The following is a 66958-nucleotide window of genomic DNA, read 5'->3' as shown; positions in this document are numbered from 1 at the left end:
TCAACTATGCTCACCTTAATCACTTCAAATGTTTGACCTATGTCTCCTTCCTTCACACTAGTCTTGAACTCCCAGTACTGAAGGAGATCTCGCCATAGGAACACATTGTTGTGCATCAAGGTGTCACCGATTCCATTGTTTGGCATCTCAAAGGTGAGATTTTCGTCCTCGAAGGCCAGGTCAATGTCAGTTGACAGTCCAACATGATCATTGGTGATGCCGGTGTCATCTTCACTTTTATCCCCATCACCCTCACTGTCATTTTCGCCTCGCTCACCGCTTCCCCCCACTGATTCAGATGCAACTAGTGGTCCTTCAGGTATTGGGAAATGTGAGTCCAGCTGAGGATCAATGAAGCGAGCAAAGTGGGCCCATGTCAGAGTACACCCACTTCCGGCCACTTCCAGCCTACTTACCATCATGATCTGATTCCATGATCTATGATCACCCAGATTCCATGATCCATGTTCCATGATCCATGATCCAACACAGCCAGACAAACCTGGATCATTGATTGTTGGTATGTACAGTGCCTCGTAGATTAGCTGTGTGTGTGGGCTACAGTATATTACACCCTGAGTAGCGAGCAGGAAGACCAGCTTTCTTCTCTCATTTCCCCTTGCTGCTCAGCTGGAGTGTCACGACCATGCATCCCAGCCCGTTAGCTGCCCGTCCTGATGCTGCCCGAGCCTATTCCTGCTGTGCAAGCGTGAGCGCAAGCCCCGACCTCAGCCCTATCCTCCTTGAGGGCCCCCTGCTCACTCCCCCACTTGCCCCTAGGCTCCCCTACACTTGGCTGACTCCCCCACAGCCACACCGACCTCCCTTCCCCGAGTCCGCCTCTGGCACCAACCTAGTGTGACTCCGTGACATTGCCTACTCCGCTACGATACCATCACCGCTATCGCGGCCCTACACCCCTTCGTTTATTTATCTGTTATTGTTTGTTTTGACCCTCGGTCATTGCCGGCCGCTGTGTGGCCAACCCCGCTCTTTGTTCCTATCTGCTTCCAGACCCTTCGGCCTTCAGCCTGGGTCCGCTTCTATTCATTCTACCTTCATATATATATCCTGTATACTACATTATAGTACCTTAGCTCTAATATTGATGTGACCACGACCCCTAAGTCCTGACCCCAACAAGGCAACCCCAGTAAGTCCGAAATGAGGGCCAAGAGACAACTAGGGGGCACAGCGCTCCTTTAGAGTTGCTGAGGCCAAATGCCCTACCCTCGGGCCTTGTCTAAGGCATCGTGGCCATCGCGGCCTATAGCGGCCTGCATTGGCAACCTTCGGTGCCGACCCTGGACCAGTGTCTAACATGGAGCCTGTTGTCAGAGACCAGATTTAAGACGAAGGAATGTCTCCGTAACGGAGGGCTTTGGCCTCAGCGACTTCTGCCAGGAGCGCTGTGCCTAGTGACACGTCCGTGCCCTAACTTACTGACTGGCACTTAGAACCTAGTGGGGGGTAACTCTAGTTGATTTATCTGCTGGGGCGTAACCTATGTACAAGTAGTGTATATATATGGTTACAGCGGAGACGGTTCCGCAATTGGCGGAGCCGGACGGAGCGGAGCTAACGGGGTTAAGACATTAGCTGACTGAATATTACCGACGAGTCGGTTCGCGGGGTTAGCGGAAAGGCAGGCGTTAACCCAGAAACGGAAAGGAGGGATAAGCCCGAAGGTGGACTCTGCAGGGCAGGCGAGTGTGTTGCCCAGCGGAGGCGGGAGTGCGCTAGCGGACGTCGGAGCTGTCCGGAAGTCTTCGGGGCTCCGTACTTAGGGAGGCGTAGGTAATAAATTGAAATGAGGGGGTGGTGACCATCGAGGGGTACCGGGAGGTTCGCGGAATACGGGGGCTCCGAGGTTGGTGAGGGGAAAGCGGAGTTAGAACGGAAGGGTCGGAGAGCCCGGAAGTCGATGGCCGGGAATGGATATGACACCTGTGTTGCCTAGCACACCTCGTGGTTCTCCTATTGAGACCGACCCAGACCTTCCTAGTCTTACCTCCACTTCCACTGGATCCCTTGACCTTAGCTCTGAGCAGCTCGGTATCCTGACAGCCCAAGCATCGCTCACACTGTGTGACACAGCCATGTAACCGGACCATGTTGAACCAAATGCGTGGTATGTGTTGCGAGCGAGTTGGCAAAGTTCCTCGAAAGTGCATGAATGGAGATAGTATCCCTCCTTTGTACACACTTCCAGCTCTTCCATAAGGTGCATCAGCTTTCCATCTTGCCTCATTGGGAATTTCAATGACTTTTGACAAAGCATATTTCTAAAATCTCATATATGAGTTGTGGAAGTGGAAGTGGAAAGCGGGAATACCTGATGTAATTTAGTGTCATTGCAGTGAGCATGACTTCAACAAGTCTCTCAGCTGGGTAGAAATCGACCTTGTTTGGGTTTAAATTTCGGCGGAGCTTATCAGTGGCAAAGCGAAGGCCGATGTCACCCTTTTCGGTCTGCTCTGGCCAATGCACCTTGATGATACCCTTGAGCATTGCAAACTTCATGTGCCAAAGCTCAATCAGGGGTAGGATATAACGATTGGATAAGAACCAAGTGGACCCTGAAGAAGTGTGATGCTTGAGAGTTCGGATATGTGAGATCGTGGCCTGATCACCAGAAAATGGTATGAGGCGCCCCTCGAGAGCATGTGGAGGGATGCGGAGTTGGTGCTCAACAACATCCCGAATTGTCTGCCGGTTTCCTATAGTGGTTGCCTCATCAAAGCCCGATGTCTCAAGGGGAATGACTTCGGTTTTCTGGAGTGGCGTTGGGTGAATGGCAAAAGTGTGTCTGAGATCATCAAAATCAGTCTTGTGTTGCCTCAGGCCAGGTACATGATCAAGTAAAAGGCGTAGTATGTTGATGACACAGACATTTTCCAGATGTTTTTGGTCAATGTCCTCCCAGATCTTTGCTAACATGATGTCCTCACGTTTGACACGTTGCCAGTGTTCCTCATATTCAAAGCCGTCAAAAGCCTTGGGAGCCACACCCGGCTGCATAATTAGTGTTGCAGCAGTCCCACTTTCTAGAGATGTTTGTGAAGAGAGGGAAGGTCGCCAGTTTTGGTGGTATTGGTTGATGTTATCATAAACAACGTGAAATGACACAAGTTTGTTGACCCAGTTTGCCCCTATAGTGCGAATTCTTTTGGATGCAACTGCACTCATTGAGTACAGGCACTTGAGTGTTGAGCTGTTTGCAACTGTGAGTCCCATTCGGCCAGTGATTGACTGAAGCGACTTGGAAGAATTCTCGGAGAACATGAGTATCCCCATGATACTCTGGAATTTGTTTAGCCCCTTATTGCGAAAGTACAGTAGCATCATCAGTGCAACAGCACATCCCTCAAACACTGTCAGTTGCTTCTCTGGCAGGTACTGATTCCTTTACTCACTAAATAAGGGTCCCGTACGTGATTAGCCCCATGTCCCTTCCCTGAATCCCTGAACTTCATTTCCTTTAGTTGCGCAGCTCTCTCTCCACCGACTGCAATCCATGTAAGCAGCATCCAGGTCACAGGCGCAATGCTAACTGCAATCTTCTGGACTGCATCAACTGAGAAGTCTAGGACCGTGTCCCAGCTGAATTGATTTGTGGATGTATCCCTTGCTCGCAAGTAAGGGGATTTCAGTAGAACTCTGATTTCCGATTCCATTTGGTCAATGACTCATGCAATGAAGTAGTGTTGTAAGTCGCTGTATGTGTTTTTGCTGTCCATCTGGGTGTTTGGCTGAGAAAACATTGTTGGAATGGCAAGAGGGGGAAGAGCCAGAGGCAGGGCCTCAGGAGGATTTTCAGGAAGGCAGCTGGTGAGGGATGCATCCCGGGTGCCTGTAGAAGATAACTCATGTAAATACCGCAGTGTGCATAAGCCAGCAATGCCAAAGCTTCACCGAGTTATCGCAAAAAAGAGGAGAAAAAGTGCATCTCCAGCATGAGAGAGTGAAAGAACCCCAGGGGTAACACCTGAAGTAGCGGTGTCCCCACCCACTATCTACATCCTCTCTAAACAGTCCCCCAGGTTGCTCAGCCTCACCGTGAAGCTGACCGCCCTCACCTCCCTCACCTCTGTATCCATGTCAGCGCTCCTAGACTCAGGAGCCACTGGGAACTTTGTAAGCCCCAAGTTCATCTGGAAGCACAACCTTGAGACCACCCAGCTCCCTCAGCCCATCCCGGTCCGCAACGTTGACGGAACCCCCAACAAGAATGGAGCCATAACTGAGGAACTGGAGGCCCTCCTGACATTTGGACGACACACAGAGTGAGCCCGGTTCGTGGTTGCAAACCTTGGGCAACAGTCCCTCATCATAGGACACTCGTGGCTGTTGCACCACAACCCAGAGGTGGATTGGGCATGACAGAAAGTCACCATGTCCTGCTGCCCATCCTCCTGCAAGCTGCTACAGGCATGAGGCGACCCGGACCTCACCCTGGAACCTGGGGACAGGATCTATGCCATGATCATCCCCCCGGGGTGGGGGCATGACCTGAGAGCGACTATGACACCCTCCCAGCGGATGGCCCAGGAAGCCCATGACTGTCAGGGACTGCGTGTCAGTTCACGACGATAAAGGTGTTCCCAAGAATCCTAGTCGTTGTTAACGCTGAAGCGCCACCTTCAGTGGAGATAGGGCTTATATACATGGATACCGCTATCCACTAGAGCGCGGCTACAAACGAGATAAGGAATAGCCGATAGAATGATGACATGAAAAGATAACTATTCATTCGGATAATCGTAAGCAAGGTGTGGGAAAGGGGTGACATGTGGACGGAAGATAGAAGCGGGATGCTAAGCGAGATTACCTGCGTTCTTCGGATCTCTCCGGATCGTCTGATGGCAACTCCCTTCCGGCATAGGGGGTCAGGGTAGCCGGTTAGGCCGTGCCCTAACAATGACCCGGAAGCAGAACCTGTGCCATTTGAAGCGTTGGTGCCAGAGCATTACCAAGACTTCCAGGATGTGTTCTCAAAAGAAGCCTTTGACCAGCTACCCCCCTGGAAGCCCTGGGACCATGCTATAGACTTAGTCCCGGACGCCAAACTACCCAGGGGGAAGACTTTCCCCCTCTCACAGCCGGAGCAGAAAGAGTTGGACGAGTTCCTGCATGAGAACTTGCAGAATGGGCACATACAACCCTCCAAGTCCCCAATGGGGGCTCCAGTCTTCTTCGTCAAGAAGAAGGATGGGTCGCTACATCTGGTCCAGGACTACCGGAAATTGAACGAGATCACGGTAAAGAACTCATACCTGCTTCCACTCATCTCAGACATTCTCACCCACCTCTGCAATGCCAAGTACTTCTCAGCTCTGGACTTACAATGGGGGTTTAACAACGTCCGGATTAAGGATGGCGACAAGTGGAAAGCAGCATTCGCGACCAATCGAGGGCTGTTCAAGCTCATGGTAATGTTCTTCAGCCTATGTAACTCACCTGTGACCTTCCAGACCATGATGAACGACATCCTTTGGGATTTCATTGATCGGGAGGTCATCATTTGTTACATGGACGACATTCTCATCTTCACGGCCACCCTAGAGGAGCACCGGAGGGTAGTCTGAGAAGTCCTAGAGACGCTACGGAAGAGAAGGCTCTTCCTGAAGCCAGAGAAGTGTAAATTCGAACGGACGCAGATTGACTACCTGGGCCTGGTCATCTCAGAGGGCAGCGTCGCGATGGACCCTGTGAAGATCCGTGGAGTCCTTGACTGGCCGACCCCAACCAAGGTGAAAGAAGTGCAGTCCTTCCTAGGGTTCATGAACTTCTAACGTCGCTTCATCAAAGACTTCTCCGAGAAAGCACGGCCCCTCCACGCACTAACCCGGAAGACCCAAACCTGGAACTGGGGCCCGGACAAGGACTATGCCTTCCACACCCTCAAAGAAGCTGTCACCACCACCCCCATCCTCTCCTTCCCTACAGACACTGGCCGCTTCAGGCTCGAGTGTAATGCCTCTAACTTTGCAACCGGTGCAGTCCTCTCCCAGCTCCAGGCGGATGGGGAGTTCCACCCAGTAGCATTCATGTCCAAGAGTTTCATGGACATGGAGCGTAACTACGAGATATATAACAAGGAGATGCTCGCAATCGTCCAAGCTCTGGAAGAGTGGCAACACTTCTTAGAAGGTGCTGGGGAGAAGGTCGAAATCTACACTGACCACTGTAACCTGAGTTACTTCCGGACGGCCCAGAGGTTAAACTGGTGCCAGGCCTGGTGGACCCTCTTCCTTTCCCACTTCTACTTCACCCTCGTCCACCACCCAGGGAAACTCATGGGGAAGCCAGACGCACTCTCCCATTGAGCTGACCACCCGAAAGGGAAGGACAACAACGAAGGGCTGACCCTCCTCCAACCAGCCTGGTTTGAAGCCCACATGACAGAGGCGGTCTCAGTAGAAGGGGAGGAAGCAGGCATCCTGGAGAGAATACATGGGGCAAAAGACCACGATGAGAGGGTGGTAAAGGCTATACGAGAGCTGAGGGAAGGGATGCTAAGATCAGACGAGTGGGAAGAGCAGGGAGACCTAGTCCTATACCGGGGAAAAGTGTACATTCCAAAAGACCCCCAACTCCGTCACGATCTGGTACAGCTACACCATGACGCACAGGCAACGGGGCATCCAGGGCGATGGAAAACCCTGGAACTCGTCTCCCGTGACTACTGGTGGCCCCGGATGGCAGAGTACGTCGGGCAATATGTACACAGGTGTGATACCTGCAACCATGTTAAGTTGTTCCCCTCACGAAAGGTTGGGAAGCTCACCCCAAACAAAGTCCCCACCCATCGTTGGCAGGTGATCTCAGTGGATATGGTAGGGGAGCTCCCAGAGTCAAAGGGATACAATGCCATCCTTGTAGTGGTGGACCGCCTATCCAAACGCATCCACGTGGTCCCCACTGTGACAACCGTGGACTCGGAGGGTATCGCACAGCTCTTCCTAGAGCACGTCTGGAGGCACCACGGGCTCCCCAAGGAGATCCTCAGCAATAGAGGGAGTGCCTTCATCTCCTGCTTCTCGAAGGAGCTTGCGGACCTCCTAGGTGTCAAGCTCACCCCCTCAGCGCCCTACCACCCCCAGACGGATGGACAGATGGAGTGGGTCAATCAAGAGATTGAGGCCTACCTCCGGGTGTTTGTCAACCATCGTCAGGATGACTGGGCAGATTGGCTCCCCTTAGTGGAATTCTCTTATAATAACCGCATCCACTTCTCCACCCACCGAACCCCTTTCGAACTCGACACCGGCCAACACCCCAGGATGGGGACAGAACCCACACGCACATCCGAGGTGGAAGCTGCTGATGCGTTCTCGTCAAGGATGATGAAAATGCAGGAGGAGGTGAAAGCAGCACTGGAACACGCAGCAGACAAAATGGCCCGCTACTACGACTGAGATCGCGAGATGGCCCCAAAGTATCAAGAAGGTGACCAAGTCTGGCTCAACACGCAAAACTACACGACTGACCGCCTGACCAAAAGGTTGGACCACAAGTGGCTTGGCCCCTTCAAGATCATCAAAGTTGTCTCCCCAGCTGCCATCAAACTTCAACTTACTGTCAGGGCACACCCGCCTGACCCGGCTCCACCCGGCCCAACCTGACCCGGTACCCCACCGGTCCACCCTTCCTTACCTCCTCCCCCTTTCCCTTCTTCCCCCCTCATCCTCCCCTCCTCAGTTTCTCCTTATCCTACTTCTCCTTTATTCTCCCTTTATTCTACATGGACGACTTTCTCTGTATCAATGTACAACTGACCCATCTGCAGCGCGCCCACCATGTACCCGGCCCGGGCACCTCGGGCGACTCCCCGCTGTGCCCAGCATGCGTGCCTGCACCAGATACCCTTGGGATCTCCCACAGAGACACCCGGGTGGTTACGGCTGTGTGCGAGGGTGACGTGGCACTCGTCATGTGATCCAAGCCGCATGTATATAAACGAACCTGAAGTGGGAACCGAAGAAGTAGCCTTCTTCTCAACTTTCCACTTCAGTCTAAGTGGCCAGGGACCACTGTCCCACATCGGGCCTGTCAGTACGCACGCCCGATCCGCCCCCCGCCAGGCTCCCGGTCCCGGACACTATATCCGGACCCCCTCGACCCCGGACGAGTCCCTGACACTTACCGCATGACAGAAAGGAGTCCACCCAGTTGTATCCGTGACAAACGTCAGACCATACCACCTGGACAACATCACAGAACGACCCACTGACCCATGCCCAGGCCCAGAGCTTGTAGATGGAGATGAAGAATATGAAGTCAAGAAAGTACTAGACTCTAAGTGGCTATGCCGGAAACTCTGGTATCTGGTGAAGTTTGCTGGCTGGCCAAACTCAGAGAACCAATGGCTCCAGCAGGACCACTTAGTCCACGCCCCCGACCGGATCGAAGAATTCCACAGGATGCACCCCCAGTGTCAGGGCAATAGCCCTGAACCCCAAGCCAAATGTAATTAGATACATATAGTCACGTGGGTAAGTGGGAACCTCCAGGTAACTGCTTACACACCACCATAAAATACACATACTTGTATCACTTATGGCCTTGTGTGCTGAGCTACCCAAAGACCTCACACCCAGGCCCTGGGAAGAGAGAGGGAGAACCACCTGGCCGCTTCGAGGCGAAGTGGCTTAAGGAGGGGGTGATGTCAGGGCACACCCACCTGACCCAGCCCCACCCGGCCCCACTTCACCTGGTACCCCACCACCCAGTCTTCTCTTACCTCCTCCCCCCTTCCTCTTTCTTTCTTTCTCCATTTCACTTCCTCTTCATTTATTTCACTTTCTCTTTATTTTCTCTTTATTCTACATGGACGACCTTTCCTTGTATCAATGTACCATTGACCCACCTGCAGTGCGCTCACGACATGCCCAGCCCAGGCACCTCAGGCGACCCCCGCTATGTCCAGCTCACACGTTCACAGCGGATGCCCTCAGGATCCCCCATGGGGACACCCGGGTGACTACGGCTGTATGCGAGGATGACGTGGCATCTGTCATGTGACCCAAGCCGCATGTATATAAACATACCTGAAGTGGGAACCAAAGAAGTAGCCTTCTTCTCACCCTTTTCCACTTCAGTCTGAGTGGCCAGGGACTGTCTCCTGAGCCAGGCCCGCCAGTATGCACGCCCGCTCCACACCCCACAAGACTTCTAGTGTCGGGCGTCTCACCCAGGCCTCCACCCCGGACGCATCCCTGACAATGGGCAACACAGGAACATGGTAGTTAATATCTGTGTGCATAAGCATCAGAGTATTGGGAATGAAGCTAGCAATAGTATAATATTGGCTCCTGACCCACAGCCCTAGGCATAAAAACAGGTGGAGTCTGCATTACTAAGGCTATGCCAAAAACACACAATGGTGGGTGAGTAACACACTGCAAACAACAACTAGCAATAGAATCTTCAATGATTACAAAAGTTGGGGCCTTGGCATTTATGGTGGCTTTTGCATGAGCCGGTGAGGCTGCAGAATGATCATGTCAAACCCGGAGTGGATGATATCAGATAAATGACAACTACTGGTGTAGGAGTCTGAGCCTTTCTTCATTGACAAGGAGTGCCTCAGAATGATGTCCAAGGTTGTCAAGAGATATTACAAGATTCTTGAGCGCTTCAGCTAAATCTGGGGTGTACAATGCTGGATGGGTGGCAACTAGCTTGCGCCAGAGCTTCACGCTTTCTTCATTCGCAAGGAGTGCCTCAGAATGTTGTCCAAGGTTGGTGAGTGATGCATCTAGATTCCCAAGTGCTCCAGCCAAATCTGGGATGTATGATGTTGGATGGGTGGCAACTAGCTCGCGCCAGAGTTGCACACTTTCTTTGATCACTGCGAGTGCCTCAGAATGGTGTCCAACTTTGTTGAGTGATACTTTAAGATTCCGGAGTGCTCGAGCCAAATCTGGGGTGTATGATGTTGGATGGGTAGCAACTAGCTCGCGCCAAAGTTGCACACTTTCTTCAATCACTGTGAGTGCCTCAGAATGGCATCCAACTTTGTGGAGTGACACAAAAAGATCCCGGAGCGCTCGAGCCAAATCTGGGGTGTATGATGTTGGATGGGTGGCAACTAGCTTGCGCCAGAGTTGCACACTTTCTTCAATCACCATGAGTGCCTTTGAATGGTGTCCAACTTTGTCAAGTGATACAAAAAGATTCCAGAGGGCTCGAGCCAAATCCGGGGTGTATGATGTTGGATGGGTGGCAACTAGCTCACAGCAGAGTTGCACACTTTCTTCAATCACCATGAGTGCCTCAGAATGGTGTCCAACTTTGTTGAGTGATAGTTGAAGATTCCGGAGTGCTCGAGCCAAATCTGGGATGTATGATGTTGGATGGGTGGCAACTAGCTCACGCCAGAGTTGCACACTTTCTTCAATCACTGTGAGTGCCTCAGAATGGCATCCAACTTCATTGAGTGATAGTTGAAGATTCTGGAGTGCTCGAGCCAAATCTGGGGTGTATGATGTTGGATGGGTGGCAACTAGCTCACGCCAGAGTTGCACACTTTCTTTGATCACTGTGAACGCCTCGGAATGGCGTCCAACTTTGTTGAGTGATACAAAAAGATTCTGGAGCGCTCCAGCCAAATCTGGGGTGTATGATGTTGGATGGGTGGCAACTAGCTCACGCCAGAGTTGCACACTTTCTTCGATCACTGTGAGCGCCTCGGAATGGCGTCCAACTTTGTCAATTGATACTTGAAGATTCCGGAGCACTCCAGCCAAATCTGGGGTGTATGATGTTGGATGGGTGGCAACTAGCTCGCGCCAGAGTTGCACACTTTCTTTGATCACTGTGAGCGCCTCGAAATGGCGTCCAACTTTGTTGAGTGATACTTCAAGATTCTGGAGTGCTCGAGCCAAATCTGGGGTGTATGATGTTGGATGGGTGGCAACTAGCTCACGCCAGAGTTGCACACTTTCTTCAATCACCATGAGTGCCTCAGAATGGCGTCCAATGTTGTTGAGTGATACTTTAAGATTCCGGAGTGCTCGAGCCAAATCCGGGGTGTATGATGTTGGATGGGTGGCAACTAGCTTGCGCCAGAGTTGCACACTTTCTTCAATCACTGTGAGCGCCTCGGAATGGCGTCCAACTTTGTTGAGTGATACTTTAAGATTCCAGAGCGCTCGAGCCAAATCCGGGGTGTATGATGTTGGATGGGTGACAACTAGCTCGCGCCAGAGTTGCACACTTTCTTCATTCACAAGGAGTGCCTCAGAATGTCGTCCAAGGTGGGTGAGTGATGCAGCTAGATCCCCGAGTGCTCGAGCCAGATCCGGGGTGTAGGACTCTGAGCCCGTAGACACAAGGCAATGGCACAGTGCAACTGAATCACTTGCCAACTCATATGCCTCCTGCAATCTTAAAAAGAACGCAAGATTTTCCCTTATATTGAGAAATACTTTGACCAACTTGTGAATGACTTCTTTGGAGACCCAATCAACGTTCAACTGAATGGAACATGAGACTGAACAAGAGCCTCAAATGATCGCTACTGATGATTCGTACCTTGGCCCATTCAGGGAATGATGATATACTAATGTACCCTTCCGTCCTCACACAGACCTCCACCCAGCACGATATCTGCTCATTGAGAAATATGTGAATCGGCCCATTGGGTGCCTCCAGTGGCTCCTGAAATTGGCTGAGATGATGCACGAAATGCCGACATGCATAATGGGCATGTTCGGACAGCGCATTTTGAGGAATGGGTGGCAGCTTGGTTTTTTTGGATAAGTCTTTGATTAGCCCTAAACCCTTCATAGTTGAAAGTTCTTTATTCAAGATTTTGATGCAGCGCAGGGCCACTCTATTGTTCTCCCTCCTCGCATCCACTCCAAATCGACCAAGTATGGGTGATTGTGGATCGACTCGGTCCATGAGAAAGTCACGAAAGGATTGGTGCAGAATACGGATTGGCTTGTCAGGATCTCTTACTCCTGAGACGAGAGGTGAAAGTTGAGCTAATGTATATCGGATGTCTGACTCCAGCAGTGGTGACAGAATGGCATCCCAGGCCGCAACGGATAGTAGCTTCTGTGCGATTAGAATTGCTCCCATCACAATCGGATAATCATGCACAAAATCGTCATCCTTCCAGTTGCACTTCTCCAAAATACTCGCATATAGCTTATCCATCATTTCCTCAGCGGATGCCTTTGATCGGTTGAGATCATCACCCAGCAGTTTCTTCAGCATCTTCGCAGCATCACTACCGCTGACCTTGATGTAATCAAAGACAGTGCTGATCCAAATGAACAAGCCGCCTGCCCGCTCTCGTATGCTTTGGACTAATGTATCTTCTTCCCCGATTCCATCTTCCAAACCAGGATGCACATCTTTCAGTTCGTGTAGTTGTGATCGGATGTAGATAGAACAGTCATGCAAGTTAGCATCGTCCGAGAGATCGATGGTGAGGCGATCGATAGGGTAATTAGGTGATAGGAAACGATCAACGAGGTCAAATTGTCTCGAAGTGAGAAAGAATTTGATGTTAGGTGGTAGTTTTGGGACTGCCTTCCGAAGTATATCGGCAAGACGTGGGAATGACTTTGTGTCGCACTCGTCTAACGCATCAATGATAATCACAATGGGACGGTCAGACGAGGGTGTCCTGAGATGGAGAGGTTCAGCCACTAGTTTCTCGAATTGCGTCGCGAATGGGGCAGTCGAGAGGGCTGGGTCTTTCTGAAGAGCAGATATGAGGGAGGCACGGTATGCAGCGTCGTGGGTTGCCAGAGATCGAGCCATGCCGCTGAAGAGATGGTCCGGCCGCAACTGCTCACCTGCTTTGAAAAAGAAGCTTGCTGATGACATCTTTTCTCTTTTACACTCCTCAGCGATCGAGAGCGCAACAGATGTCTTGCCGGCACCGGCCACGGCGGTTAGCAGTAACACACGATTCTTGCTATCCTCCGTGGTACGACACCACGTCATAATATGCTCGATCAGATCAGTCCTAGTGTCTTTCATGCAAGGCTGAGTTGAATCGTGATGGGCGATAATGGGATATTTGAGTTCATTCAGAACTGAGGAATCTTCTACTCCACGATCTTGATTGTTTGCTATTGCACCGACCGTCAAGTTTGTCCGCAGCTACGTTGTTTCGATGATAAGATCAGAACATAAACATAAACGGGGATCAAACGGAATTACTTGGAACATTGCCAAGGCTTCGCTAAAATCTTTCTTAAAATCATCGATCCTACTGGGGTTCTTCATATGAGAGAACAAGTTGCGGATACCGGATTGCCTTTCCGTCTTTCTACGCAATCGACCGATTTCAATTCGAATGCGCTCTAGCGCCCTACAAAGTACCTACGTTATAGAACTGGCCCGCATAGAGCGGATACTACTTACTCGCTCAGCTTCTTGACGCTTTCCACCCACGGCTTAGGCTCTTCGTTAGATCCACCATACGAATCGACGGTTATAATCACATCGACCATGACGTCCCCGATATATTTTCCAAAACGCTCCCATTCCTCCTGATTTCCCCTAAACTTCTACACAATACGGATTGTCAACTTCCTTTTCAGGATCGGCATAAATTGTTACTAACTTTGATTTCAGTGAGGATGAAGAGTGTGGCACCGGTGGCAGCTTTTAGGGGAGGGAACACGCCCGAGGCAGAATCGATGGCAGTGAGAACCGGAATTGCAACATCGCCTCCCACGGCGAGGAGGCGCTTGACCCTCTGCCTCAGCGACATGGTCAATAATGGATGGATGAATGGATGGGGGAAAGGTCGGTCGCGCAGCGGGTGGTGACACTCAAGTAGAGGCTGCGCAGTTCGCAAGCCATTGCCGCAAGGCGCAATTCATCCCATTGCGCGCTTAAGGAAAGCTTGCGGCAGATTCCATCCTCCAATGCAAAACCAACTGAGAAATCGATCCTAGCTGCTTACACCCAGACTTCTCCCCAGTTGCTCTCCGATTTGCCGAGGTTTATCCGAAACTCCGAGGGACCTCTATTGTAGGATTACGACCACTAGTTCGTCCCATGTCCCACGAAGATTTTGGATTGAGTTGAAAATGAAGATATTTGAATTGATTTGGGCCTCCGGCAGGCCGTGGGAATGAACTACTGGTCGTAATCCTAAGTCTGGTCAACAAGTAGTTGCGAAACAATCTCTATCCTCCAACTATCCTCCAATTTCCGGAAAGTCCACTACATGAAATTATACAGCTGTACGGAAGCTGCACTGATATACTACATAACCAATGGAAAAAAAGAGCATTCCCGTCCCGTTTGTAAGCATTTGCGTAAGGGCAAGAAGGACCGAGGGGAGTTGAGTTCGACTTTAGGGATTATAAATTATAAATTAGTGTTCATCCGCTCCTTTCTGACCCCATTTCACACCCCGCGTCACTCCACCATTCCATTCCTCTACACGATGCGTCGACAATAAGCTAAAAGTTGATAGCTCCGTGCCTACAAAGCCGATCGCGAGTGATTGTATCGCGGCGTCCATAATGGTAGATGTCCATCTAACAAAAGGGGTGTGGGTGGGGGGGGTTGTTATATGAAAGGAAGGAAACAGGATATGTAACGTCACTTACGATCCCAAAGTTCGTCTCAAGTCCATTTCGGCGTCGTCATCTTCAAGAGCAAGACGCCGCCAACCAAATGATTCCACTTCTTTCCAATACAGACTCGAATCCTTATCATCACTCGAAAATACAACATGTTCAACGTGAATCCCCTTCTTGGTCAGTAACTCCTCTTGGACTTCCTTGACGCGTACATGGTACGCCGATGGAGGAGCAAGGCAGTCGTCGGCTGCACCATCTCCACACCACGATTCAAAGTCCTGACGGCGAATGTGGACGGCAATGAACTGACGTGGAAAAAAATAAGAAGGTTCCTTGGGAAGGAAACGATAATCCGTATTTCCTCACACACTCACATGTGGTGTCGTACCCTCTTCCGACGTTCCAAATAACCTCCGGATGTACCTCCTCCCAGCTTCGAGTAACGGTTCGTTGAAATGTGCGTGTCGCGCAACGTTTCGCCATCCAGGGCTCCACTCGACACCAAACATGTCCTTTGGAAACGCCAACCCTGCATAGAAAATGTAGTCCATGCAAAAGAGATGCTGTATAGAGAAAAGAAAAAGTAGATGCTCAGAAAACAAAAACAAAAACAAAAACAAAAAAAAAAACGTTCACTGAACGTTCAAAAATGCACCAACCTCGTCCGGAAGAAGTTCATGTTTTTCGTGTCTCGATGGGACAGGCTTCTCGTTCTCCAACGCCCATTGGCGACCTTGTGGATATGCAAGACCTGAACAACAACAACAACAACAACATTCTTCCATTTAGTCATCGCATTTGCCTGGAGCCCCCCGTCGTAAACGCACCAGATACAGCAGATATTCGGGGAGGCCACCCGGGAGGTCCGAACGAAGCCCAAGTAGGGGTGGTCGTATAAGAGGGATCTAACCAATTGTGGTGTACGCGGCGTTAAAAAAAAGTCGGCAAGTTTGTAAGCTCACCGATGAACAGGATTTCGGTGACGCTGCTCCATCTTGGTTGTTTCTCGGGTGCACCTCGTTCCCTGATTTTTTTTGAGCGTGAGTAATGAGAAGAGGGGGAGGGAAGAATGTTGAAGGTGTCCATACCATGTTGACCAACAACCTATGATATCAGGATGCTCTGACTCTGGGTTCTTCACTTCCGACCAGTCCAGTATGGGCCATCTGAGCGAGGCACTGAACGAGGAGACATTGAAGACTTGATTGAAGTATAGTTTCTCTCGAGTGTCGACGTGATGGGAAAAGGATGGGGGCGGAATAATGGGGATCCGGTCGGTCATCATCGCCAAGTATATTAAATTCATCTTTTGAGGTAAGAGTGAGCAATTGGGATGGGGAAGGACTGGGCGAGAACGTACATAGGCCATAAAATCGTTAGCTGATAAGAGTGAGATCGATGCTATTGCGGGACTGTGTAATGTTTCACGACTTACTGAATCCAGCGCTGCCCCATGTCTGTGAAGCGTCAGTCGGCGGCGTCAGTTCTTCCATCAGCTCGACATACCGTAATGTAATTCTTGTCAGACCAGAGATTGTCTGGGAAGAAAAAAAAAGAGCAAGTTAGGGTATGCGCCTTGGGTTGTGTTCGTGCTTACCACGGAAGGAGAGCGTCGAATGAGAGAAAACAGTCAGATTTTGTCTAAATAATGATTGCTCCCCATCCGATTGGCGTAGATTGGGCCGAGGCATTGCGTCATTTGCTGAGCAAGCCGCGTTGTCGATGACAATACGTGGGACGACAAAAGATGGGGCTTGTGGCAGTCTCAGCATTGCGGTAAGCAAAAGAAAGCAGCAAACGATCGCTGCGGCGACGACGGCATGAAGGTGTCTCCTCGCACTTGACATGAGGGATAAAAGCGGAAGAAGGGATGGATTCACCAACGGACGCATTCCTTCCAAGGCTACCTAATTTGAAATTGCGCCTGAGCGGAAATTGACCCCGGCCGCGCGCACGTGTTTGGACAGGCACCATCATCATCCGCCCATGTTGTTGAGTTGGAAAAGATGGAAGTTGGACCCGAAGGATAGTTTTCTGATTGCAGGAAAGAGAGAACGAGATTGGCAAGCTTGGAAGAAATGCCAAACTCGCCAATTTGCAGATCGATGTGATTTGGAGGGGCCGGGCCACGCGCTTTGGATCCGGAGAGCGGGAGAATGCCAATGTATTTACAAAACCATTCCCATCGTTGACGGTGCTCAGCCTCATCACAGTCTGCATCGCATTATGTGTTAGAACACAACTTGCCCGCAATTCGGTGTGCGTTTTTTTTTGTGGATATTTTTCGAGAAGACGCCAAGTCTCTTAATTAATTCAGCCCGGATGATTTCCTCGACTTCGGTGCCCACAAAGAGACGCTGGTCACCTGCCTACCACTTCGGCCATTCAATTCAAATCCAACATAAACCTTCTTCATGAACCTCCATACCCTCGGGCACAGTGAATCCTATGCTGACGTCCTAATGGAGCAAGCTCACCCAGCAAGCATTAAACTCACCGTGAAGTGCGGCGTGTGACCACAAGTCATGGCTAACGGAATAACCGCTTGCTCTAGTAGTAAAGCTCAGTCTCACTATATGCGCGAGAACTATTATATTACCTAGTAGTAAAGCTATAAGGTAATATACAATGAGTTATAAGATATAAGAAAGAAAGACAACTAACCTCAGTCTCACTATATGCGCGAGAACTGAGGAAAAGGGAAACTAATTCAAAAGATTGAATATAGTTTGTGGACTTCGCGGATAAGTCCGAAGTGACCAAAATAAGTAAGAAGAAAAAGGTGTTGTGACCAAGTAGTCACGCTACCGCAGGAATGTGGCTGTCCGGGCGAGTTCCTCGCTCGGATGTGGGAATGTGGCTGTACGAAAACTCGTCCGGCCTCCCATAGCACACGGTTCCTCCAACAATGGCACCCTCTAAGCTCCAAAGTCCGAGGCAAAGGGAAACTTGCGTTCCCAAAGTTGGCCACGCACGACTTTCGGGTGCTTAAAAAGTCGACTAGTTATGCGAATAGATGTGGATGCCATGACCTGTTTCTGCTGAAGACAGCGCAACCACTCGATTTGATTCAGCTTTTCTTCCTATTCTTCCTGCTCCAATTCGTCTTGGTTGCTACTTTACCTGGTATAGCGCTTATCTGCTGCGGCAATTTTTCATACGAAAAGCTAGATTTGTCATCATCTCTTGTCCATATCATGATTAATTCCCCCAGTCCCGCGGAAGGCTTCACAGACCTTCGGCTTCCCACTGACTTGTGCGTTAACCAGCCGCTCCACTCTATCCATTCTCAGTGATCCGAAGCTCTGCATAAGTAACAACTTGTGAGACGCAGCAGCATGCCAGGAGGATCATCGTGTCAAAATTCATTCACCCTGGGTTACAATATGGTGCGCATCCGGTGCACTTGTACAACCACCCACCGGAAACGGGTTCACCATCTTCGAATCATAGATACTATACATCTAACTCCTCGCTATTTTGTCATTCACCCTCTTTCTGTGTAATCTACGGCTACTCCTCGATTAGCTGGACGAGGGGCCTGTAGAGTAAGACACATCGTATATAAGCTATGAGGAAACAAAAGGAAAGTCGTGTGGCAAGTTGGCAAAGGGCGTGGTGTGGCGAACGGGCTTTGACCCGAGTGCTTTGGCGGGTGCTTGGAGTGAGTGACCCTAATTCAACACTTTCAACGGCCGCCCGGATCATCGGCGGGATCGCACGTACGATCGCGCGTGTCAATACAGGTTCCGAGTGCACCAATCCCCATGAAAGGTACCGCTCAAATGACAAAATGAATGCTTCGAATCGTTCCCTTCATCGTCGGCTGCGGTCCGACTTGCAACTGTATCCACACGAGAGTAATTAATGAAAAAACACCGGACGGATATGGGATTACGATGGTTGCCTATAGCTTGCGGAAGCCGAGGCCCCTCAACGTCATACCGTGCCGAAATTGCCCAAATGTTGCGGCACATGCCGACTGGCACGGGCACGTGTTAGTCAAATGAACCTGGATCTTGGCCAAATTCATTAGTTGTATCTGTATGGCGGACCATCCTCCACCTCCTCCATCTCCTCCTGGGGCATTATTTGGGGAGAAATATCTTGACATCCCTACCCAAGTGCGTCACATTCCATCATGCACCCAATCATTTTCGCTCAACTGGCCTTCTTTCTTTGTAGCGCATACTCGTCCTGGGGTTACTCGCCGCTTCCCAAGTATGGCCACCGCGTTTTATTGTACTCAGAATACGACCTCATTTATCGTTTATTTCCTAGGCGATCAAGTTTGGGGAGTTTACTGCTTCCCTTGTAGAACATGACGGACCGAGTGCATCTCTGTTGTTCCTCAAATGGACGTTCCTTGACGCCATCTTGTTGTGGTTTCTTCCGTATCTACGCATACCGAGGTGTGCCCAGATTCATTCAGTGTTAAAAATTCAGACCCTTTCAACGTGCATTCACAAGACTTCAATTCGACAAACGTGCTCGTATCGCCCAAATAACATTGTTAACTGGGTTTAATTATGTCCTGTTCGGAAACTATGTCGTATGTATCACCTTCCTTTGTTTACGCGCTCCCAATGGTTACCCCTTTATAGATCTTTCTGGGAAAGTTTCTGCCTTCTCCTATTCGGGGTACGTTTCTAGTGACGTGGGTTCCATTGGTCATGACCATCGCTCAACGCCACTTCGTTTACTTGGCTTAGCCATCATGGGATTCTTCGAATATGATGAACTTACAATATCCCAGAGACGAGTCAAGATCCAAGATGTGATTGATTACGGCGCCCACCTTCTTGGACAGCATACCGTACGCATAACCCCAATTGGGTACGTCTCAGGTCCAAAGTGATTGATCGTCTTTATATACCTTGATTTGTTTTTTCTTCTTATTAGTGCAGCTATATTCAACCCGGATTCCTTGCCTTTCTGTCTCGCCAATCCAAGTGTTGGAGTATTAATTCCCATCCTCCTCAACAACTCAAAGTCGCTCTCACTGCTCCAGTACTCAATCGCTCCCCTTGGTGACAAAGGGCCTAGAGACTACATCAATGTGACGTCTCGAGAACTGAACAAGATGCAGAGCACAGCGGCCGCGTACTTTGCCGAGCAAGATCGATTATTGGGATCTGCCGAGACCGATGAGGATGATGACGACGACGACGACGACGAGTTGGATGAAGGTGATGGGGCTCTTGCTTTGCGAATCCGAACTCCACAATCCCAGCTCAAGATGATATCATCTTCATCCTATGCTACCCTTCTCGCAAGGAAGAAACTTGAAAAAACTCAAACAATGAGATACTTGCGTATTACCCGACCAGGCACTGTCAGGCTCGAACGCATTTTAGACAACACCTATGCAGATGTCCGTATCCGACGGTATTCTGGGAAAATAGATACGGCGGTAGTCGAATGTCCTTCTGCCATATTCAAGACGGGGGATCTAGCACCCCTGCAGTGTACAGGTGGTACGAAGGAGGTGTTCATCGACGTACGTGGCACTACGCCATTAACGCTTCGGTGGCATCGCGTCATTGGTGGAAAGAAGGAACATTTCACCGTGGAAGGCATTGAAGCGGGTTCTGAGGTATATATAGCTTAGTTTTGCTTTTTATCGAGTTTTCAACAGCGCTTTTTTTTTAACCGAATTACAAGTAGAGTCGAGGTCTTCCTTTAGCACAAGAGGTGAAAATACCATTAGACCTCCCTCTAAACGTGCAAGGATTGCATGTTTACACGCTAGAAACGGTCACAGATGGTGTTGGAAACGTCGTCGATCTTCCATTCGCCACATCCCACGAATCAGACGTTCAAAAGTCCATCACCGTACTGGGCCGCAGTTCAGTCAGTTTCCGGGGTTGTGGGACTGGCCCCGACAGGACGGTTGGTCTGCTTCAGGGAAAGGAAGGCACTATTACGATCGCCTTCAACAACCTGGATCCTGCTGATGGGCCTTGGACCGTGACGATTTCGTTCCAGCCTGTCGATTCTAATAAGGGTAGGAAAGGCTGGACGAAGGAATTCGCGTCACAGTCAGGCAAGAAGACGTTGACGATTGGGGTCACTGAACCTGGTGAATATACGATCATCAAAGTCCAGGGGAAAACGTGTCCTGGTGATATCTTGAGTCCGGAAACTTGCAGAGTCATCGAACAACCCAAGCCGACAGCTGAGATTACATTCCAAGGCATACAAGAGTGGTAATGCGTTTTTTGAACTGAACCTATAAAGCTTGGCTGACCTATTTTCCTTAGTTCAAGCGATACTGGCGTTTCAGCCACAGCGTTGCTGCACGGAACCCCACCATTCGTATTGGTATACACAGAAAAACACGATAAAAACCCACCAAAGACTCTGGTCAAGACTTTCAATAGCGCCCGGGGCGAGATTGTGTTGAAACCGGAAAGGAGTGGTAGCTATACCTACACCTTCATCCATATCTCGGACAGGAATTATCAGAGGGTTCCGATCGCTGGCACTCCGTCTACCACTCGACATGTTCATCCGTTGGCTTCTGCAAACTTTGTTCGGGGCGTCGGCGGCGGCGGTATGACGAAGCCTGCAGATTCCCGCATCCGTACGAGTAATTGCGAAGGGGACTTTGTTGAAGTTTCCCTGGATCTGAGTGTACGCCGAACAGTTCTTTTTTTTTGGGGGGGGGGACCCATATCCTTGACCTGATAATAATGATTGTAGGGCACACCGCCGCTTGTGGTAGACTTACAGCTGGTCGGACCTAAAGGCTCTGAACTTCGAAGTTTCAGATCTCTCAACGAGACTCGAGAGACCGTGGAAGTACCCATATTGCCTGAATTCAGAGAAACTGGAGGCACAATGGAAATTGATTTGGGTGAGCGTTTTTCCTTTTCGGCACAATCACATTTTTTTAAGCTATATTTATACCCACCATAGTCAGCGTTACGGATGCCAATGGTTGTCGTAGAGCATTAGACACTACGGGTATCTCCGTATTCGTGAAGCGCGTCAAGGTATTTGTCCCTATATATTCAAAAGCAAAGGCAATAACCTCTCTAATACCTCTCTTAATAGCCGACCATCAAGGTATTACCATTATTGGCTTGCTAAACCGCCTTCTGATGTCGATCCGCTAGTTCTATTCTACGGACAGCACTCGAGAGGCGCTGATCTTGGATACGGAAACAGCCCACTTGCCCCTTCGCTTGACAGGAGATGGGGTAAGTGGAAACTATCCCTATCTATAAGACCTTTCGGGCCTTACATAGCTCCTATTTGTACAGCCATGGGATGTCTCCTATCAAATAACCGATCCGGCGGAAGCAGATGCTGGGTCGAGAGGCCCCACCGGTCGAGTGGCCCGTATTCGGTCGGCGAACGCCAATCTTGATGTCAAGCAGCCTGGTCTGTACACTTTGACCAACGTACGTGCAACTCAAAGCCTGTTATATATATATCTGCTGTCTAAGAGGTGTCAACACAGGTGAAGGATTCGCATTGCCCCGGCCGAGTCATCCAAGAACAGTCAACGTATCTCGTGAAAACTATTCAACGCCCATTTGCGGTGTTTGGAGAAGATGCCGGGTAGGTATACTTGGTCAGTCTTTTCAACGGGGGGAGAGAGTTTCATTGTCGTTTCAGGAAATTGAGCCTTGAAGGAATTATTGTCCGACCACCTGTTTGTGAAGGGAACGAGGATTTCGTAGACATCCAACTGCAAGGTATTTAGGTGTACTGACCGTCCCTTTCGCCAAAGCGCTCAAAAATAGCCTATAGGACGTCCCCCGTTCCAGGTCATTTATGAATATGTCGGCCAGTCTCGAGAACGACGTATGCAGGACCGTATCACCTTCAACAGCATTCAAAATACGAGCAATCTTCAACTCAAAACGAGTGAAACTGGGCACCATGAGTACCATATCGCCAAAGTGGGAGACTCGGCCTACCCCTTGGTGTCGTCACCAGAATTACGTCGCTTGAGTGGTCTGGTATTGGCACAGGACGTTCTGGCACGGCCCTCGGCCCACTTCAAGTCGTCCGGCACAGGATCTGTCTGCCTGGACGACAAATTCATCCCTAAAGCGACTCACGGTAGCGATGGAATCGTCATTCTTCACGGACAACCCCCATTCAAGCTAGATTTGGCAATAAAGGACTTGGCAACAAGCTCCGTCGTGACAGAGAGTGTGGAAGTCTCGTCGCACGAGTGGAAACTTGAACTTCCCAACTACACGTTCAAGACAGTGGGACCCCACATCATCACTATCGAATCATTTGAAGATTCGTCTCAGTGCCCCCCATCGACAGTGGAGTTAGGGCCTCAATCCTTCAGAATCGACGTTGCAGAAACAGCCGCCATCCTTCCTTTTGAAAGGAGGGAGGACTTCTGTGTTGGAGACGTCCTACAGTTCCAGCTTGAGGGCAACGCTCCGTGGAAAATTGAGTAAATGACTTAAACGATCTCTCATTTCCTATGCACAGACATCACTGAACGTGCTTTGCAGTTACAGGTTCGATGGAAAACTCATCTCCGCAACCTCGAAAATTCCAAAGTTCAGCAGAGTAGCAGAGAAGCCTGGCATGTTCGAAATCGTCAGCATCGCTCACCAACAAGCTTCTTGTCAGAGTTCCGTGTCCGATCTTCACATGAACATCAGGCCGCTGCCATCTGCCCGTGTGAGCCAGGGGAAAAACGTCATAGAAGATCTTCGGGAAGGTGTGTAACGCAATTTTTTTTCGCCGCGACTAAAGGTGCCTGTTGGCTGATCCGTCCGCGTTTACTAGGCGAACAGGTGCGCGCTGTGCCTTGTTAGAGTGTTGGCCTGCTCCGCATTCTAACTAACTCCTCTTTTTCCCATAGGCTGAGATAGTCTTTACCCTTATTGTAAGCTCCACCCACACCTTCGACACAAAGAGAAATTATTGATGTCCTAGCAGGGAGAACCACCATTCACGTTCACATACCAGCGGGCTTCGTTAGAAAGCCACAAAGGCACGCATCGGATCTTGGAAACACATACCGTTTCTGGAGTCATGACTTATGAGTACTCGATATTTTCTGCATTGGAAGGTGATTCAGTTGATCCCCATTCTTCGTAACTATACCATATACTGACTCGATACTCAAGGGACATGGACAGTAACATTTATATCCGATAAATACTGTCGATACCCACCTGTGGCTTCAAACTCAAAATTCGAGTCGATCTGATGACCGGCCGCCTTAAAACTTGCATTTATCGACGCCGCATTAACGCTTTATATCACAACCCACATCACCGCTGTTTCATAATAATAACATCCACCAATGGAGCACAAGAATCTGATGATCGCTGTAACTACCGTAAAACAACTCCCTCTAAGTCGCTGGCGCGAAGTTCCCCAGAGGTCCATCAATGAGGCTTTCCAATAGTTTGGATCCATTAATGATGCCCGTCGTTCCAATCACAATCCTTCTCCCTGTCAAGGAATGATGAACGGGCCTCAAATACCGAAAAAGAAAAAACTTCATTTGATCGTACCTTTCATCTGAGTATTGAGCCATCGCAAAGCAGCAATTTCCGTGAATGTGCAGCCTCCTAGGAAGAAAACCATTGTTGTTGTCTGTCTCCCAGAGGCTGGTACGGAACCTATGAATTCGATAAGCCCCAAAACATTGCAGTGAAGATGGGTTGCCGCTCGTACTGAAGGAAGTAGTCTGAGTATCTACTTCGTTACTCGGTGTTGCGCCGTGTTGAAATCTATCAACTGTCGCTCCTGGTATAGATTTAACCGCATCTTCAAACCCTTTCCAGCCGTTGATGGGCTGCGCGAAAGGAATTACGGGAGTTTCCGTCGCTGCGCCTTCACCTTCGCGGGCGGGAGTATTCCCGTCGGGAGAAGAGAGCACACCAGTCTTGTGGGCGACACATTGGACCAGGCGAACGCTGAGAGGTGCATATCCAGAGTAGACGAAGGATATGTCCGTCGGAGATGATTCATCTGTATCGGAAAGCAGTCGGAGAGCCTTTCTTATGTTGTTGTAGAGTAACGGAGCTGGGGCAGTTTTCGGGGCTGGAATTGGGGAGATTAAGCCTGTGGCGGTTAGAGAGAGGAACATAGGAAGGTAGCTGTATCCATATGTCTTGAGACAGCATGAGATGTGGTCATCAGAAGCAACGATGCAGGTGAAAGACACTGACCTGAAGAATTTCTCGTTTCAGGTTTTCCAGTATCTTCACCTTGATGCCTCCAATAGTCAAATTCGCCAGGCAAAGCAATCTCGTGACGATATGCATGGGTGCTTGCTCAGACACGAGGCCTTCGATAGCTGAAACTTGCGCCGACGTATCGTAGCGTTGCAGAAGGTCTGTATCCATCCAAAAGCATCATGACGTTAGAGAAAAGCCCAAAGGTAACGTGTGAAGTTGCCGCACTCTGCTGTATTTCCAAGCTCTTGTTGAAGTGTTCATGCTTGGTTCGAGCAGCAATCTCCTCTGAAAGCCCAGTATCTAGCTAACAACGGCGTTAGTGGACGTGAGCCTCTAAAAGGTTTCACTGACGAAGTCTCAAGGCTTGATGTTCACTTTGAAGACCCCCGAGCTTGTTAACAAATTCCCGCAGTTGAGTTACGGTCTGTGCATTATGCCGGTTCTGCAAAAAAACATTTAGTTTTACTGGTTTGCTCCTATGATTGCTTTAGATACCTTGTACTCTGTGTCAAGCCTCCTGGCTTCCTTGCTAAGCTTCCCACCAACAATCGCGAAATTTGAGTCCCTCAGTTGAGCGAAGAGTAGATCTGAAGACTTCAAGTGATGCTTCTTCTTGGCCTGAGCAGATGCGCCAGGCAGTGACGGAGCGGTTGAAGGGCCTGGGGACGCGGTAGCAGGTTGTTGTGCCGCAAGGAGAGCGGCATCGACTTTGACGTGCGCTGCAGTGATTGTTTGCGAGTGAGCCATGTGTCAGTAGGCACACGAAGACGGGAGAATAAGAAAGGCAACCCACAATTTTGGATGCTGAAGAACTCGTCAATGAGTCCCTCGTAGGTGAGCTGCGTTAGCAGGGGAGTAATGAGGTCGACATTTCTGTCGATAATGATGAGCGAATCTATTGCCTCCGACACATTCGTCAAGGTCGCAGGCGTGCGGGAAGAAGGCGCAGGCTTTGAGCGAATAAGAAGTTCGACCAGTTTCTACACGATACGGAGGCCCAATCAACGACGGACAGCAAACCAATTAAGCTTGCATACCTTTGCACCATCGCCTTTCCCCAATATCCTAGGAAATAGGCCGTACGCTTGCTGTATCGTCATCAGAGCCTGCGAAGCATAAAAAATGGACGACTCGTCGCCATCCTTGCAGAACGTCAGTCTGAGGGAATCAGTCGACCAGGTCGAGAGGGAGACGCACCAAGTAAATCTCTCTCCACACACGGTCCAGCTCCAGGCTGATCAAGTCATCCTCGAGTGGGATGAATTCCAGTTTGTATGAACTAATGTTGACTTCGCCGAGAACGCCTTCCTCTTCGAGAATACGGTCGCAGAGAACAGTTCGACGAGGAACAAGGACAATGTTGTATGAGTGAGAGGTGGAAGAAGCGTTTGATTGCTTTATTTGATCTAGTAGGTTTATTCAGGAGTCGAAGAACGGCTACGCAAGTTCCACTACCTGCTATCATCTTCATCCATTTAATTTCGGGGCGACACAGGTACACGACATTTGCAGTGGAGGCGTTGAGAGGCCCTGGCTCTAGCCAGAACATTTTATCAACTCCATGATGCTGTATGATAAATCTTCATGTGACATGGAAATATAGCAAGTGGCAAGATAATAGTGTTGACCTTGAGAAGTGACACCTCCGTGACGAGGCTGAGGGGCCCAGCAAGCGAGGGATCGAGTGCGAGTGTTTTCGCACCATTCACCTAGCGAGCAGCTATCAGCAGAAATCTAGATGATAAATGTAAGAAACAGGACCTCACAGCATTCAGAGCGTCAACCAGGGCTCGCTGCGCAAGCGTCTTCAGCATACTGAGGTCCAAGATGCCTTGACCCAGTGCCTCATTTTCCAGCTTAGACTTTGTCCCGGCTTCTGGATGCTCATGGGAGTGAGTGGCAGTGGCAGGTGTAGCCATCAAAACTCTGGACAAGCGCTGAATGGTTTGACGGCGCTTAGATGGCCGATAGACGGGAGGTGCCGATCAAATCACGCCGCATCCAGGCACATTTTGTGTCATTCCCCCATAAGCGGGTCCAGCTAGGCAGGACTCCAGCCTCTATGACTTCGTAATATTAGGTAGATGTCCAGGCGACATCAAAAGTAGATCGCCGCGCCCGTTGGTCAGCGGACCGATCCTATGGGTGATACTGCTTGGATTTGAGTTGCAGAAACCATCCAATCCCGTCGCGTTATGCTGGGGTGTGCCTAGGTCTCAGGGTTGCCTTAAAAGAGTTTCACTTCTTCGCACAGTTGGGGCAGTTTCCAAGTACTCGGTTCAAATTAGTCACCCGTAATACTCTTCGCAGTCTTCGCTCCGAGTCCCTGGGCACGGATCTTGATAGTTGCGCTGGATTCAACCGGCAACCTTGAAGTTGCCATCTGTGCATGCAGTTGCGGCATTCCAAACCATTTTCTAGACCGGAAGCATTGACCAACCCCCATGTATCCCCGCAATCGTTGATCCTGCTCCGGTGAGTCTCACCCCGAGAAGCGCACGTGTTCCCCCGCAGTATCTCGACATGTCCCCAGGGGTACAGACCTAACCCCTACCCTTTACATCTGTTATTAAGGCATAGAGTTGGGGCCGGACCTTCAGCTAATAAACTGCACCGGATTCTCCTTCTGTGGTCACGCAATCGTACGTGAAAAAAGGGAGAGGTAGACTTGGGCGGAATTCTTCTGCTTCTTTCTCCACGTTGAGGTGATCACCCACGGTTCCCACCCCCTTTGTATCTGCTAACACACCTCCAACGTGATTCACAAGCTCCGGTGTCAGCGGTAAGCTCATTGGTCGATCTGCTTTGAAATATGCCTCAAGGCATGGCCGTTGATTCAGAATTAGGATTTCTTGAACCCAGAATTTCCATTACAAATTTGCCAAATAGTTTTCCCACTTCCATTCGGAGGGTCCCATTTTGTTCATGCAAAGGCGAATGAATACAAACCCTCCACGAGCGCAACTTCTTCTGATTGAATCGGCTCAAACGATTCTCTCAAGGGACTGTGTACGTTTAGCTCCGTCCTGAGCCCTTTACGAGACTAGGGGTTCATAAAGCACGATTGCCTATCGTCCCGAACAGTAAATCAAGATTCACGGTTCGGTGAGGGAGTGCCGATTGCCGACTGTACCGGAAATGGTCAAGGATGTGGAATGGTCGTTCTTATTCGAAACGGTGGGATGCGATCCCTTCCTCATGAGGCCTCCCAAGCTGACGTATTCATCGCATTTTGTTTTCACTACAGAATTTGCGCCAATGAGTTGTTCGCATGCCGTGGGATGTTAACTTTTCTCCTCTTAAGCGTGACAAACAATCACTTTCCGTGCTGACCTTTGTGCAATTTTATGTTACACCGGGGTGCGCCGATAAGGTCATTGCTGCGGCAGTTGTACTGATGGTGATATATAGGAAGTTTGTAAAGAAAATGGCATTGTGAGGAATCCACGCGTGAGCTGGGATCATGCGTTCGGTTGTGGTGGCGTATGGTGCACGTTGTAAAGCGTTCTCCCATACAATGCATTCTTTCCATTCCGGTTCGATGATTGTGTGCTGCTGCGGTCCGAGACACAACAACGCAGACCGTTATATGAAATCTTGTTCGCATTCAACGTTGATAGTGATTGATTATCTTAAATACGCATGCGCCAACTGAGGCAGAAATTCGGGTCAGTACAGAGAGTCGCGGATCCGTTGTGAGGCACGTAGAAAGAGGGTGGCAAGGAGAACGCCCGAAATGTGCCAAATTCAGTAGGGCGGCCGCGGCACCCAAGGTACAATTATATGGGATTGCACATACTAGTGCTGCTCTCCTAGGGAGCTTTCTAGTCCTAATATGTATATTTTAATTTCTGCCCTTCAATGAATTTTCAACTTGAACCGATTAATCGTTGCTCAACCTCTGCACTGCTGGTCATGGTACGTGAAGCCATGAGCAGTACTGTCACTCCTATGAGCGGTGCCTCCCCCAAAGGGGGAAACTGGTATCCGCATTGAGAGGCTTGACAATTTTCTTGATCTCTCAACAATTACCAATGTGTTGGACCCAAGATTCGGGACAGTTCAGTTATTGTCAATTTGCATCCGTGTTGTATGATAATAAAACCTCAACCCCTCGCTGCAACGATGCCCGTCGGAAACCCTTCGCCCCCTCCTCCAGCCGCTCTTGCGTAACTCCCCATCATGACTATCTCCTCGTTTAGAGGCTCTCACACGTCCTATTTCTCCCCAATGTCGCTCCTCAGCCTTCCCCCTGAGCTCCTCACAGAAATTTCGAGCTACATTCCAGATCGACATCCTACCCTTGGTTATGTCACAAATTCCAGCGACATTGCTGCATTTTCATCAGTGTCAAGGGGCCTTCGTGCTATTGCACGACCAGTCCTTTTCCGGAGCGTTCCGATCACGTCCAAGGTGCGTCTGGACAGGCTCAAGGCGGTTATGGCAGATGCCACCGATCCGTTGGAACTCATACGGTTCGTTTACACCCCTTTGGCAGCAAGGCCCTCACTCATTTTGGTTTTTTCAGGGAACTGATCATTGTTATGGACGTGGATTTTGTGAAAGCCTTCGAACACTTCGCCTTGTCTTACTACAATGACCCAGCCCCATCGGATCCCCTCTGTCCTTTCCTCTGCTTGATTTCTATCCTCTCGCGCACATCACGCATACATACCCTTCGCATGCGCGTCGCCCACGCCCTAGGGACTCACGCTTTTCCGAGACGCCACTCGTCAGTCCTTGACGCTGGTCTTCCGGTAGGCAGGGCTATAGCTGACGCACTTCGGCATGTTGAGCCATTTGACCTGCTTTCACTGCGCGGTCTCGAAGTCGATGGCTTCCAGGACATGGAGTGCCTCCTACGACTCGCCCCTCGTCTGGAGAGACTCAGACTTAGCATGCCCGCTGGTTTCGGCATGGGCGTCAACGAGCAGCTTGTGAGAGCGTTGACCTGTGTGCCTCAACTCAAAGAGCTTTCGTATGATCCTGTCACTTTGTCTCTCCCCCGGGGCGCCGTGCATTATGATAATGACAGTGACGTTGAATCTGAAGGAGAGGAAGATGACAAAGACTTTGAGGATGACCCCGCCAAATCCAGCTGTGACTTGCTGGTTGCTCTTGGCCGAATTCTTCCGAACCTGGAAGTACTAGAGCTTCAGCCTCGCTGGTTTGGGACTGTCACTCTCTTTTGTTCGAGTTCCCCGCTGCCTGCAAATGTTCGTGGGATTTCGTTAATTTGCCCCGCACTATGACTTACTTTCCTTCCCTTTCTAGGTTCTGATACGGGCTACCGCATACCTTCCCAACTTAAAACGCCTATCACTACCATCATCCGTATTTTCCCCCGAACAACACTCCTGCCTTCGCCTTAGGTCACTTTGGAAAGTTACGCCCTCGAAATCTCTACCAGCACTATTCAATGAAGCTCTGCTTCGTAAACGCACCGAAATCCTACAGCTCGTTCAATCAGCCGAGCTTGACACCATCAAGGAAATTGCACAGCATGCGCCAGGAATAAGATCAGTTTGTTTTCTCAGAGTTGCACAACCACATGAGATTCGGGAGCACAGCATATCCTATCTCGTGCGAACATCTTTCGCTTCGCCAGGGCGCCACACTGAGGACAAACGCCGTGGCAAACTGTCCGTTCGTGTCGAAGACATCGAAGTCGTGTCACCAAACGATCTCTATTTCCATCAGCGGCGGATCAAGCATACCTTGAGGATGCCAACGGTGGCGTTGCCTATGTTGCCAATGGGTATTCCATCACCCGATCTCAGGGCTTCTGCCATCTCCACTGACCAACACGACTGAACTCCCTGAAAATAGAATAATTCGAGAGCCAGCTGACTCCAACTCGAGACCAAAAAACTTGCTCATTCAGTCTCAATCCGCCGGAATCATCATTCTCAAGCATAGTTCGGTTTCCACGTTACCTCATTACCCATTCTTTATTGGCTATTTCATTAGACCTTCCACTTAATGCGCATGCAACACGCTCGTTTCTCTTGACTGTCGTATTTCACTATACCTTGGACCATTCCATCGTCTTTAATCGTCTTCTCCTTATACCCTTTTGTAGTATGGAAATCCATGAACACTGTATCCATTTTTACGTTTTGTATCTGCTCAGTGGTTTGCTTCATTGGAATATTAGTATTCCAGGACTTCGGATTCATTTCCCCACTTGAACAATGGCGGGGCGCGCTCCCGGTGATTCATCCCCATACATCAAGCGAGTTGGGAGGTGTCAATCTTGACGCTACGGATCACGTCGAAGCCAGGGACGCAGCGATGAAGATCTGCTTGGATTGACCACATCCGAAATAGGGCATTGAAGCGGAAGGGCGAATATTGCAACATTACGCCGGGAAGGACGCGGCCAACGATCCATCACAGACACTGACATACGTGGTGACATGCTGTGTAGGTCTTGAAGACAGGCAGCCGATCAAATCAAATCGGAATGATGCGCTGAGTCGGAAAAGGCCGGCCCGCAGCGGCCACTGGTCACCGATCGCGACACAACTGATGCTGGGAAAGAAGCTATGCAGAACGACACGAGCTTAACAAGAGTACTGAGCAATTTGTTTCATTTCAGCATACAGAGACGCGGACCGTAAACTCAGTACGCATCATCATCGCGGCGTTCAACTTTTCATCGTGAGTAGCCGGGCCCAATAATCGTTATGAGCTATATAACTCAGCGGCTACGCCCGACAACGACAAGGATTATCCCCATTAGTAGATACTACGTAGTCGAGTTCTATAGTACAGCTGGGCTATTGCTAACGCGAGGGAAAAGGGGGATATGTGATGATGAGGCGGCGGTGTTAAAGGCTGCATGTCATCATACCCTCACAATAGAGGCTAAGCCTCAAGCTACCCATTATATATGAATGGCATCGATACAGTAAGTTGGCCAGTCTGAGTTCTCCCTGTCTAGGCAACTTTACTGTGCTGAACAAAAATAAAGGTAAAGGGGACAATGTGGACATGTCTGCAGCCCCTTTCCCGTTCTCAGCTTCTGCACAGTAATGGTGTCGGATAGACCGATCATGACGGCAGCCAGTGCCCATAATGTTCGGTCCCAATCGTTCGGTCCCAACCCGTACGTATTAGGGTTGCTTTGCCATTATATTCCTCGTTCAAGTTGTTAGCCTTTACGAACTATTTGGAATATAATCGTCATCCGGTTTGGTCACCCACAACATGAGATCCCCGCGGGAGTCATGGCATCAACGTTACCTTACACTGCTAATTTGTCCTTGCCTCTTCACTCCCATGGTTATTTCGTACAAACAATCTAGAATATTCAGTTCACTGTGTGTGCTTGACGCTCGTATCGCCGCTGAGAATAATTGCCAGAACGGACAACTCACACCAACAACAGACAGTTCGTAGTTCAACACCCCAATGATGTAAATATGCAGTTACACATCGTTCCCACCTTTTCCCGTGCGCAACTGATTAGCCTTGTTGTCTTCTACATCAAGACCGCAGCCGATGATGCTGATTTATGAGGCGGCGTACAAGTGTCACTGTGGTTGACAAGATCTCACGCAATAGGGGATTTAATTTGCTATGGAATGGGCAGTGCGATAAAAACTGTATGATCCTAAAACTCATAGTAAACTAGAACAGGGGCTCTGTGGTTTTAGCACTTTTTCTCATGCCGCCATCCACTGTTGACACTCGCGCAACGTAATGAAGAGTTATTGGGGCCCGATCAAGCGCAGAATTAAAACAGGCCACGCCTTTCAAGGTCATTCACCAATGAGTGGCGTACGTTCACCATCGATCCCCACGCGGATAGGCATGAGTGGATGTACGGTGAATTTCTTTGAGGCCCAGGTTATCGTTGGTCAGGAGAATATCGACGTGGTCGTCATTTCCAAAATGGCCCCTTTCCACCACTCCTGGACGCATCCGGAACAGCCCTGTCCAACAGATGTCCTTTCAGTCTCCAAAACATGAGCCTCGAACTCCCCCTCCTCGATATTAGCCGCAATGCGACCGGCCCCTCATTCCCCTAGATGTAACAACGCCATTCGCCATAGCCCAAAATCCAAGGCCCGCGCCTCTAAGCTGTGAGTTGTCCCGTGAGATGAGCCTAAATTAACAAAAGCTTCTGGAGGGTCCAGCCAACAACGTTTTTACTGCCTTTTGGCGTTTTCACTACTTGGGAAAGTTCAGGACCCCCGTATAATGGGGCCAACCACCCAAAGCACCGACAAACGTACAGACCTTTTCGGAATCAGCACCGCAAGTTCCAGCCTAGCAACATATCATCTATGTAATAGCATCTCAGTCTTAGCACACAGCCTAACGCAACGAATCAGCATTCCCTCGGAGCTTTGTGGCGATCCATCGCTCACAGCAGTAAAGTACAGGATAAGGCAAGCCTGAATCCTATCTAAAATTTCACCGAAGAGGGAGAATGCAACCAGTTATTTGCTAACAAATTCACGAGAACGCGCCTTTTCGACTCCAAAGAACCAACGATATGACAAATGATATAGTGATTCGGTTAGGATAGAAAAAAATGATCACCTCTCTAAAATCTATGTCTATCAGTGTTTTGACAGCACGCTGTTCATTCGTCAATCCCAGCATTCTCTTGGTAAATGTACACCCCTCTTCCGGCTGCACGGGCCAGCGGGGGCTTCTCGCTTCTCGAATGCACTCCATCCAGAGGCTTTCCGCTAGGGGAAAGACACCAGTGGCTGCACCGATTCTATCCATACAACGGGTCTCCCATACCTGATTCTCAACCTCCAGAAGTTCAACGCTACGAGATCTTCCAACATTAAGTTTTAATTTCCCCATCTCACATGAAATGCAGCACTGCATACACTTGACGGAGCTCAGAACCGGAGTGGGGGTTTCCACCCAATTCAGAAGATTGCAAGCTATGGCTAACAGTTTCAATCGGGGCGCCGGTACCGCATGCTTGAAGATACGGCCGTTGAAAGGCGGCCGGAAGACCCGTCTATTCAACGGCCGCCGACATCTGATTCGAATCACAAATAAGCAGAATTTGCCAAACGGAAATCTTTCGGGTCTGCTTATACCGTGTAGCGGAGTCCTGATTCCGTTCCCACGATGGTAAGTGCGGTGGGCTCCTTTGCGTACCTGTGTTCATCTGTGAGATTAATTTCATCCAGCGTGAGTACTAATCACAGCCTACGAATCGAATGACTCATTTCGTTATAAATTCCCTTGTGACTCGTCAGCCAGGTGTCTCAGTACTCCGCTGAAGACGGAGAAACTGGAGTTAAGTCCCTCGATCATAGCGATCATAGTCCGCCGTTCCTGGGTATCGTAGGCAAACGAAAGTGCGAATGGTCTTGGCCCAAGCGCAAAGATATACAGGATCGAAATGATAGACACTTACGCCGAGCAGCAATGCCTACCAGCTCAGCTGAGCACATCCTTTGGTAGGTTGACACTTGGAGCGGTGCGCTTGGTAGTCGATTGAGTGGCTATGGAACGAATGCAGGGATTCGATTCTCACGATCCTCTTGTAGCATCTCTTTAAGAATTTGGTCTGATGGCTCGTAATCTGAGAGATGTCCGGTAAACAATGCATCGAGCTCATGCCCAACTAAATTCAAAACGAAAGTTTGAACCACGCCTAGGGATTCCTTGATGATTTCGACAGCCCCCCGGCACATGAACGGTTAAGGGTCGGCTTCGCCGCGGTGATCCGTTCGTATGCGGAGGCTGTCTCGAGCGAAAGTCTCTAAGGGTTGTATGAGAATTCCAATGAACGCGCCATAGGGGCTAGGGCCACTCACAACTTGCTGTGTCCGATCCCGGGTATCGTCCTCTTTTGGGGGCAAGCATGAGGTTCGGATCTCAGCATCAAAACGGGAAAGGTACCACCTTGTCCCCCATAACTGTATTTCATACGAAACAGTGGACCGTTCATCATGCATCAGCGTATCAGAGCGGATACTAGTACAATACGTTCAGCGTACAGGGAATTCCTTCAATGACTCGCATAGGGGCAAAAGACTCCTAGCCTTGTCACCCAACAGCCACACGCTAGAGAATATCTGACTTTCCCAAGAAATAAACATGGGTCGAACGGCTTACGATCCAACTTGCAAAAAAAAAAGCTCATCACAGGAATAAAACATAGAACCAACCATGTTCCGTGGTAATGGGAACGCCAGCATAGAAGAAACCATCCAGCACAAGAGGAATAGGGGGATATTTTTTGTTCACTTACGTTCGCTCCGGGTCTCCACTCGCCGAGCGCATTGAGCACAACCATCGCTTCTCCCTTGCTAAACAAAATGCTAGGGGGAAGTCCATTGGTCCGGAAAACCGGTAGACACAAAACACACCTGTCTTGACAGTACTGCCACCTGCGTACAGGGAGGTCGGCTAGGATTCAAGGTAATCGTTGCACAGGCATAAATGAAGTAGTGGTAAACTCACAAGCATTCTGGATCTATTTAGGTGAAGGGGTCAACGACTTGAAGGGCACATTTAAGTCCACGGCAACATCCCGTGTGTCCTTGTCAATCAGGGAAATCAAAACCCGTTTGCAATCAAAAACGGATAAGCAATGCGGACTCAGTTCCTGTCATGCTCGAGATGACCAAGTACGTTCAGACTGTCATAAAGCGGTTGATCATCAGAGGCATCTCCGATACGATGCTGAAAGGAGATGTACCGCGATAATGCTTTTAATCGTTCAGATTCAGTGACTCGTCGGTGCGGGTAAGTTATGCAAGATTGAAATTGGATCTAGGAGTTCTTCGGCCTCGGGTCCGTCCAATTGACGGAGCAGTATCGGCAGGTGAGTAGACTTTCACCTGGCGTCCTAACGCTGGGCACCCCGCAATGGGTCTCAGCAATACTCCCGTTTCGGAAAGTGAAGTCCGACGTGGTGGGGTCCACACTTCCGGGGTCTTGTATATACTGGAGGCTGGAGGACTTTGGGTATCGAAGCGCCGAGAGAGATCGAGGCGATGAGTCATTGCTTACTTGTCCGCCAGTTTGGTTTCTGGCTGATTCGCTTGGATAGGTTAATCAAGACATGGATGGTTCGTCCGCTGTACATGTAGCAAACCCATGGAAACAGACTGGTGATATTGGGGTGTTCTGATCCGGAGCTAAGAGGTGCGCCGCTTGGGATTGGAGGTATCTGGAGGGATCTTAGACGAGATGAACTGAGACACCGAGAGCGCTCGTTGTCGTCGACGATTGGAGTTGCCAGTGCCTTATTTCTGGCTATTCTTGAGGGCTGTATCAACACCAAGAGGGAAAAGCCTTGCGGAACTTTGCGGCTCTCCAAATGAATCTCATTACATCATTGAAGTTGCAAAGTGATCCGAGGAATCCAGATTGGCTCGCCGCAGATAACAAGCTGTGCAAGCAATGTTCAATGTTGACATGCAAGAATATGTCACGTAAGGACAGGCTCGGGACTTTTAGCCCGCAGCGCCATTTAGCAGAGCCACTGCTACCTGATGCCCATAATGTCCTTGAACGGCATCAAATAAAATAATCCAAGGTCATTTCACCATCGTTGTGGTGGAAGGGGGCATGAACCTGGTTGGAACATAGCGAATGTCAGGGGCACACATAGTTTTTCGTGCCCGCAAACCCAGATTTTTGGTGTTGCGTGGACTACTCAAGTGATGAACAACTTCTCCCAACACAAACACTAGTATGCAGCGGCTAGCTCCCGATAGGTATTCGCCCCTGAAGTAAGGAGACAACATAACGGATCCTATTCGGCAGCAGGAAAATCAACAGGGTGCTCCAAGTTTCGGGGAGGCTCCGTTGGAGCGACGCAAGGGGACTAGGACATGACTAACTCAAATTAGGAAGAATCAAATCGAGCTTATGCGTATCGGGTCTTGACTTCTCTGCTTCTGGGAGCCTTTCCGTGGATCCCAAGATCGACTGGTAAGCTCACGTGAAAGGAGTGATTCAGTGAGTTGTTAATGTACAGATAACATCACCCCTTTCAATGGGCTTCTGTCGTCGGTCGTGCATAGCGTTCTGAGCGGGGAATACCAAGATGATCTACTGTGAACTCTCCCACATCCCGAGTAGAAAAGCCAGTCTTTGGACTAGTAGGCGTGACGACTACGGCTCATTTACGGCCGGACCATGGAAGGGCAGGAACCCGTGCAGCCTGTCACTGGCAACAAATTTACTGAAGCTCAGGAATCGAGACCATTGAGTCTCAAAAGAAGGCCGTGGATGCCGGAAGCGAATCAACACACCCCCAACACGTTTAGGGGTCAGCGCACGGTAGAATGGAAGGCAGCCCCAACAGAGCGGGTTAAGTGTGCACGGCTCCCCTCGCACTGGGAAAATTGGCCGAAAAACTGATTGCAATGGCTACCATATAGATAATATATGGCCGTTGATCGGCTCTCGAGGGGGGTTGCGGTTCGCAAGTACAAGTGACACACAAGCGGTAACTGAGCTGCCGCAACATGTCGACGTAATGGGAGAACGTGACCACTTCGTGTCACACGGGGAGTTTGATTTGTTTGTGGCTTGCAGACAGCGCTTGTCAGTGTTCTCTAGCTCGCACACCCCCTATCTAGTCCGTGGAAGGTTACTCATGTCGCGGCGCATGAAGCCTCGTCCCTCTGATGGGGGCTTGAGGCCCGACCACATTCCAGTGCGAGATGACGATGACGACGAGCATCTACACTCATCACACTACCGAGACTCATTCGAAAACCTTCCATCACGACAAGCCCCTGCCCAGAGATTAGACGGGTCACCTCAGAACAATGCGCAATATGCTCCCGTCTACAACGACGAGGATATCTACGACGATGGTGAGGATGATGATGATGCTGATTTCTATGGGGATCCCAACACACCTCCCCGACCAAATGTGCTACTTCCACAACAACATCCCCAACAGCTCTATACGCCTGCTCCTATCAATGCCTCTCAAGCCGGCCCCCAGCAGAATCATCTCCAACGGACGCCTTCTCCGCCCCCACTCTTAGACCATTCTCACTTGCAACCCGGCGATAACGCTTCACTCCTCTCCTACGAGCGAACTTTGGCCTTATACCGTGAAAACGCGAAGAAGACTAACCTTCCTGGCACTCAGTACGAATTCGCCGTATTTATGTTAGACGCCGTGAAGAGTTTGCCCATCCCGACCCTTAAAACGGCAAATCAAATCGAGATTGAGAAAGTCACAGAGAAACGAGATGATATGATACGCGAAGCAACTTTACTCTTGAAAAGGCTCGCAGATCGTGGACATTCGGAGTCTCAGTACTTCCTAGCTGACTGCTACTCGAACGGGATTGGCACTGTGAAGGGGCGACAAGATTTTGATCGTGCATTCCCTCTATTCGTTCTTGCCGCCAAGCACGGTCATCCTGATGCTGCCTACCGGGCTGGTACGTGTTGCGAGAATGGTTGGGGGTGCCGACGCGAATCTAGCAAGGCCGTTCAATTCTACAAGAAGAGTGCGGCGGCGTTGCACCCAGGTGCAATGTATCGACTCGGAATCGCGGAACTCAATGGTGAATTAGGGTTGACCAAGAGCCCTAAGGAAGGTGTGAAGTGGTTAATGCGTTCTGCTGAGCACGCTACGGCCGAATTCCCACATGCGTTACACGAGTTAGCGCTACTTCATGAACGGGGCGTAGAGAACGTGGTATTTGTGGACTTTGAGTATTCTGTGGAGCTTCTCGCACAGGCTGCTGAGCTGGGGTATGCACCGAGTGCATACAGGCTGGGTGAGTGTTATGAATACGGCAAACTTGGTTGCCCCCAGGACCCTGCATTGTCAATCCATTACTATGTACGTCTTTGACATGTTCATACACTGTTAATCGGCGTGCGCGTACTGACGTGCACCTTTACAGAATATTGCTGCGCAGCAGAATCACCGTGATGCATGCTTCGCATTAACCGCCTGGTATCTTGTCGGCTCGCCAGGCGTCCTACCTCAATCCGACACGGAAGCTTACTTATGGGCCAAGAAGGCGGCTGAGCAAGGCCTCACTAAAGCTCAATATGCCATTGGGTACTTTACAGAGGTCTGTCTCTCACCATTGCAAAATGATTCCAACACAACCTCAAACTGCGTTGCGCGTCTTAGGTTGGTGTTGGCGTCACTCCTTCCCCACCAGAGTAAGGCTTGATTGGGATTACGGCATGATCGGCTAACTGATAACGTTTAATTTTCAGAGCCGTGCAGTGGTATAAGAAGGCTGCAGAGGCTGGCGACAAACGTGCGATACAACGGTTACGTAACTCAGGTAGTTCACAACCAGGCAGGCCTTCGGGTCGCACGGTGCCTGATGGTACGGAAGATCCTGAGGGCCGGGCATCACCTGAACCGCCTGTGAAGAACAAGGACAAAGATTGTATTATCATGTAGGACATTCAGCTCTTTTCAGGAGCAAGTTACCCTGTCATTTCTCGTGGACGTTTTTTTCTACTGTTTCTTCGCCAGAGCGATGCATAACTATTACCTAATGTATTCACCAGCACATATTGCTGCCTCTTTGATGGACCATTTTTGCATCGTGTAAACTGTAGTGAAACCGCTTCCGGATAAGACACAACAAGACAAATAAATTCGGCCAACTCCGCTATAATACAAACCATCTTCGGATAAACCCCCCGAAGGAGTACGCGCTGGAAAGTGTTTTCCGAATCAAGATTAACATTTCAATTTGCCTGCGCTCTGGTTGACCTGGTGCTGGCGTTCAACGGCGAATGTCATCACTTCAGCTATTATCATAGAGGCTGGTCAGGCCCAGGTACGGAAAAATAACACGTTCTCGATTGTAATAAAATGAATTCAACTATCAGATACATCTTCACGGGGAAACTGTTTGCCAGTTTGGCTTCGTCCTATTTCTGAACCGCCGGGATCGCGGAAGCCTCGGGACATAACATGCCGAAGCAGGTCTTCCCATGTATATATGGTGTCCTGATAGATGGGTCTCCCAAGCCCCTCCGACGCATAGTCCCATCTCACCGTGCTGCCCGCGATCTCTAGCCAGTGAACGAGAACTGGGGGAGTTCATGCCACTCTTAGGCCCGCACGATAAGCTTGTCTATCCGCCACTCCTTCCTGGCAGCCTTCCGGCACAATTTGATCTGGGGTACATGCGTAGCTTTCTTATCCGAGCTGTTTATTCCCGCCGAACGTTTCTTATTGGTTAATGTTGGTGGCGGCATTTGTGGCTTGCGCCTTCATTCCGGCTTCCGCTAGCGCGCCACCCGTGTCAGACATGCTTGAGCTCGCAGGGTAAGGAACAGTGAACATCCTCCAACGGTTTCTAGAACCCTCCGCCACTGCACGCTATGGCTAGCAGATGCCCAAAGGACGATCCACGCAATCCTGACGACTTTTGCCTTGAGACAAACTTTCCTCTCCACGCTGGCGTTCTTGTGAGCAACTTCTCGACCGCCCGGAATTTACTGTCTGATATCCCTCAAAGTTGATCTCGGTAGTTGGCCTACTGTCGTTCGTTTTGGCGGCCTCGCTCCTCGCTTGCTCACTGATGCCCTTTCGTCCGTTCTGATTCATTGAGCGATACTTCATTTGTATCCTAGCGACATGCGTACAAGAAGTAGCGCAAGTGCAGAGGCATTCATATATCAATCTTCGACGATCGAGTTGGGCTCCAGCCTGCCAGTATCGGTGTTATTTCTGTGTGCCATTTTCTTAGACACCCACCTTATTGCTAAAAGGTGTTAGCTACCAACTGACACTCACTATAGTCAAGGGGTATCGAATACTTTATCCATCAGGTGGAGCGAGGTCGCCGAGGGTTTGTACTGTACGGCCCAGGCGGTCATGAAGCAGATCGGGAATGATGGTGATCAGCTGATCTCCGGTCTCGATATCGCGCCTCTTAAAGATGTACTTGTCCTCAGCCTGGTTCACCATCGCGATTGCACTGTTAACATTCTTCCAGGTCATCTATCTGTTGAAAGCAAGGTTAGGCCAGCGAGAGATGACGGAAATAGACCGCTAAGTGTATTAACCTGATGTAAACAATGATCAATACATGGATTCGAGCTTGACCTCCAAGTTTGGGATACAAAGCGCAAAGATATTTGCAGGAGCGTCGATTTGCTTCATCGCCTTGTTCATCACTTTGATGGTGTCGATCCCTGCTTCTATTGACCATCCGTATGATGGCGATACAGGGTGAGGGTCACTTGAGCCACATCACACATTTTAGGATGTGATGTTGGATTGTTAAGAGAAGGAGTAATGGGGTATTGCAAATCGGTACACAGGGACTGCGCAAGCGCTGTGCTTAGTAGTGTTGAGGTTTAGGCTTTTAGAGAATGATCCTCGTGTCCTGACAGTCGATCCTGGCCGAGTAGCAACGATACCAAACTCAGACCAATACAAATGGTACACGGAGTTTTGAGAGAAATAGAGGTGTATTTGTAGCAGAGCAGTCTTCCAGTAAGCCAAGTATGGTACTGGAATCATTGCTAAGGGGGATCTAAGGGAAAAAGCTGCTGTCAACTCCAAATCTGTTGTCACTCTTGACTTCGAGAAGAATGAAACTGATGGGGGCGGAGGAAGGTGATGTCGCTTAGTGAACGCTCATCATCGGAAATTAAATAAGCGCGGCCGCTGGACTGCCGGACTATATTGGCAACAACCCAATCTAGTGTGCGCTTGTGCCCGTGCGTCCAACAACTACACTCGCGCACGTACTATGCAACTTGTAAAATAATGGGCTACGTAAGGAAGTAGTCCATGGCCAACATAGCGAATGTGCCCTGAGGATGGCGGAGCTCGGAAGACTGGATTGATCGACACAGCTTCAAGGTGTGCCAAAGATGCGCGAATGAGATCATGGTAGGGACGCATGCACCGCCGGCGCCGACGGGAGCTTTCGCCCCGCTAAGGAAAGAGCAGACCAGGACGTGCAAGTCACCGACAGCGACGGAGATGGACCAGCGAAGTAACTGCATCAGGCAGTTCGAGTTGGCGAATCCCAACCCTAGCCGCACTGCCACGTACAAACGCAACCGCGGGGTAACAAAATAGAGTACAACAACAACAATCGCCAACCCTGAAGTGTAAGTAGCTAGTCCTACAAAACTGCGTCCTCAAGCCTCACATCTCTCCCTTGGTCCGCTCACCCAACACACTACCCCACATGGCTAGCGAATGCTCATACCCCGATCCTGGGAATCCTGATGAATTCTGTCTTCAAAGGAACTTTCCTCTCCGCGCTGGTATTCTTGTGAGATTTCCCTTCTAGTCGGGCGCTTAGCTGCAGTCTCACATTCTTTGAAGCTCGTCTCAGAAATTGGCCTAGTGTCATTCACCCTGGCAACCTCGCTTCTCATTTACTTTCTGGTGAGACTCTAGTCCTTGCACCCGTTCCGGACATTGAGTCATTGTTTTTGCGCACCCTGTAGGTACCAGGACACAGAGTCCATCCCGAAGGCCTTGAATATGAAGTCCAGCCCATGTCAGTGTTATTTCTGTTCGCCCTCTCTTTAAACGCAATGTAAGTGTTATCTTATCCACGACGGTCACAGACACTCACCGGGTTGCCCCAGTCAAGGCACATCAAATGTCATGTCCGTCAAGTGGGCACTCGAGGGTGAAGTTACCGAAGGATCGTACTGCACGGCGCAAGCAGTGATGAGACAAATCGGCAATGACGGCGTCGGTGCGTATTTAACCTCTAAACTGACATCAAATCCCTCAAAGGCACTTGTCCCCAGCATGGTTCACCATCGCAATCGTGGTGTTGACCTACCTCCAAGTTTTTCACCCCGGTTTCATTGGGGTGCGAGGCCAGAAAATATTTATGGCAGCATCAATTGGCTTCATTTCCTTATTCATCTTTATCATGGTGTTGATTCCTGCTGCCACCCTCTATCCATATTATGGCGACACTGGGTGAGGACGACCTGCGCCTCATCACTTATATTATCTAATCTGCATTCAGATTGTGGTGTTGGATTGTCAAGAGGAAGGAAAATTCGCGATTCTGGATCGGTACGTAGGGACTCATACAAGTATCGTGCCCTCTAATATCGAAATTTGATTTTGCAGCAAGTGAAAATGCTTGGACGTGGCTTGCCGTCTCAGTGACACTAGTCGCTTATGGCATAATTGCGTACAAATGGCTGCTAGAAGCGGCTAATAACTCTTACAACCCCGTTATGAGGCGGGATGCGAAGGCTATGGGATGGTATCCTATTGGTACGTATAACCGTCCCGCACAGTCAACCCTCATACACTTTTCCTGTATTAGTTTATTTCGTTGTGGTTGCACCTCAATCCGTACTTCGTTTGCTTCAATTCCAGGCTAGCCAGACACGCCATGGATGGACGATCCTTACTTCTGCTATCTTTTCCTCGGGTGGTGCCCTCAACGTCATTTTCTGGCTCTGGACAGGTAGACGCTTCGGGTTTAGCTTGCGAGTCCAGGAGCTAGAGCGTAACCAGCCTCGTCCCGAAGACGTTGAGTTGGACCAATTAGTTACTTAGAACCTAGATATGCTCAAGTCCGTGATACGTGAACTGTATGTTCATATGATTATTTACCTAGCGTGATACATGCAGCGATCTTCATCAACATTGGGCTGCCCTGCAATAAAGCACAATTTTTGTTCGGTGTCGAGATATCCGCATGTGACAGCTGACGTTTGGTGTTACTGTTGCGGCTTCATTTTCCATTCTTGTACCCAATGCTTGTGCGTTATTCAAAGCGCCTTGCTTATAGAGCCCTCAGTTCACATACAACGAAACTGAGCGTAGTACGCTAGGTTCTAATGATTTTGACCAGAAGCGCTTGCACATGCACAGCTATCCAAAATGTGGGAGAAATGATGACCAAGACGGGGTCTGGTATAGATCAAGTGGAGGAGAACGCAAAGATGTGAAGGTAAGAACAAATAAAATAATCCGCGCAGCGACGTAAACAGGTAAAATAAGTGGTACTGTCCACTCAGTGGACAGTACCACGCCGCTTCGAGTATTGCTCGCCATAACCCACGGCGAGTGATACTCGAAGCCCCGGAAGGCAGCATTACGCCCTTCGCCCAACACTACAAAGACAGGAGCGACTGTGATATATATCGCTGAAACCCGCCATAGAATTATTTCCGTGCGCGTCGGAAAGGGAAACGACCATGCAAGACAATGGATTCCCCCAAAGATCATCCCAGTGGCTGCCACTATGAACAAGAATCCCAGCCTAGACATGGGGGATATCGGATCTGCGTCAAGGTCCATTTTGGGTGATAGTTGATCGACATTTGCTTCGGAAGTCGGAGGAACGGAATGAGACTCTGGCGTCACATCGATTGGGAGTTGAATGTTAACGGGTTTATACCACCACAACACATAGACAAAGAGACTTAATGCCGCATACGCCAGCGTCATTGTCTCGAGTTGCGATCTGTGTAAATGGCCCGCCCATCGTCCGATATGTTGAGTGATAAACCATAGTAGTTGAACGACAATGATAAATTTGGAAAACCCATCGCCTTTACTTCTGTCAAGAATTTTCTTCTTCGTTATCGCAGCATTTCTAATTATGCTGGGGTATCGCTGCAAGTCGTTCGGGCCCACCGGTCTTCCTTTCGACTCGTCGAAGAAACCACCCATGACGACAAAATATGAATGCGTCAGTGTCCATCCTTGTGACAAGTACACGTCAGCGCCTCGTCCATTTCCCAAATTCAGGACGCACCTCCAACCATCTCGCATTTTTTTGATATTCTCCAAGACATCAAGAATTGGCGCCATGCAAACGCCAGAATAGCCTCCGGTAAAACCAATGAAACCATCGTCAAGCTAACGCGCGATGCAAGCGACCAGATACCATCACCAGGCTTTGGAACATTTGGGTGCACTGCCGTCCAAATGCAAGCAAACACGGTAAGGAGACAGCTATAGACAATGCCCCACATCGTTCGGCAATTCCGGAGATCGTTGCAACCATCAGATACGAAAGAAGTCATATTGTGAGGGGGGATGGGTGCTGAATAAACTTTGTGGGCAAGAAGGACGTTGATAAGAGCGGTTGCCATCGGATCCGGTCGAGTGCAGGCACAAGCACGCCAAATACAAGTTGAGCGTAAGCTTTATACTGTGGACTGGGGTGGGTCCCGAATTACTGCGAAAAACGGAATATCGAGGAAAAGTTGTGCCTCAAATTGGCAAAAAGGACCTTGCCGTATTTACATACTCATTGAGTTCTCAATGAGGAAAACGCAGCACTTCCTGTCAACAACGTGTCAACAGAGGAGTAGGAGCCTGTTAGAGTCAGCGTTGAGGCGGATTCAGTGGTCTCAGGAGGCGTTAGAGTCATTGCATGTGTCCTTCATTCACGAGGGATGTAGAATCTGCGTGAGCGTGAGTTAGGAGTTTGTTGAATCTCGAAATGGCATACCGCTTCTAGCGAGATGGATAGGTAGCAACGAACCGATTATGAAATTGGAATGGGAGAAGGCATAGGGAATGTTGGGCCGTGCCAGACTCAAAACTATTGTCTTTCCCCAAATCCCCCCTTCGAGTTGCCTACTTACATGCAGACCAACTTTCAACTACCTGCACGCATGGGCAACCAATGAAACGAGGGGCATGACATTGTTGGTCATTGTTTGTGTTCAACTTGGGTTGTCAAGGCCAAGCAAATTTGCAAATAGCTGGCAGTGCCTCCTAATCCATAAGAAGAACGCTGGCAGCGCAACAACTTTTCCCCGATATTTCGTTTTTCGCTCGCAGTAAGTACAAGATAACTAAAATGAAAACAAACCATTCCGCAAGGCCACGTGCTGGGATGTTTGATCATTTTGCTTCCGCTCTGTGGTCGGCTCGGCAAACGCCGTCGCATTGGCAAACGCGTCGCATTTGGCGTGTCGACGTACCACAACCCTAGTACACTAACCTGAATTTACTCCATGCTGGCGTTCGACATAGCACTAAGCGACTCCACTTTCAACTATTCTGGTCACCTGCTTACGCTTCAGCTGCGATCCTACCAGCTTCTGAGTTGAGGCCCTGTGGTACGGAAAATAGCTCAACTGCGTCGAGGTTCTCGATTATACATAATAATGAATAACTGGTGGACGCCGCCTGGCGCGGCAAGTACCCGCTACTCATTCCGCGTTGGTTTGATCATTCAGCAATCTCCACATTGTTTACATTTCGCTTTTCGGAAATCCCGCTGGGAAGCTATGTGTATATACTTTTGAAGTACATTTGACTCAAAAGAAAACTATCTATTGGATTCGAAGGTTGATCAGAGACAAGTGCCCACATCCTTGGCTCGGACACACACCGTGGACACAGGCGTCCCGATCTGAAAGTGTGCGAAGTGGAACGTAATGCGCATCACTGGGGTTGCGCGCTATCCGTCATTGGTGGAGGTCATCGAACACTCATTGCGACGGGGGCTCACTTGGAGGCACACATGAACATGGGGAACCCCACTCCCCTCATGCTCAATGAATCCCAACCATGCTTTGTTCGTCTCAAAATTCTGTTTGAAGCTGTCACCCTCTATAGCTGCGGTGGGTCAGACGTCATTACGCACCGATCCCCATACTAAGACATGGGCTGAACCACGTTGTTGGTGTAATATCACGCAGTCGGGTAGAACTGGAGTACATCCACAAATCTGCATGTACGGTTGAAAGAGTGGATCAGAAGAGATGTACACAGACTCACTCAAGTTAGAGGAAGCCATAGTCTGTACAGACACGGTTGATTCGCAAAGGCAGCGTGAGGTAGATGGTCCATGGACGGTTGAGAGAGCGGATCAGAAGGGATAGACAGAGACTGACCGAAATCAGAGGAAGCCATAGTAAGAAGTCGGACGTGGTGATGCAGTGTGAGGTGGATGGTCTTTGTGGCCTGAGTTGCATTGTAGCGGAGTGAGCCGAAATTCTATTGTGGTATGGTCAGAATGGGAAAAAAGGACCCTAGGTTACAGAGGACCCTGTGCACAGAGTGGGGCCTAAATTTGCAGGGCCCGCTACGGAGTAGCGGTCCATCTTATGTAATTGTTTGCCAGTTTAGGCCGTTTGACTTCATTCTATTTCTTGATCTGCCTCGGGACGTAATATGCTGAAGCATGCAAATGTTGGCTGTCCATGCATGATAGATATGGGTCTCCCAAGTCTCATCCGACGCATAGCCCCATCTCGCCGCGCTGCCCGCTATGAAGGCGTCTCCAAGTTCAACGCGTCCGGGATTGGACGTTGACGCGATAGTGGATATAGACTTGGTTAAGAGCCCCTAAGAGAGGAGTTTGCACAGGGTGTTTGGCGCTGGAGGGACGATTCTCCAGCCACTCAAGCGCGTCATGATACGTCCGAAGAACCAAGATACTTGTCCTCCTAGCTCCACAGAGCCTGAGCCTCGTGACGTACATCCCAAATCACTGCGTCGAGGTATTCGCTCGCGAAGGTCAACCATTGTTCGTAATCATCTGCGACTATGTGCGACTCGAGGTCGCTTGCGTTGCATTCTTCGTCCTCTCTCTCTCTAGTATCAAATCGGTATCCCCTCAGAACCCGAGGCGGAATCCGACTGGGAAAGAGGTATAAGCCATCAAGCCAACACATCGCGAGTTGTCAAAGTCGCGCCTATGTGAATCTGAGATAGGACCTATACAGGGCGCAATTATGCATCTGGAATGTCCTTAAAGCGTGAGTAACGCGTGGAGAGAAGCCAGCAGAGCATGCACAAGCGCGGTTCTCACAAAGAGAGAGAGCGCGCGCGCGCGGATTTCGCGTGTGTGAACCTGGATCGGCGCAACTTCTGGACTGGATTTGAGCTTGCAAGGATGAGGAAACAGCGAACTCCTTCCAATAGTTTCTGGAATCCCTTTCCTCCTTCCCCTCCCCCAGTGCACGCTATGGCTAGCAAATGCTTGAAGGACGATCCACGCAATCCTGACGACTTCTGCTTTAAGACAAACTTTCCTCTCCGCGTTGGCATTCTTGTGGGGGGCAATTTCTTGACCGCCGGGAGTTTACTGTCTGATATCTCTCTCGGAAGTCGATCTCGTCAGTTGGCCTACTGTCATTCGTTTCGGCAGCCTCGCTCCTCATTTACTCACTGGTGAAGCACCTGCCCTTTCGTTTTCGTCTGTTCTGATCCATTGAGTGATACTTTCAATTTGTGTTCTAGCGACATGCGTACAAGAAGTATCGCACGTGTAGAGGCATTCGTATGTCCATCTTCGATGATCGAGTTGGGTTCCAGCCTGTATCGGTGCTATTTCTGTGGGCCATTTTCTTAGACATGATGTGGGTCTTGAGCTTAATCGCTGAAAGGCAGTGTTAGCTGCCCAACTGACACTACTACACTGGGTTTGCTATGATAGTCAAGGAGCATCGAATATTTTGTCCGTCAGGTGGGCTTTCTTGGGCGAGGTTGTCGAGGATGAGTACTGTACAGCCCAGGCGGTGATGAAGCAAATCGGGAATGATGGTGTCGGTATGCACTCGATCCATCTGATCTCCAGCCGTCGATATCGTGACCTCTCAAAAGGTGTACTTGTCCTTCAGCCTGGTTCACCATCGCGATTGCACTGTTGACATTCTTCCAGGCTGTCTATCAAGACTGGTTTGGGATGCAATGTGCAAAGATATTTGCAAGAGTGTCGATTCCTGCTTCTACTCACCATCCGTATTATGGTAATACAGGGGAGGATCAACGTTGTGCCACATCACATCATTTTATCTCATCCCGCCATTCTAGGATGTGGTGTTGGATTGTTAAGGGCGGGGGTAACGGGATACTGCGAATCGGTACACACAGGGACTGCGTAAGCGCTGCGCTTAGTAGTGTTGAAATTTAGGTTTTTTTTAGGAAGTGAATATGCCTGGATGTGGCTTGCCATCCTAGTCACGATGCTCACCTATGGTACGATTGTGTACAAGTGGCAACGTCAGGCGTCTCTTAACTTCGACTACCCTGATATGAAGCGAAAGGCCATTGCTATGGGATGGTACCCTGTTGGTGAGTGCGCTCACCTTGTAAAAACCCTTGCCTCAGAAGATTCATGTTCGCCGTTCCAAGTTTATTTCATTGTCGTCACACCCCAATCCATCATTCGTTTCCATCAGTTCCAGGCATCTCGCCCGATAGGACATGGTTGGACGGTTCTGTCTTCTGTCATTTTTGCCTCAGGAGGAGCCCTCAATGCCCTTCTCTGGTTCCGGACTGGTAGACGTTTCGGATTCTCTCCAGATCGCCCACAGGAAGAGGAAGAAGGTGACGACACGAACGATTGGCATCGCACAGGTGCAACTTCCCAAAGCACTCTGCTATTAAATCCTATCCATCAGCTGCCATCCCAATACCTATCCGTAACCCCTGATCCCGATAGTGACCCCTCACACTCGGTACAGATGTGCTGAATCTTGGTAGAGGCCACGGCAAACCCCACATGTCCTTTGGTTCCTCCGGTTGATTCCGAGCCAATCCAAACTCAGCGATAAGCTTTATCTTGCCACCGAGGTTGTCTAGGCCACATCTTGCGCGTAGGAATGAGGGACTGAAGCCGTGCTGATAACATGGGGCATGCGCCATTGGCTTCGATCTGTCAGATGAAATCTAGAAGGAATGGCATATTACATAATTTGATGAAACAAATTAACTGAATTCGACCCCCCGATCAGGGGGTGTTCCCATAAAATCCAGAGCCGCGAAAGCCGCCAGCTCTCAAGTCGGTCTTGTGCCCAACTGCGCCTACTTGGGGCGCCAAGCTGGCAGTTGAGCCGCTTTTAGTGGTCATGCTGTGCGATGGGGGGTGGTAAAACCAAAGCCCAAAGCATAGAAGGCAGTGAACGCCGCATCCCCGTGTCCCAAGAATAGATCCTGGCGGCCGAGTAACTGCAACGATACCAAAATTGGCCCAATAGAAATGTACATGATTGGAATCAAGGTGCACTTGCAGCAGAACAGTCTTCCAACAAGAGCTGGGTACGAAACTAGAATCATTGCTGTCGATGTTGAGGACAACGGGATCTGCGGATATACTGCGGAGAAAGCTTCTATCAAGTCCTACATGCACTCTCTTGGACTTCGACATTGATGGGAGCGGAGGAAGTGGTGTCGCTTAGTGAACGCTCCATCATCGGAAATTGAATAAGCCCGGTTCTTGGATCGCCGGGACCATATTGTCAACAACGGCGCTTATGCCCGCGCGTCCAATGATTGCACGCAGGTACATGCCATTTGTGAAATAACCGACTGCGTAAGAAAGCTAGAAGTTCATGGCCAACACAGCACGTTGTGCCCTCAGGAGGATGGATGGATGGCGGTGCCTCGCCTTTATCAGGGATTGACAGGTGGGCAACACAGCCTCAAGGGTGACCAACGGTTCTGCCAATGATGCGGCGAATGAGATTCGTAATAGGGATGTATGCACCGCTGGCGCCCGACGGGAAGCTTTCGCCCTGCTAAGGAAAGAGTAGACCAGGACGTGCGAGTTGTCGAACAGCAGATACGGAGGAGAGGTCCGGTGGAGGGTGCCTTGCTTCAATTGAAAAGAAGCCCAGATGTCCCGCATTCATTGAAAGGAGTCAATTGCGCCAGCTGGTGAGAGGGATTTGTGCCGTGGCCGCAAACGGGCAAGGATAGGGTACAAATTGGGCAGTTGGCCTATCCTAGCATTTGATATTCAATCCCTGAGAGCTGGAACGGCTATTGCACTTTATAAACTACCTTCTGCCAGCGAATCTCCTCCCTTGTTTTGCTCCTCCAGCACCCGGCACATCATGGCTACCAAATGCTCAAAGCGCGATCCTCGGAATCCTGATGAATTTTGTCTTGAGAGGAGCTTTCCTCTCCGCGCTGGTGTTCTTGTGAGATTTTTTTCACCTGGCAGTCTCGGGCGCCTAGTTATTGTCTAACATCCTTTGAAGCTCATATCAGAAATTGGCCTAGTATCATTCACCCTGGCAGCCTCACTTCTCATCTACACTCTGGTGAGACTCTTATTTAGTTCTTGCGCCCGTTCCGGACATTGAACTTTCATACTTTACTGTTACACCCTGTAGAGAAAAGCATACAAATTGAAGTACAGACGCGCCGGGGATCCCGACTCAAAACTTCAACCCATATCGGTGTTGTTTCTGTGCGCCATCTTTTTAGATGTGATGTAAGTCTTATCTCATCGATGGCAGTCACAGACCCGCACTCACCAGGTTTGCTCTAGTCAAGGTATATCAAATATCTTGTCCGTCAAGTGGGCATTCCAGGGCGAAATCACCGAAGGATCATACTGCACGGCACAAGCAGTGATGAAACAACTCGGCAACGATGGTGTCGGTGCGTAGTCGACCTCTAATCCGGTATCAAATCCTTCAACGGAACTTGTCCTTCAGCGTGGTTCACCATCGCAATCGCGGTGTTGACCTACCTCCAAGTCTTCCACAATGAGTTGTTGGGGGAGCGAGGCGCGAAGAAATTTATGGCAGTGTCGATTTTCGTAATCGCCCTCTTCCTCCTTCTGATGATATCGATTCCTGCTTCCTCACGCCATCCATATTATGGCGATACCGGGTGAGAATCACTTGTGTGCATTGTCCCACACACACATATATAGTATCTGATCCTGCATTCAGACTGTGGTGTTGGATTCTTAACGAGAGGCATAATGGCCCACTACGAATCGGTACATATGGCCCAATCCCAGTTGTCGTGCGTTCCAATACTGAACCTTGATTTTTTTTTTCAGCAAGTGAATATGCTTGGATGTGGTTTGCCGTCATAGTGGCGATAGTGGCATATGGCAGAATTGCATACAAATGGCGACGTGATGCGTCCAATAACTTTGATGACCCCGTTATGAAGCGGAATGCGATAGCTATGGGATGGTATCCTATCGGTACGTGTAATCGTCCTTGCACAGTCTGACCCTTTAGACTCATCTCTTTTTTTTTCCATATCAAAGTTTATTTCATAGTGGTTGCACCTCAATCCGTAATCCGTTTCCTCCAATTCCGGGCCTCGGGTCACCGACCAGGTCATGGTTGGACGATCCTCACTTCTGCCATCTTTTCCTCTAGTGGTGCCCTCAACGTCATTCTCTGGCTCTGGACAGGCAGGCGCTTCGGGTTCAAAGGAACTACTAGCCAGGAGGAGCCTACGTCCCCCAGAGACGTTGAGATGACCGCTTATCCAGCACCTCACGTCGGAGTGAATGCCAGTGGAGCATATCATCACACAGTTACAACTCCCACCTGAGTCCTAACCATGACCAGTAACAGCCATGAGCTCAGCGTTCGTGATCGACCCCACATCGCACGGGTGCATTGGCTCACCTGTTATGAGGTAGAGGTTAGAGGTAGATGCTGGTAGCCACTTCCTACCGGTAAATTTCGTATTTCTTGGTTACTATTTATGGATGGGTCCGCTGGATTGCTTTCTGTACTTAATAAATATTTACAATTTTATAATTCCTAGTGTACGAATAAATGACAGTACTTGTAATCTTACTCGTGTGCAACTGTGATCACGCAACTACTAATCATGAGACTCAAATCATATCAGGCTATCGAGTTGTCAAAATTTGTTGATGCTTATTTGGCCCGAGCCGAGAACGGTATCGACGTCGAACGAAGGTTCAATACTGATTCATTACCGCCGGGGCCTATCAGTGCTGTTCTCGCTACCTGGGGGGGGACATAGGCTATTGTTAGTGCTTGTGTCCCCGCTCACTCTCGTTCTTTGTCAAAACCGTATGCCCGTAAACAGCGCAACACCTTGTGTGCCCAACCGAACACTGAACTTGACCTAAAGAACGTGTTGGGTCCGCTCTCCTCACTTGGGTTGGCAAACATGCAGCGCTATCGGGATCCCCACGCTTTTGGAGCTTCTACTGCTTGCACCGTATTCGCTTGCTAGCTGAGAGCCAGCCAAGATGTCATGGTAACAAGGGCAACATAATGATTAATTCTCGCGTTGACGAGGGAAACCAATTCCCTTGATGGACTTGTCGTGTATGCAATGGTGAGAAGAGTCAGAATGCAGTCATCGGCTCGGCTGCGCTGGCTGTCAGACCAGGGGGACTTCAGGGTCATCATAATCTCCCGATGAATATACCAATAGGCCTAGGTAGACCTCGCCGTCAGACCATGCCACGCATCCGAGTAGCACATCACGGCTCCGGAGCATCGCAACCTGTACAGTTACAGGTAAATTGTACCATGGGGGGTCGCTCTCTGGAATAAGCGACCCCCGCATTAGCCCTAGCCTCTTCCCGAAATCTCGTTTCACGCAATAGCCTCTCGTGCTTCATCCTATACTGTCGCAAACTTCACTCTATATGTCGCGAGTATCCGTAATTAGTTTTTGCTACCACCTTGTGACACCACCCAAAGCGCCCCTGTCGCCCATTTTGGGACGCTCAATATAACGCCGAGCGACGGTTGTGATTGAACCAGTGGGTGTACCCCTGGCAACGAACCGAATCGTTCTGGTTGAGCAATGGGTCACGGTAGGCCTTCAAGGGGTGGAATTCGGCTCCGGTAACAGGCCCAGGTGAAAGGGTTGTTGTGGATTCGCAGAGGAGGTTTGCACTACATGGAGATACCCATTGCAGCGGGGCCTTTTGTATTGGGCCTGAGAGTATTTAAATCTCGTCCGCGTGGGCATCGGAAGATCTAGGTTTCTTCCTTCCAATTAAATCGCGCCACTACGTCCTCCTGCTCTCTGATAGTTCCTTCTACTTTACGATGTGTATGTGGTGCGTAGCAAGTACGACTGTCCGCTCACCACTACATCTCGACGTACACTGAAAAGTCCATTCCAGCACAAAACTTACAGCGCCCCGAACTGATTTGGTCAGCACACTATCCTCTGCTGGACGAAAGGGATTGTTTTCTGCTGAGGGAAAGGGAGCTTCCAACAATTTCCAACCCCCCATTCACCTACGTACATGCGATGACAGCGCGAAGAAGCGATGGTTCCCGTTGGTCAATGCTCTTGTACGTGCTTTAGCGCTGGTAGCATAACGCTCAAATCCCCCCAACGTTGAGTTTTTTTGTGACCAGTTCTCCCGAGAATGACGCACAGTTGGAATCATTGGTATACGCATATCAAGCCGGTCGCAGGTATGTAGTTTTGGCCTGGCTATTACATCGACTTTCCGTGACGGATTCGCCAGTCCTCTTCGCGATCTCACCGTCCACGTCCACGTGTCCTTATTTGATCCCTATATCCCTCAACCTTCTTCCGCTGAGGACGCATGTTTCACAAGACACACCTCACCTCACTTTGTGAACATGTCGACTTCGGCCGAGAACTTGAGATATATCTACCCGAAAGGTGTCGTTCCATCGAATTACATGACCCGACTCCGAAAACCATCCGACGTTTGGAAGGCTTTGAATCCTCTCCTCTGCCGGCCAGCGGAGATGCCAAAGCTTCTGATCTTGCGTGACTGCAAGGCTGATCCTACTTACGATGGACTTTATCCTCGAAACAAATGTCTTCACGGTGACCCCTTGACCTCAGGCACTTTTGATGTTGGCGCCATAGATTATCGTGGACAGTAAGCGTCTACCGAATCGTCCAATCATTTTTTACCCGCCTCTCAATTGCATCTTTTCTCAGCTTTGATTTCTCTCACGGCGCATGGTTCTTTCGTCACCTCCCGAAAGGTGCTTCGCGCTCACAGAAACGGGAGAAAGCCGAGTGAAGGCTCCTGTGCAGACGTTACAGAAAGTCTGCCAGCCCCCGATTCTCCTGTGCTTCACCCACCGCACTGTACCACTTTACCTCCGCCACCGGCCGGTACCTTACAACTGATATTAGTTTTGTGGATTGATAGATAGGATCCGATGTCCACTTTGTCTCCCTCGTATACCCTTACTTTGCAGTAGTGCCTCTCCATACCTGCGCATCGTATGTAACCTACTATCTGACACGGACTTTGGTTTGGGACTGTTGTACGTCAGATCACTTTACACGGAGATTAATTTCGCCGAATACACACCTCTTTCCATTAGCCGACCCATCTCGGGATAGACGGCCTGGATATCTTACGCTGTCAGAGGGCCTCACGATTGGGCACGAACGTACTGCCAAAGAGAGCGAGAGTAGGACACCAGCAGAAGAGGTCCCGGGTCAGCGTCTATTAGTCGGTATCTAGCCTGGCATAAATATAGATAGGCGGGCCACTTTATATATTCAATGGCTGATGAATGTGCCCGATACTCTTTCCAGCCAGAGCTTAGACACGCCTTTACGGCAACAAAGAACCATTGAATCGCTAGCGCGCAGAAACATACGTACAACAAGCCGTCGTTATTGTAATGATAGGAATTACATATCATCGCGCGATCTTGTCATCAGTAGAACCAGCACAAAGTCGCTGCAATCAGTGGCTGAGGATCTTCCTGGTAGATTTCGGATGTTCTCGATCTCGCTCTGTGGGCTACTGGATAATAGTTGGTCCCATGCTTCGATCTTTTCAATGGCTTGAAGTCGTTGACTGTTAACTTGAGTCTATCCATTGGAGAATGCGTTTCTTTGCAACAGCACTGTCGCTTCGAAACCAGAGTTTCGGCATTTCCGATTGATCAGCCAGTCATTCACACAATCAACTTAGTAATCAAGTACGGGGATAGACAAGTTTTTGCCACCTGATCAACTAGAGCTATCTAGGAAGTTTTTTTTTTCACCCCATCGCGTATGGCATGTCTGTTGGAGCCTGCGGACCAATAGCATAGAGCTTCTACTATTAATTCAGCGTACATAATAGTGTTCGTGTCCAATCAGCATCTCTAATCCTGCCCAGAGGATGCCACGTTCAATTTGGCGTCCATCCATGCGAAGTGGCTCTGTGGCCCCTCCGTCTAGACGTCGACCTGTTATGCCCTTAATTTCTGTCACTCCACATCAATCGCCCCATACTCCGTTCCGCAGGTTTTCCTCACTGTTGAAACGTCTAGATTGCGAATCGTGGGGGGCTTTTTCGCGGACTTCGTGTTCGCCAATTTTGGCACCTGGACTTGAGCACGAGAGTACCAGTGCGAGGAAAATCCTGTGCATGTTGAAGAAGATGAGCAGGTGTCTGACGGCTCTAATTTTCGACTTGACGTGCCATAGGAAGTTGTCGAGGGTCTGGTTGAGGTGCCCGTGAGAGCGTCGGGGACTGCCGTTTCGGGCCTGCACGGGAAGGACGCAGGAGAGGAACTGGGAAACACCGAAGGAGAGAGACGACCATTCTATTTTAAGACACTCGAGGATCCCAAACCCGACATTATAATCCAGAGACTCCCTACTATGCCAGCGTAGAGACGATCCCCTCATGCACACTATAGTGTATTATATTAAACGGGATGGCCGCACTACCACGACATAACGAGGCCGCGGGGTAATAAGAAGGATCCACCACTGTCTAATGTCGGGCGCTGGAGTGTCCGCCGGGGTGGCCTGCGGCGTGCCTCAGGCTGCCTTTTCTCCGTTCGACTTCCTAATTCTCGGGCCTACCGATTAGCGGCTGGCCATCCCTTCATGGACGCAAGGCCCTTCCAATAGGGGCTGGTAACCTACCTACTTCATTGGCTGCGACACTATTAGTATTGCACTAGTAGTGGCTTTGTTCCCTCGCCCTTTCTGTGTGATAACCCGCTCGCTTCCTTCTCTGCGCTCTCCTGGATTACATACTATAGGTACCACAAACGAAAGGGAGGCGAGAGATTTAAAAAAGGAAACCTTAGCTCGCAAACACATATAATCGTAAGGCTAACGTATAGTGTGAAGGATGTTAGGAATAAAGGGTAGGTCTTGTTGGCATAGCATCCAGAGAGGCTCTACTACTAGTGGCATTGCGCCTACAGGAGAAGCTGGAGAAGCTGGCCATTGTGTTTGAAACCGCCACGCCGCCAACGATGCGCTTTCGTACTGTTATATGAAGTCCCTCTACACGCCAGCCCCATCCAAACTCGTTAGCACCCTAATTAGTAAATTGGTGGTTGAGGTATGGCTGGAACTCATGCTCTCAAATTCAGACGCCTTGGCTCCTGATTTGCTCCTCATCCCAACATGAAGGCGGACACAATTGATCGTATTCGTTGTAAGGCAGTATTTGAACGTCTATTTAGGCATAACCCACCAAACCTCGACTCTCCGATTCTCCGCTCCCCGCCTCTTCCAACATTGCTCGGTGTGGCCAGCGGATGCTTCAAGGGAGATACTCGTAATCCTGACAGCTCGTGCCTTGAGAGGGGCCTTCTCCTCCATACCGCTGGTATCCTTCACTGCCGTTTCTCGACGGTCAGGCGCTCACTGTCTGACATCCTTGATGCTCACCTCGGAAGTTGGCCTGGTGTCATTTATTCTGGCAGTCTCGCTTCCCAATTATTCTCTAGTAAGGCTCCAACCCTTTCATCCGTTCCAGTCTATCCAATGGAGGAACTGGTACATCGATCTTCGATGTTGAGCTGCATCATGATCAATAGCGTTTCTGTGTGCGTTTGCTTGCAGGGCGTGGTTTGGGCCTTGGCTCATCGACAAGGACCATCGACTGCTGGCTGCCCCTCACTGGAGTTGTTGTAGTAGATGTTTTGCCTGTCAAGTGGGTATTGAGAGTGAGATCACTAAGAATTTAACACTGCGCAACGCAGGCGATAACAGAATAAAGTAGTGATGGCGCCGGTGCGAGTCGATCTCTCAGTATGCACTTGCCCCAGCGCGATCGATATCTCAATGTCTTTTGTCATAACTGGTCAGGTCTGGGGGAAGCAAAGCGGCAACCTCATGGCCTTGTCATCGTTCCCCGGTGGTCCTGCTCGGCTAACGACATGTGTTGCGACGATACTGAGTGGGAATCATATCATATGTGGTGTTGGGCTATTGAAGTGGAGGATAATAGGCAAATACGGATCGGCATGCGGGACGTATCGTGCTTGCCAATAAAGAAAGCTCAGATTCACGGGAAGTGCATCCTTAGTGACATAGCCGCACAATGCATAGTGAGTACGATTGGGCGCAAGCCTCGCCTGACACTCATCGCTTGCGTCTCAGCTTACTTCATGTGATTGTGCCTCAATCCGTGGTTCACACCTTCCAATTCCAAGCCCTGTCCCCTCTTCTGTTTCTTATCCCTTAATCATTGTCGTTGTCAAGGATCTCGTCCCATGATTATGTTTCTAGCCACGCCACCCCATGGTCTCGTGACGGGTGTCTTTTTTGGCCACTATTTATATACGATACACTTGACGGTCTATGTAGTAAATAATATTCTATAAATTCGACCATTTTCTTGTCCATTTGGGGGAATGGCAACCTACCGTAATCACTAAAACCAAACCGTCCATTCATTGCGGGCTTCCCTGAGAACAAGTTGACGTTTATTTGGCTCGAGCCGAGACAGTCCGACGTCGAAACAACATCGAGCTGTCAGGTATCGATACTCCCGCCTGCTTTTATTGGTGATGATCTGGCCTTCAGGGAAGACACAAGCCACTCTAAGCGTTTATGTTTCTGTGTATTCTCTTTGTTGGCCCGGCTTGTGCGCTCGTAGACAACTAGATTGTCCCCGAGAACAATGCGTCCCTTTCGCTCCTCTGGGCCACCTTGTATAGTCTGCAGCACCATCCAAGGCTTCTGGAACACTAGTGGCTTCCACACTCACTTTATGGAAAGCCAAGGGACGGCCAGAAATGTCATGGCAACAAGGGTGATGCAAATGATGATCAACTCTACCTTCAACAAGTGAGCCAATTCCCTTGTTGGACTGTCATGCATGTGGGGACAGACACGGGACGGTTCTTGTTGCAGGCAGGTTACGGGATCTTCTGCATTAGGCACTATGTTCGGGAAATTGAAGGGTTGTAGCAGTCATTCAACAAATCTGACTGGGTGGTTGGTATCGTGTTGCGCACGCGCCACACACGTCTGCCCCCTAAAGAGAGGCTGGTCACCTGCCTGCCACACACGGGGGCATCGCGACTTGTGAAGCTGTTCGTGTTTTGACCATCCAATGCTCATTGGAACAAGCGACCTCAGATTAAGCTTGCCTGTTCCCGAGCATTCCGTTCACACATCGCCACTTTTGCTCACCCTATATCGTGCAAGGATGTTTAGCTATTTTTGCTTCCACGATACAAGGAAGCGCTCCCCTGGTTACCCACTTTGGGACACTTTGAATGAGGCGGAAGCGATGGTTGTAATGAACTCCAGATGTGTGTCCCTAGCAACGAACCGCCTCACTCTGCTTGAACATGGGTGTCTTTGGGTGTCATCAGGAGAGGGAGTTTTAGCTCTATTAACGAGCGTAGGTAAAAGAGGCGTGTGCTTTCAAGAGTTCAGAACCCTGGTGCCGCATGTGAGATGCGGCGGAGTTGTTTCTCTGTATTGGCCCCGAGAGTATTTAAACTCCGTCGCATGGACATCCGGAAGATTTGGTCACTCCCTTCCCATTGGGTCGCGCTGCTGTGTCTGGTCCTCTGACAGTCCCACACCCCACGATGTGTATGTGGTGTTTAGCAAGTACGACTGTTCGAGTACTGCTGCATCCGGCCCTGCACTGAAAGCCCATTTCAGCACAGAACTTGCAACGGCCTGAACTGGATTGGCCCGCATATTACCCATTACTGGACGAAAGAGATAGTCTTCTGCTGAAGGAAAAGGAGACTCCAGTGGTTGCCAGCCCCCCATTTACCTACATACATGCGATGACAGCGCGAAAGGGTGACGGATCCTGTTGGTCAATGGTTTTGTACGTGCTAGTGCTGCGGCGCACAGTCGAAAAGCCAACATTCAGTCTTTTATGACCAGTTCCCCCGAGAACGACGCACAATTGGAATCACTAGTGTATGCATATCAAGCCGGCCGCTGGTATGTGATTTTGTCGTGCTACTAGATCGGCCTCCTTAACGCCTCACTAGTCCTCTCCGCGATCTCACTGTCCATGTCCACGTGTCCTTGCTTGACCCTTATGCACTTCAACCCTCTTCCCCTAGGGATGCATGCTTTGCAAGACGCATCACTCCTCGCTTCGTTAACATATCAACATCAGCCATGAACTTGAGATATATCTACCCGCAAGGCGTGCTTCCATCAAATTACATGACTCGGCTCAAGAAACCATCCGACGTTTGGAAGGCCTTGAATCCTCTGCTCTGTCGACCAGGAGAAATGCCAAAGCTTTTGATCTTGCGTAACTGCAAGGCTGATCCTACTTACGATGGGCTTTATCCTCGAAACAAATGTCTGCACGATGGACCCCTAACGTCGGGCACTTTTGATATCGGTGCCGTAGATTATCGAGGACAGTAAGCATTCCGTGGCCGACCTTGTTGTCCTGTCTCTCAATTGTCCCCTTCCTAGTTTTGACTTCTCTCATGGCGCATGGTTCTTTCGTCGGTTCCCGAAAGACGCTCGGCGCTCACTGAAATCGGAGGAAGACACATAATAAAAGCTCTAACCTATCGTCATCGACGCTACCAAAGGCCTACTGTTTCTCAGTTTCTCCGTGCATCATATATCGCGTTGCATTGATTTATGCCGCCATCGACAAGCCTCGACTTGGTTAGGCGGTGCCTTGCAACCAATCGGCTTCGTGGTTCAGCATGCAGGATCCGGTTGTCGATTTGTCCTTCTCACATACCCTTAACTTGCAGTAGTGCCTCTGTTGTATGTAGTCCGTTTCTCGACAAGGATTGGGCCTTGGGGTCGTTGCACATCCTACGAAGATCACTCTGAGAATACATTAGCCATAGAAAAGCCAAAAAAAATAAAGAAAGCCAACATTTTTCCTATGACCGTCTTGAGGCATATGCACGAAAGATTACCAACAGGGCGAGATACAGAATGGAACCGGGAAGTTTCGCAGCCAGTAGATAGTCTTTTCACGTATGCATAAACACCGCGCAGAGATACACTCACGTGCATGGTACACTAGTGAATCGCTGGAAGACATAGAGGGGAGACTATCGACATGGAATTTCAGTGATGAGAAGTCCTTACTTTTGATCTCCCCAGAAGTACGACTATCGCAAACGCCAGGGAAAAGAACCGACACATTGATATTGCGCTATATCATTGTAATAGCAGAGACCAAAGCTCCATATTCGCGCGTCGCTTCTGGAAGAGAATGCTGAATGTAGGTTAGATAGGGGCGACGGAAGGCGTGGATTCGTTACGTTTATTTACGGGGACAAAGGTTGTCATCAGACACATCCTTTCCCGCGTTTCCAACGGAACGCAGCCATTTGAAGCCATGGAGGTATTGCACATCGAGCAGAACGTAAGCTGCTGCGGCCATCTGCGAGGGAAAGCATCAAAATAATGACTCGAAATGGGGGGGTTCCAAAGTATTGGATCATATTCCTCTTACTAGGTCAACGGAGCCATGCACAGCAGCATATTCAGTGGCGGCATTCCTAGGAAGATTCGTTAGTGATTTATTAGGGCTCTGAATCTCTGGAGGAGAGAGGAGGCAGCTGGGGGTGGACAAAGCCCACAATGAAGCGCCTCTGTTGTGAGGACCACTGGCCTGAACTCAACGGCTTACCCCTAACTGCACATTTCTGGAGTAATGTGTGCATAAGGTCCCCAGCATTACGAGGTAAAATGCGGTGATGAGGTCCACTGCTGCGATTGTTGTGCTAGATTGCTGTTCCGTATGGTGGGTTTCGCCTCAGAGGAAGCTGCGTGGAAAATATACCACAGTCCCTATAATGCTTCCCCATCAACCAGTTTACGTCAACATAAAATAGCCCATGGACACTGAACCACGTCCTATCGAGGCAGCAGCCATGGGGGTCGCCGTAGGTTGGGGACGACTGGACTTCAAAGATAATGGAAGGCGGAGCTTCCATTTTCAGATACTAAGATGAAATGTCCGGTTGTCCACAAAGCCGCCGTGAATAGCCCCGAAACTATATTCCACCGGTTATCGATATCCCAGCAAATGTACATATGACCCCATGAATTCTACTCGTTCTTGAAACGTCCCAGACATAGTTCCTTCCGCAAATCATTAGCATCAGGTGTGAGCAGCACTCCGCTTCTCCTCTGCTGATGAGCATTCGCTGCGACCATACGGTGACAACCATGTCACTTCTTGGGGGCTACCATGCGTGTGGCCGTAAAACAAGTGCTTAGTAACTCTCAAATTCCCACGGCCACCCGAATGCAATTTGCTCAGTGGACTTCAGGAACCACGATCACCCGTATGCATATGGTAGGCAGGACTCCAGCCTCTATGACAAACAAACAATATATATGCAAAAGGGAGGCCAGAAAGATGGGAGGTGCAGCCTTGTTCGCATACAGTGTATCCCGTTATACTCCGTCATGTGCCAACAGGGACAGTCACGGAGTTTAGAATGATACCCACACACGCATATTGTATTGCGATCCTGCCGACCATGTTGAGAGTGGCATTGCAAGCCGAGCTTCCCGCCAGAGAACTTGAGCTATTGTCCTATAGACTGATTGGCCGAGCTTGCGAGACAAAGGGGTCAGATTTTCTTTTCCGCAGAGAAATCGTCACCCCGTGGGAAATGGCCAACATCGGATCCGGCCATTCGGCAAAAGCAGCCCAGTCGTGGACCCAAAGACTCCGGCCCACCTCGGCTTGGAGGTCTTTGCCTGATGAAGAAAATGTTGTCAGCGCCGAGGCACAAGGAACCCAGAATTGGCAACTTTCTGGCGAACCTGTTGCTTCTTTCGATGACAAAGTGGTCTGTGAAGGCGCCATCGTCGAATTTATCGCATTCTACCGAAGTGGCTGGGGAACGTGCAATTGCCCCGTCTCTTTGACATTCCACTACCTGCAATTAGTTTGATACTGAATTATCACTTCGACTTGTGGGTTTCGACTCCCATCCCCAAAGCCATCCCCATTCGTTCTTCCTTCTAAGGGTCCTGCCGTACCCGGTGGGTTCTATCGATTTATCGCCTGAGTTGATGTGCTGCAAGATGGGAGCAGTTATGTTCCTACAGACGTACAAACGAAGGGACTACCATATGATGGACTGCAAATTCCCAGGCATGCTTGGGAGCAGAACGGACCAACATCTGCGGCGTTGTTCCATCTGATCGGGGAGCATCGTTCCCCTGACCTTCGTTTGCTTGGAACGTGTTCGCCGGGTGCCTCGTAGTTACTAGCGCTGGGTTTTTACGTCAAGACATAATGATGGAATGTGTCGACTAGGGAAAGCCACGGCCCCAAGCAGCTTGGTGATACACGGTGGTGGGCAGAAGCATAGGGAGTTTATTCACAATTTGGCTTTGTTCTACGCCTAATCGAGAGCACGAGCATGCCAGTGCAGCATGATGACGACATCCGAATGCCACAGCGGTGTGAATAACGTTCGGATTGGCCGCAAGTATCCCATCCGAACCGTGAATGCGGTGGGTCAGCCGAGGGCTGCCTGCACTGTATGTGGGTGCCGTCCTGGGTCATGACGGGAGACACTCAGTAGACCCCTGGAAAATGTCTAAGAGCACAACTCCATCGTGAAAGGGAAATTGGCAGTGTGCTTTTTGCGGATCGTTATTACTTGCGAGCTCCGGGAGAATATAGCAGTACTTGCGAAGGACCTCTCTCGGGATCTCGGTTCGCAGTAATCGAGGCAGTAAGCGGTATAGGCGTCCTTGCGTCACCGAGCGCAGCCCAATGACAACCCGGGTAGCGAGATGACAATAAGTGAAAGCCCTGACTTGAGCCGAGAAGAGTGCGGAGAGACATGATATTCGTAGACCCCAGAGACTACCGGCAGGGCAGCGCCAGGGTGTGGCCATTGGGTCATGTCACGTCTGTTGCCGCATGGGAACGTTTGAGCGGGCGATAGTGCGATAATAATGTTCATGACTCCCCAAATACGAAAGAGGTGATAGTGACGACTGAAGCAGTCTTCAATCAAGCGACCGGTCTCCAATTGCACCTAAGGAAGGCACAAGAATGCATCAAAAGCCACCCTGACGTTAGTGCCCCTCGGAAGGAAAAAATGCTGGCCTGTGTGTCCATTGACAGGGACACCTTTGCGAAAATCCGTCAGAATGCTGTACAGAATGTTGCTGCTGGGATGAATTTAGATGCCAAAGAAGGCATCAGGAACTGTGGGTTGGAATTGAGCGACACCGTGCCCTGGATTGAGCCAATGCGCCAGAATCGCTCAAGAGGGCTTAGTTGTCGAACTTTTGCTTATGCCTTATCCAAGGCTGAGGAATGATGTTGCTTCTGCTTAATCCTCACTTGTCCATGAATAACCTCACAACGTAGGGTAATCCCGCCTCCAGTAGACCTCGATCTTTTCAGTTCCTTGGTGGCTTATCTCGGAATATCGGTGGGTTCCACTTGTTCGTACCAAGCGGCCGGGAATATCGGGCTAAGGAGGCCAATATCACGACTCACATCACATCATTATAGGAAGTGGGTGCGTGTTGACGCTGCATTGTGATTAGTTCAAACTGGAGTTGAGATAGCCAGAGCAAGCCTAGGGCTTAGCAATAGTAATGAAGTGACTTCCATGGTGGACATGTCGCGCTGACGGTGGTGCGCGGCTTCGGTTCAAACATACATCGATGTAAATTGTGCGCAATGTAAGCAACCATGAAGCTAATGTGCACTACCCTGGCGTGTCAAGACCTTATGGGCGCTTGGAAGGCCGACATTGTGTGAGCGGACTGTGATAGACGAAATCAAACCTCCCACTTTGCGGCCGGGAAGACGACACCCTGGGCCAGGGGTGCTTCACGAGAATAGTTAACAGTGCAGGCACTCCATCTTACGTACTGCTTCCAAGCATCGCCTCCAGATTCTCGACCCCTGGGCCATCAGTATTTATCAATGTGATCAATGTGTAATTGTAAATCACGACTTACCATCCAGTACTCTTGTTGCCTCCAAAAGCGGCACCAATCTCCGCTCCACTGGTGCCGGCGTTAAACTACGGATGATATTTCTGAGAGGCTAGCTGCGACTTTCTGCACGTAGCAGGGACTCACATTCACTATGCCAGCGTCCGATCCTTCAGGACCAATCCACTTCCCAAGGTTTCTTACATCATTTGACCATAAGCTGCTGGATAACCCTTGTGGAACGCCATTATTGAGTTCAATGGCCTCTTCTAGTTCATCAAACAATGCTACTTTGAGAACGGGAGCAAAGGTCTCTTGGTTCCAAAGGCGGTCGACTTTCCCCCTGTCAGCGGCAGTTCTTGGGCTCGAATTTGGGACTGCTATCGCTGGGAGGACATAATTTCCATGCTCCAACTCTTTCTGCATTGGGACATAGGGGAAGCCACCAGTCAAGATCGAGCCGCCACTTTCGCGGATGTCATTAATCGAATCTTGGTAGACCTTGACCGCCGCAGGGGCATGTAGAGGGCCGAGAAGCGTGTCGGGATGAAGAGGATCACCTATAGGTATGGTCGCGTAGGCTGCCTGAAGGCGTTCGAGGAAGACGGGAGCGATGGATCGGTGGAGATACAGACGACGAGTCGATGTGCAACGCTGTCCTGCAGTTCCAACAGCCGAGAAAAGAACAGAGGGGAATGCCAGAGACATATCCGCGTCAGGCATAACAATGGCAGCTTTGCGATGGAAGAGGATTAGATGAGAATTGACTTGTCAAGAATTATAGACAGACCATTGTTGCCTCCCAGTTCGAGCAAGATTTTCCCAAAGCGATCTTGGAGGTTTTTACCCACAATTCTGCCCACACGCTCGCTTCCAGTGAAAGATACTGCAACACGGCTGTCTGCAGGACGATGCAAAGCGGTGGAGTATTCTACTCACTCATGTCCACGTTTGGGCTTCCCACAACAGTCTCGCCCACCAGTTTATCCCCGCATACCAAGCCAGCTACTGCACCATCGATGCCATTCCTTTCAAGGACCCTAGCTATGATCCTGGTCACAGCAATAGCACAAAGCGGCGTCGTGGGCGCAGGTTTCCAGAGCGTAGCATTGCCCGCCGCTAGGGATAATGACAAGTTCCTGACAGAAAAAGTGTTAGGGAGATACAAGGGCTGGGTTAGGACCACTAACCACCCATAGACTGCGACAGGGAAGTTAAAGGCACTGAGTACACCGACGACGCCAAGAGGATTTGGGACTGAGGCAAATAGGTTCAAGCGCTTTTGCTACTATCTTCCACTGGGACATTTGTGACTAACCTTCAAAAATCGAATGACCAGCTCTTTCTGAGGCAATGACACGTCCATTCATCATACGAGATAGCCCTGTCGCGTAATCACACTACTGACGGGTTGGAAGCAGCGTCAGACGCACGTCTGTCATCGACGCTCCGGAACGACGCGAGATACTCAACAATGTCGATGAACTCCTGAACTTCTCCCACGCCTTCGGTCCTAATCTTTCCCATTTCTGAAGCATGCGAAAATGAACGAATCAGTGGAAGCAGCTCAAACTGGGCACGGATGTACCGAGGGAAACTAGAGCGCCAAGGGGCTCAACCTGCGCAGGAGGATATCATGTTGTTAGTTGCAGGAGAAAGAGTTGATTAAATGCATGAGATACAACATACTTTCGCAGCAATAGCCTCGCGGATTTGACGGACGATCTCTCCCCGTCGTGGAGCAGGAACATTTCGGAACGTCTTGTATGCCAGACGAGACTTTGAAATCGCATCTAACGCCTCAGAAGCTGTGGCCTGAACGATCGCCAATTAGTGCAGTTGTCATCCTGGTGACGAGCACCGCGACTTACCGTACTAACACGTGCGATAGTCTCCCCGGTGGCAGGGCAGCTGCTAACCAAAGGCTCCCCTGTTCCGCCCCACTCGCCATCGAAAACACCTTTCACAACCTGGTCATCCGAAGTTGGAAGCCCGAGCGAGCTAAGGACTTTCGATGCACGAGATGACAACACTCGGAGTGCAACTGAGGCCCCCAGAGTGGAGCGAGGGGGGATAATTATTCTCGCTTTCAAAGATAGCATGAATTGTAGGACCGAAGCAACGGCTCTCAGTGGTCAGGTGTCCCTCCGCCCATTCCCGAATTTCCACCATTCAGAGGCACACATAGAGTGTAGCCCCACTCGCCGCAGCAGTGACTGTGGGGCGCCCAGCTTTGACCTTTCCTGCAGAAGCACCAGCTGCGTTCCCACGGGCCAGCCCTATGTGAGCTCTTGAGGTCGGGCGATGCCGACAACCGAACCGAGCGAGAAGGCAGGAACTCGCTGGGCAAGTCAGTCACTAGCCAACTGAACTCGATTGGTGTTAGATACAAGAGGAGCTCTAACTATCTAACC

At 49.9% G+C, this 66958-nt stretch overlaps 13 protein-coding genes across 13 annotated transcripts; 11 read left to right on the top strand and 2 right to left on the bottom strand.

Moving 5' to 3' along the window:
• Nucleotides 1-14183: 14183 nt before the first annotated feature.
• EI90DRAFT_3090547 (uncharacterized protein) lies at nt 14184-16615 on the bottom strand. The gene is made up of 12 exons (XM_039062340.1): nt 16165-16615; nt 16074-16105; nt 16003-16024; nt 15928-15947; nt 15656-15873; nt 15530-15591; nt 15395-15472; nt 15227-15318; nt 14942-15130; nt 14595-14872; nt 14291-14522; nt 14184-14256 (listed from the first exon to the last, which is right to left on the bottom strand). The coding sequence occupies exons 1-11, from the start codon at nt 16457-16459 to the stop codon at nt 14357-14359; spliced, it is 1452 nt and encodes a 483-aa protein (XP_038908574.1). The 5' UTR covers nt 16460-16615; the 3' UTR covers nt 14184-14256; nt 14291-14356.
• A 1959-nt stretch (nt 16616-18574) lies between these two features.
• On the top strand, nt 18575-24001 carry EI90DRAFT_3090543 (uncharacterized protein). Its single transcript, XM_039062339.1, has 22 exons — nt 18575-18691; nt 18753-18788; nt 18849-18979; nt 19038-19119; nt 19172-19208; nt 19280-19403; nt 19470-20163; nt 20235-20776; nt 20831-21203; nt 21273-21426; nt 21489-21565; nt 21627-21638; nt 21689-21772; nt 21836-21976; nt 22036-22136; nt 22194-22273; nt 22329-22995; nt 23057-23268; nt 23337-23344; nt 23413-23436; nt 23490-23622; nt 23681-24001. Exons 1-22 carry the CDS (start codon nt 18614-18616, stop codon nt 23761-23763), a joined length of 3873 nt encoding a protein of 1290 aa, XP_038908573.1. The 5' UTR covers nt 18575-18613; the 3' UTR covers nt 23764-24001.
• Nucleotides 24002-28924: 4923 nt separating this feature from the next.
• Nucleotides 28925-30556, top strand: EI90DRAFT_3022369 (uncharacterized protein; the record flags this gene model as incomplete). The annotated part of the gene is made up of 3 exons (XM_039057764.1): nt 28925-29217; nt 29271-29958; nt 30017-30556. The coding sequence occupies 3 exons, from the start codon at nt 28925-28927 to the stop codon at nt 30554-30556; spliced, it is 1521 nt and encodes a 506-aa protein (XP_038908572.1).
• A 186-nt stretch (nt 30557-30742) lies between these two features.
• On the top strand, nt 30743-31192 carry EI90DRAFT_3090528 (uncharacterized protein). The gene has a single exon (XM_039062338.1). The coding sequence runs from the start codon at nt 30836-30838 to the stop codon at nt 31055-31057; it is 222 nt and encodes a 73-aa protein (XP_038908571.1). The 5' UTR covers nt 30743-30835; the 3' UTR covers nt 31058-31192.
• A 5939-nt stretch (nt 31193-37131) lies between these two features.
• On the top strand, nt 37132-39025 carry EI90DRAFT_3090520 (uncharacterized protein). The gene is made up of 2 exons (XM_039062337.1): nt 37132-38552; nt 38617-39025. Exons 1-2 carry the CDS (start codon nt 37341-37343, stop codon nt 38893-38895), a joined length of 1491 nt encoding a protein of 496 aa, XP_038908570.1. The 5' UTR covers nt 37132-37340; the 3' UTR covers nt 38896-39025.
• Nucleotides 39026-40523: 1498 nt separating this feature from the next.
• On the top strand, nt 40524-40790 carry EI90DRAFT_3090518 (uncharacterized protein; the record flags this gene model as incomplete). Its single annotated transcript, XM_039062336.1, has 1 exon — nt 40524-40790. A coding segment is annotated over exon 1 (190 nt), but the record flags the coding sequence as incomplete, so codon positions are not given.
• Nucleotides 40791-41834: 1044 nt separating this feature from the next.
• Nucleotides 41835-43311, top strand: EI90DRAFT_3090513 (uncharacterized protein). The gene is given in 9 exon segments (XM_039062335.1): nt 41835-41982; nt 42036-42098; nt 42161-42252; nt 42305-42417; nt 42473-42650; nt 42700-42749; nt 42807-42870; nt 42935-43244; nt 43251-43311. 8 exon segments carry the CDS (start codon nt 41896-41898, stop codon nt 43242-43244), a joined length of 957 nt encoding a protein of 318 aa, XP_038908568.1. The 5' UTR covers nt 41835-41895; the 3' UTR covers nt 43251-43311.
• Nucleotides 43312-45881: 2570 nt separating this feature from the next.
• Nucleotides 45882-47332, bottom strand: EI90DRAFT_3022363 (uncharacterized protein; the record flags this gene model as incomplete). Its single annotated transcript, XM_039057763.1, has 8 exons — nt 45882-45938; nt 46045-46113; nt 46165-46271; nt 46300-46383; nt 46434-46455; nt 46550-46652; nt 46825-47003; nt 47138-47332. The coding sequence occupies 8 exons, from the start codon at nt 47330-47332 to the stop codon at nt 45882-45884; spliced, it is 816 nt and encodes a 271-aa protein (XP_038908567.1).
• Nucleotides 47333-50393: 3061 nt separating this feature from the next.
• On the top strand, nt 50394-52048 carry EI90DRAFT_465085 (uncharacterized protein). Its single transcript, XM_039067660.1, has 8 exons — nt 50394-50584; nt 50645-50707; nt 50780-50880; nt 50938-51050; nt 51107-51284; nt 51347-51396; nt 51460-51609; nt 51676-52048. Exons 1-8 carry the CDS (start codon nt 50498-50500, stop codon nt 51966-51968), a joined length of 1035 nt encoding a protein of 344 aa, XP_038908566.1. The 5' UTR covers nt 50394-50497; the 3' UTR covers nt 51969-52048.
• A 1269-nt stretch (nt 52049-53317) lies between these two features.
• EI90DRAFT_465045 (uncharacterized protein) lies at nt 53318-54644 on the top strand. The gene is made up of 4 exons (XM_039067659.1): nt 53318-53710; nt 53777-53836; nt 53890-54276; nt 54339-54644. The coding sequence occupies exons 1-4, from the start codon at nt 53667-53669 to the stop codon at nt 54421-54423; spliced, it is 576 nt and encodes a 191-aa protein (XP_038908565.1). The 5' UTR covers nt 53318-53666; the 3' UTR covers nt 54424-54644.
• Nucleotides 54645-56716: 2072 nt separating this feature from the next.
• Nucleotides 56717-57923, top strand: EI90DRAFT_3090478 (uncharacterized protein; the record flags this gene model as incomplete). Its single annotated transcript, XM_039062334.1, has 2 exons — nt 56717-57703; nt 57756-57923. A coding segment is annotated over exon 1 (499 nt), but the record flags the coding sequence as incomplete, so codon positions are not given.
• A 274-nt stretch (nt 57924-58197) lies between these two features.
• EI90DRAFT_3090477 (uncharacterized protein) lies at nt 58198-58537 on the top strand. Its single transcript, XM_039062333.1, has one exon. The coding sequence runs from the start codon at nt 58279-58281 to the stop codon at nt 58447-58449; it is 171 nt and encodes a 56-aa protein (XP_038908563.1). The 5' UTR covers nt 58198-58278; the 3' UTR covers nt 58450-58537.
• Nucleotides 58538-58945: 408 nt separating this feature from the next.
• Nucleotides 58946-60474, top strand: EI90DRAFT_464840 (uncharacterized protein). Its single transcript, XM_039067658.1, has 5 exons — nt 58946-59222; nt 59277-59451; nt 59511-59570; nt 59621-60007; nt 60063-60474. Exons 1-5 carry the CDS (start codon nt 59201-59203, stop codon nt 60145-60147), a joined length of 729 nt encoding a protein of 242 aa, XP_038908562.1. The 5' UTR covers nt 58946-59200; the 3' UTR covers nt 60148-60474.
• The last annotated feature ends 6484 nt before the right edge of the window (nt 60475-66958 follow it).

The sequence above is a fragment of the Cantharellus anzutake genome, assembly GCF_015039405.1.
Source record: "Cantharellus anzutake strain C23 chromosome Unknown EI90scaffold_152, whole genome shotgun sequence".
NCBI classification, from domain to species: Eukaryota; Fungi; Basidiomycota; class Agaricomycetes; order Cantharellales; family Hydnaceae; genus Cantharellus; species Cantharellus anzutake.
The sequence above is the reverse complement of the archived record's forward strand: the minus strand, read 5'-3'. Positions and strand labels throughout refer to the sequence as shown.

What these genes read in the sequence shown, in the direction of transcription:
- EI90DRAFT_3090547 (XM_039062340.1), bottom strand. Translation starts at nt 16,459, where the DNA reads ATGCGTCCGTTGGTGAATCCATCCCTTCTTCCGCTTTTATCCCTCATG. An exon ending in TTCGACGCTCTCCTTCCGTG is followed by an intron (nt 16,106 to 16,164) that starts GTAAGCACGAAC and finishes TTTTCTTCCCAG; the next exon opens with ACAATCTCTGGTCTGACAAG. An exon ending in ATAGGTTGTTGGTCAACATG is followed by an intron (nt 15,592 to 15,655) that starts GTATGGACACCT and finishes AAAAAAAATCAG; the next exon opens with GGAACGAGGTGCACCCGAGA.
- EI90DRAFT_3090543 (XM_039062339.1), top strand. Translation starts at nt 18,614, where the DNA reads ATGGCGGACCATCCTCCACCTCCTCCATCTCCTCCTGGGGCATTATTT. An exon ending in GGTTACTCGCCGCTTCCCAA is followed by an intron (nt 18,789 to 18,848) that starts GTATGGCCACCG and finishes TTTATTTCCTAG; the next exon opens with GCGATCAAGTTTGGGGAGTT. An exon ending in CGTAGACATCCAACTGCAAG is followed by an intron (nt 22,274 to 22,328) that starts GTATTTAGGTGT and finishes AATAGCCTATAG; the next exon opens with GACGTCCCCCGTTCCAGGTC.
- EI90DRAFT_3090528 (XM_039062338.1), top strand. Translation starts at nt 30,836, where the DNA reads ATGAACACTGTATCCATTTTTACGTTTTGTATCTGCTCAGTGGTTTGC.
- EI90DRAFT_3090520 (XM_039062337.1), top strand. Translation starts at nt 37,341, where the DNA reads ATGTCGCGGCGCATGAAGCCTCGTCCCTCTGATGGGGGCTTGAGGCCC. An exon ending in CATTGTCAATCCATTACTAT is followed by an intron (nt 38,553 to 38,616) that starts GTACGTCTTTGA and finishes GCACCTTTACAG; the next exon opens with AATATTGCTGCGCAGCAGAA.
- EI90DRAFT_3090513 (XM_039062335.1), top strand. Translation starts at nt 41,896, where the DNA reads ATGGCTAGCGAATGCTCATACCCCGATCCTGGGAATCCTGATGAATTC. An exon ending in CTCTCCGCGCTGGTATTCTT is followed by an intron (nt 41,983 to 42,035) that starts GTGAGATTTCCC and finishes CATTCTTTGAAG; the next exon opens with CTCGTCTCAGAAATTGGCCT. An exon ending in GCCCTCTCTTTAAACGCAAT is followed by an intron (nt 42,253 to 42,304) that starts GTAAGTGTTATC and finishes GGGTTGCCCCAG; the next exon opens with TCAAGGCACATCAAATGTCA.
- EI90DRAFT_465085 (XM_039067660.1), top strand. Translation starts at nt 50,498, where the DNA reads ATGGCTACCAAATGCTCAAAGCGCGATCCTCGGAATCCTGATGAATTT. An exon ending in GCCATCTTTTTAGATGTGAT is followed by an intron (nt 50,881 to 50,937) that starts GTAAGTCTTATC and finishes GGTTTGCTCTAG; the next exon opens with TCAAGGTATATCAAATATCT. An exon ending in ACTCGGCAACGATGGTGTCG is followed by an intron (nt 51,051 to 51,106) that starts GTGCGTAGTCGA and finishes CTTGTCCTTCAG; the next exon opens with CGTGGTTCACCATCGCAATC.
- EI90DRAFT_465045 (XM_039067659.1), top strand. Translation starts at nt 53,667, where the DNA reads ATGACAGCGCGAAGAAGCGATGGTTCCCGTTGGTCAATGCTCTT. An exon ending in TCCCGTTGGTCAATGCTCTT is followed by an intron (nt 53,711 to 53,776) that starts GTACGTGCTTTA and finishes TTTTGTGACCAG; the next exon opens with TTCTCCCGAGAATGACGCAC. An exon ending in GCCATAGATTATCGTGGACA is followed by an intron (nt 54,277 to 54,338) that starts GTAAGCGTCTAC and finishes ATCTTTTCTCAG; the next exon opens with CTTTGATTTCTCTCACGGCG.
- EI90DRAFT_3090477 (XM_039062333.1), top strand. Translation starts at nt 58,279, where the DNA reads ATGCGTCCCTTTCGCTCCTCTGGGCCACCTTGTATAGTCTGCAGCACC.
- EI90DRAFT_464840 (XM_039067658.1), top strand. Translation starts at nt 59,201, where the DNA reads ATGTGTATGTGGTGTTTAGCAA. An exon ending in GTGTATGTGGTGTTTAGCAA is followed by an intron (nt 59,223 to 59,276) that starts GTACGACTGTTC and finishes AGCCCATTTCAG; the next exon opens with CACAGAACTTGCAACGGCCT. An exon ending in GCCGTAGATTATCGAGGACA is followed by an intron (nt 60,008 to 60,062) that starts GTAAGCATTCCG and finishes TCCCCTTCCTAG; the next exon opens with TTTTGACTTCTCTCATGGCG.